This window comes from Bos javanicus, chromosome 16, assembly GCF_032452875.1.
Source record: "Bos javanicus breed banteng chromosome 16, ARS-OSU_banteng_1.0, whole genome shotgun sequence".
NCBI lineage: Eukaryota > Metazoa > Chordata > Mammalia > Artiodactyla > Bovidae > Bos > Bos javanicus.
In genome coordinates, this window is record NC_083883.1 from 28,237,948 (window position 1) to 28,310,036 (window position 72,089).

The 72,089-nt window shown below is 39.2% G+C and overlaps 1 protein-coding gene across 2 annotated transcripts; it reads right to left on the reverse strand.

Annotated features, from left to right (window-relative positions):
- Positions 1-520: 520 nt before the first annotated feature.
- On the reverse strand, positions 521-40,904 carry WDR26 (WD repeat domain 26). Of its 2 annotated transcripts, none has more exons than XM_061382326.1 (14): positions 39,785-40,904; positions 37,777-37,876; positions 37,620-37,676; positions 31,946-32,082; positions 29,118-29,215; positions 27,545-27,701; positions 23,724-23,862; positions 17,721-17,861; positions 14,482-14,601; positions 12,436-12,581; positions 12,074-12,152; positions 11,673-11,802; positions 7,985-8,170; positions 521-5,183 (listed from the first exon to the last, which is right to left on the reverse strand). In XM_061382326.1, exons 1-14 carry the CDS (start codon positions 40,207-40,209, stop codon positions 5,158-5,160), a joined length of 1,941 nt encoding a protein of 646 aa, XP_061238310.1. In that variant the 5' UTR covers positions 40,210-40,904; the 3' UTR covers positions 521-5,157. The 2 variants fall into 2 exon arrangements, with proteins under 2 accessions (XP_061238310.1, XP_061238309.1); XM_061382325.1 differs by having other exon boundaries at positions 37,572-37,676.
- Between the last annotated feature and the right edge of the window lie 31,185 nt (positions 40,905-72,089).

Consider the following 72,089-nt stretch of genomic DNA (forward strand, 5'->3'; position numbering starts at 1 on the left):
CCTGAATACTCACTGGAAGGACTGATGCAAGCGGAAGCTCCAATAGTTTGGTTATCTGCTGTGAACAGCCGAATTATTGGAAAAGTCCCTGATGCTGGGAAAGATTGAGAGCAGAAGGAGAAGAGGGCATCAGAGGATGAGTTAGCTGGTTGGTATCACTGATGCAATGGACATGAGCTTGGACAAACTTCAGGAGATGATGAGTGACAGGGAGGCCTGGCGCACTAGAGTCCATGGGGTGCAGAGAGTCGGACACGACTGGGTGACTGAACAACATTTTTGAACATGTGGCATATGATTCCTTTAAAATGCAAATGTTCCTGTAGATTTTCTAAATTAATCCATAGTTACATACAATAGCTCTTTAAAAAGATAACTGGCTAAGAGGGCTTTGTTAGACACTTAAAAAACTCCAGGTGAATCTATGGATGTCAGATTCAGCAAACTGATTGTTGTAGGTAAAAATTACTATTTAAACACTCAGATTAGTGGCTATTTGATTTAACACAGCTACAATTACTTAATTATTCATTCTGTTTATTGAATTAAAAGGGAGTACAAACAATTGGTTAAGTGCTATGCACTGACATGGAAAAGGTGTATTTTTAAAAAAAAAACCCAGGAAAGCAAATCAAAGTTAACATATTTCAGTTGAACAAAAATTTAAAGACATTTAATATACTACACATTTATAAAAGTTAACAAAGGGTGTTTTGTAAATAATTAGTAGAACAAGTGAAAATAAATATACCAGAGACCTGAAGATTTTTACGCTTTAATGAAATAATAAAGCAAAAAAATTTAAACTACTAAATATAATCTGAGAGGCAGTTAAAAACAAAAAACAACCCCCCCAAATTTAAGAACACAATCCTTTGAAACATTTAATCAGTCCATAGCAAATAATTATTACATACCAAAAGCTCTAAGTGTTAACTAGTTCCACCACAATGCCATGTAAATCTTGACAATTTAGGAAATCTTGAGATCAACACTTAAGTTCTCTTCTTGATCTCTACAGCTTGGTTTATAAATACACACATGCTTTTGTGGATCTATTCCCCTCGCCACACACACACATTTTCAAGGAGCCAATAAAATTTTTTCCACCTGTGCCTAAAAATGTTCCGATTCAGTTTTAGCACATTGACCCTGATGATGAAAAGGTTTTAAGTTAAAGATGGGGACACAATTTCAGTCTTATAAAAATATACCAATATTAACCAAACCTTAATTCAGAGAGGGCACTTCACATGTGCACGAGACTTTCAGTAAAATTGCTAAGAACCCAGAACAGCTGCTTCTAGGACTTATTAAGTACTCTCTCTCTTTCATACAGATACAACACACACACACACATTTTTATATTATTAGTTTCATTAAATCCAGGCTATCTGGATTAAGCAGATAAAGGATGTGATGGGTTTTGTTTTTGCAACTATAGGGCAGCTACTATAACAATAGCTTAACAACACTGAAAATTTTCAATTAAGTTCACCCTGTTTTTAGAAAGTGTCTAAGTGTAAATGCAAATTCACCTCTTCTCTTAAAATTAGCAGTTTATGTTAAATCAGGTATGGTTTTTGAAATGGAAGTAATGTTTTCGGGAACAACCCCAAAAACGTTGCTAAAATTTAAATGAGAAAGTAAAACAAAATCAAGATAAACATTTTAGATATGGGACAAAAAGGATATTAAGAAAAATGTCTTCTTTCCTCCCCATTCAAAAGTAGTCATTCTTCTGCTGTGAAAGAAACTGATATGGATATTTCCCTTTCAAGAGATGTTAAGATATATTTACCAGTGTGAGCAGAGGTGTTAGGGTCAGTTCTTGTGTGCAGGAACCTAAAAAAGAGAATTTCAAGATGGGGAGGGGTGGGGAAAAAGGGTTTTCTATTAATGTCATGGAACGCCACTCTACAGGGACAACACTCCTAATAATAAAAATCACCAAATTACTGCTAGGGTGATTTCAGATTCATAACATATTGACAAGTTATTTTAGTTAAAAGTTAGGTAATCCCTTTTTGTTCTCCCACCCACTAAAATGGGCCAATTAGTAGGGGCATTTGCAAACACAATTTCCTCTGTTTAAACTACTTACCTGGTTAAATAGAACATTTACCTGGCCAGTAACAGAAGTGTAGCTAGCATGAACACTAATAAAATACAGAAATAAAAACTGAGGGCGTCTTCCCTCCCAGCTAATTCCCTACTCTTAATTCACCACCCACACACCCATTTTAGGAACCCCAAATCCAACACTGTACTATTAATAACCAGTTATTTGGAGGAAAAAGACATTTAATTTCATACATGCTCTAGCCCTTGATTAACGGTTAACAACAAAAACATTTTCAAGCACATGGAAATGAGCCTACTAACCTGATTTTTGGAGCCAAAATTCTCCACTCTATTTTGATCTATGTGCAAAAAGTATTGGTACTTTTCAGTTTATACATTTGTTAGTATCTTGCAGCTGGCTTGAAAATACTCTCACCTCAAGCCTAGAGAGACTACAGCACAGTCAGAGGTTTCACTTGACAGCTATGAGTTGGACCATCCTGTCATCAGGTTCTTTGTACCACAAAGTCTTAGGTTTCTTCATTTATTTCACCTTTCTAGCAGTCACTGCACGGCACATGCATGAAATAGACGTTTACAGCAAGTTGGCACCACCAAGTACCAGTATATGTAGGAAGCTGCCAATTCAGACAGACTTGGAACACAAACTCACCTAGCTGCTACAGAAACCTTTGCATAGTTGATACTCCGTTTTATTGGAGTTATGTTCTTGTAAAATGTGCCTCACTTTGCCTCCACTTTTTTAAAGTGTTCTTAAACTGTACTTCAGAAGCACTCTGAAAACTCAGATCTAGGGGTGGTTGGGTGAAGGACAGTAGACTCTGAGTGCCAAATTGCCCCTGAACGGGCACAAATCCCAGTGAATGTTACAAAGGTACCATGGCACACTGTAATGCAATTTGTAAACAGCTGTGGAGTTTCTATGCCCACATTTTGTTAGTGATGTTACCATAGAGATTGGGGTAATTAATGGCTTCAGGGTATACACGAATCACTTAAAATATGAATGGATTTAACTGTACTGAGGTAAACAGAAGTTGCCACTTAATTATATACAGTTACCAATGAAGATTTTATTCAAGCTTAAAGTAAAAAGTAATTTTAGTTAGGAAAAATGAAGTACCAGATAAACTGTAACATATAGTTATTTTAACTTAGAAATATCAAAACAGGAATTCTTGATTCTCTAAGTGGTGGTCTCTGCAAAATGGAGCTTAAAGAAATCTTTTACATTACCAATTTGATAAAATAATCTGCTGACCACGATCTGTCATCTCCTCTTACTATGAGCTTCTGGGAGAATCCGAGCTATTTTAAGGCCAATTTGTGTTTTTCTTTCTTCTCCCCTTCCCTGACTTGACCATTTCTCCCTGCTACCCTCCTGTTAAAGGCCCCCCACCCCCATCCCACCCACCAAGGAAGAACTCCTGACATCCAAGCCTTTCTTCTCTTCTTTGTGGATCCTGAAGAAGTCTGCTCATGGTAAATAATATAGATTTGGCTGGGTCAAAAGCAAACAGCGTTAAGACTTTTTCTTCACCAGAATCTTATTTTGGAGATATTCCCACTCTTCTCAATGTAACAGCTATGGTCACCACATTCATCCTCTACTGAAACGGGGAGGGAATTTCAAAGGAGACTAAGTATGTTGTACTCAGCTGTTACGGGATTTTAAAAGCACAATGTGAACATCAGGCTTTTGGCGTATTTTAAATGTGAAATTCTCAAAAGTGCTTTTCCATGAAGGAAACCTTTCCTTAAACTAAACAGGGAGGGGAGAGGGACACTACCCACAGCACCAGTTTAGAATGAGGTTCAGTATGGCAATATCTGAAAAACTGAGGAGAAATAGTCTTTAAATTTATGTATCCCTATGTCAAAATATTAAGGGCAATTAGAGAAATGATTATGAGGTTTTAAACCCAGTTTAAGTATGTTTGTAACCTGCTGAATTCTTCTAACAAGCTCAGTTATACTATAAACTTCCAAAGTGGTTATATCTGCTGATTTCTACTCTCTTGCTAGATGACACCAAAATGATTCCCCAAATTGAGAACAACTTGGAACAAGCTTTGTTGAAAACTTATACGGACTACTGATCTCTCATATTGGTACAAATTAAAAATTCTCTTTTTGAATCTTAAATTTCTTCAAGATCAGGTACTGATGTTCCTTCGGGAATAAAACAAAAGGGGGAAAATCTTCAAAGCACTACTCTGAATTTTCTGTATAATGTCCTTCCAAGTACTGTTTCTGACCATGTCTCATGTGGTATTCCAGAAGAGCATCAGTTATACTGCATATCTAAGTCATAAAGGAAACTCTTTTTTAGCTGGTTTAGATTCCAAATGTATACAAATGAAGTCACTTTAATCCTATAAATACTTCTTAATTTATTTTTAAAAAATTGTGCTGTTAACCCTTTTACGGGGCAACAAGCTATGTGAAAAGTACAAAACTTTTTGTCAAATGTAATATTGAGAGTGCTTTTGACATAGTTCACTGGTTTATCATCTGGATCAGTATATACTGCGCAACGGGCAAGGCTAGAATCCATGAACCAAGCTGCAAAGATCTCAAGCTAAATAAGGCGGAAAGATTTGGAGAAACAAAAGAAGGAAATTCTTTCCTATCCAATGTATACTCTTCAGACTAATGCACTCTTTCTATCAAGCCTTCTAAACTGTTAAATAAAGTTTTCCAAACAAGCATTTAAACTTCATTACACAGAAGAGCAACAAGAATGGTATCCTGCCAGACAAAAGGCAGGAGGGAAAAAAATATATATACTGAGTTCAATGGGTAAGCCTGAATGTAGCACAGTTCTTCACAACCGATGGGGGGATAATTCAACATGGTGTCCAACAACGTTCTAACGACGTGCTTCATCTCAACTGGTTACTATGAAGCAAGGTGTAAATGTTTGGCCCCAATCGGGCTTCAGAAATGGTTCTTTTTTCATGACGAGCATGTCAGTCCAGCTATCAATCATGTTTGTTTGCACCAAATCCCAAGCCATTAAAATACGACTAATTTTAAGTTAAACAGAAGTCGTCTGCTCCAAATTCGCCATCAACTATCCATGCTACTGCATTCCTCTGAATGAAGACAAGATGAAATGTGTATTGGGGGAAAAGAAGAAGAGGGGAGGGGGAGAAAAAAGTTATCAGTTAGAAAGTTTTGAAATTAGCATCAAGACATCACAAAATATCTTAACATTAAAAAACAATCACATCAAGGCAAATTCTTGGTATTTTCATCATGATCATTAAAACTGTGTTATCACATCTTAGGCTACATATTACAGTCTAAACCCATGATTATTTTGAATACTGGAGAACCCAAGTGAATAATCATATTGGAATCTTATACTTTAAAAAGAAATCTTGAAATAGTTACTCAGAGTGGAAACATTTTTATGGTAGTTTTCAATAGAAGAGAAGAAAGAACATCTGGCAGTCCAAGGTAGAACTGCACTGTAACTATGTACTGGGTTGGCCAAAAAGTTTGTTCAGTTTCCCAATTTTACAGAAAAATCCAAATAAACTTTTTTGTCCAATCCAATATTGAATTCTTTTAGTGGTTCAGTTTGAAACTTTGCAATATTACCCTACTCTGTGTGTGTGTGTGTGGCGGGGGGAGGGGGGAAGGACAATGTGTTAACTGCTCTACTGATATAATTCACATACTCTACAATGCACCCATTTAAACTGGACAATTCAGTATTTATTAGCATATTCACATAGGATTGTACAACCATCAAGGCAATCAATTTTAAAACATTTTCATCACCATTAGAAGTTGATCAACAATCCTAAGCAATTACTAGTCTGCTTTCTCTATAGATTAGCCTATTTGGGACACTTTCATATAAATGGAACCTAGTAGGTACTCTTTTTTGTCTGGCTTCTTTCATAGCATATTGTTTTTAAAGTTCATCCATGTTGTAGCATGTATGAGTACTTGATTCTATTCCATTTTATACAGTCCTCAAAAAAAAAAAAATGTAGTATGGATTGCTACTTATAATAAAAGGTCAGTGATTCTTTTTTTTGGAACTTAAGTATTTTTAGTTAAATGACTTATAGTATCTTAGGATACATATGGTTTTGGAATGCCATTTCCTTAGCTTCATCTACATTTTTCCCAAATGTCTATTCCAAACAGATATTAATTAGAAAACATGTTTTCGAGCAGGGGAAAAAGAACTCAGAGGATACCTTAATAAAAAGCATGGAACCAAGTATCTGGTTACAAAGCAGTTGTCTTCCCATTGTAGGTATAAATGAAAATCTTTTAGTGCTATACCTATTTGCAACGCACAACTGAAAATTGCTTAATTTGACCCAGTTCTTACAACTGGACTAAGTTTGTCTCATCCACCATGAGTATCCACAATAATTAAATTACAAATAGCACTGCAACTCTTATTCCACTGTAGTGGAGGCACAAACATATCCTTAAAGCTACGTCTAAAATAAATCTACTTACAAGGTAAATCTGTTACTATATACCTAGTATTTTTCCTAGTTCTTTGTATCAAATGTTTATTTGAAGAAATAATTTCCAAAATGACTAATTAAATTTGAAAATCACATATAATCTCAGTTATAGATCTCTAAAGTATCTATGAGTAGGCCTTGAAACCTAAAAAGGGACAACACACACACACAACAGGAAATCAATACAAGATTTTTGTTTTTAGCTAATTTCAGAGGTATGTTAGTGAAATCATGTCATGTAGTGATCTACAAATACAAAAATGCCCTAGAAGCTTCTGAATAACTCAAGAGTAGTTTTCCAACTTCTTGAGCTGTGTACTCTACATGCTTTTTACCCTTGTCTTTGGCTGTACATCCTCACCTACCAGTGAGATCTGGTACAGTTCGTACCATACAGATAAAAGCACAGAAAACATGCTTTTAAGCCATTCGTGCTACCCTGACAACCCTCCTCCTCTGAGCATAACTGAGAGCAGCTGGTCATCTTTCTTACTAAAAACACTTAGGTGGGACACACTGTGAACAAAAAAATCTGTTTGTCTGTTTCTAGGTAAATTATTCCCTTTTAAGCAAACTAAATATTTCTGCTCTAAAAAAAGAACAGGTAAGTCATTTACATAAAATTTCTCATTATCTCTTCTTTCTAGCATATCTTGCTCAATTAAGCTATGTCCTTAACTGTTAGCTTTCTGGCTTTGGGCTTTTTTCTGGTATCTGAAAGTAATGGAAAACACCTTTCAGACTTAAGATTTGAAGACCTGGTAGCACTCTACAAGTTAACTAGTCTTGCCACGCTTCAGTTTTCACACTCCAGAAATGAGGACAAACACACTTCTCCATTTCTCTTACAGGGCTATAAAGATGTTCTGCAAGACAGTGTCTATAAAGGGCCTAGCAGGTTACTAGGCACATAGGTACATGATGAATTCTAGTTCCATTCTCTTTCTCTGTCCATCATGCACAGTTCATGCTAGTGTGCTACATGGTATTAACAGATACTCATCTGTAAGGATAAAACCATAAGCAAGATCATTCTCAGTTGTTCAAATTTCATATACTAGCTAGTTTTCACGAGCACAGAAGTATAAAATACTTCTTGTCAATGAAGGAAGATTTTTACGAAGATTTTGAAAGTGGCAATACTAACTTGCCTATAAATGAGGTGGCATATTCCTGCGTATTCTCACCACTGTCATCATTAAAACAAACAAAAAAATACTGTTGCATATTAGATTAATTAAACTCCTGTGCAGTGAGATATAGTGTACAATCTTTAAATGAGGGAGAAAATCTATTATATCCTACACTTTAAAGTACCGCCCAAAAGTGCTACAACTTAATGATAAATTAAGGCAAGGTTTCATTTGGAAAAAAACACAATACTGTATGACGGTTACCTTCAATATTCTGGTGGTCTATAAAAGGTGCTGGTCCCCATATCCTAACAGTGCCGTCATCTGAGGCGCTGGCCATCATGGATGGAATCTGTGGGTTCCAGCTCACGCAGTTGACTGTACGTGTGTGCCCTGTCAGCTCCGCAATTGGCAGTTCACTACGTTTGTGCCAGATGTAAACCTTGTGATCTGAATAACAGTAATTCAGAAAAAAGTTGGGAAAGTATAATAGATTAACAAAATTGACTGATTTTAAGTTTACTGCTCATTACAGAACATTTAACGTATCAGACTTGAAAGGACAACAAAAACAATGTGAATAATTTAACATATTGTTTTTTGAAAAATCCATTTAAATTTTAATAAAATACACATTTTCCCCCTGTTAAAAATGACAAACCAGCTTGCAAGTCATCATAGAATCTGCAATATTCTGTAATACATAATGTATAATCACAGTCAAGACCTTTGAATATAAAGAAATCTAGGATGAAGATAAATTCTATGGAAATGAGGGGTGACAGAGAAGCAATGTATCCAAATTCAAATATGGCAATTAAGATGACAGCTAAATATTGAGTGCTTACAATGTTTTAGGTGCTAAATAACTATATTATTTAGTTTTCACCACCATCAGGAGGTGGTGCTTATCCCTTTTATGGATGGTGACTGATGAACTGCAAGTGTAAGCAATCTCCTCATGGTTAACAGCTGGTAAACGGTGAACCTGGGATTGAAATCCGGGACGTCCTGCTCACGTGTTTACTTGAGAGGCTAGCCGGCTGTCCTACAGCTGTATCATGATATGACTGTGTGTAGTCTATTTACACTCTCATTAAGTGCCCATAAAAACCAAAAACCCCAACAACTTTGTTTCTTTGGATAAACTAATCTTCAAAAACAAAATGAAACAACTGTCTAGTACAGAGTAGTGGTTCAGAGTAAGGGCTGTAGAGTCAGACTACTTGGTCCACATCCTCCCTGTGTTCCTGACCAGCTGTGTAACTCTGGGCACATTTCCCACCCCCTGCAACTTTTCTTCTTTAAACGGGGAGTCATACTTACCTCATCATATTATGAGGATAAAGTAAGTCTGTATATGAAGAAATGTTTTGAACAGAGTCCAATACACAGTGAACACCATGTATTACCATAAAGAGTTAACTAAATGTAAGTGATGGTTCTTGAACAGAGGGCAGAACCCCAGGGTGAGTTAGAAAAGTGTCCCATCTGAAGAGCTGTCACTCAGTTACATACATGATCAATGTGGGAACTTTCAGCGGATGTGCTGCCAGAGAGTGGTGAACAGGTAATCAACTTGTGGTAAAAGAACATGCCCTGGTTTCAAAACTTACAAAGATAAAAAGTTGGAACCACTGTTGAACATTTTTTTGTGTATGGAAAGCGAAAGCTAAAAGGAACTCACTGAAGTACTGAATTTATCTTTCCTAGAAGGTATTCGTTGTTCAGTCATTTTTAAAAATAATTTTCCTTGAATAAAATAAAACTAACAAAAGTAAAAAAAAAATGCCCAGACTAGCTATGCTTCCCCTTGGACAGAGCAAGTCCACAAAGAAAGACTACAGGCTTTCCTGAAAAGTGAGAATCCAACCAAAATCTGCCTACTGAAATCTGGATGAAAAATGCTTTTGTGAACACATATCCAAGGAGGATATTTATTGAATATGCAGCAAAAATTAAGAAAGATCTGAGCAGTCAAGGTCACAATGACAGGCCTTATGATCAAGTTCTGCTTACTTTTATCAGTTTAAGGAATCCAGTGCCAATGCAGAGGAAAAAGTAAGTTTTTCTCTTTATTATCAGCACAATGAAAAGGCTGGAGTAATGGCGTAACTTTTAGGGGGAAATGCTTCCTATTGCTCTATCTTATATTGACATTCATGATTTGGGGGGTTTGGAAGGTTCTTGGAATGTATTTCTTACAAATAAACAACGAATGGATTACTGTGGACATCTTGGGAGACAGCATATTTGCTATAACCACTTGGTGTTGAAAACATTTTTAGAGCCATTCTAAACCACCTGAGTCATGAGAATCCTAATCTCTTTCCTTCACAGTTATGTTTCATTTTTAGCCCTAAATGGAATATAATGTGGCTTAATTACATTATTCATCAGGCTTAGTTCTAAAGTTAGTTTGGGCCGGAAAAAAAAAAGATTGACATCACTAGGGATAATAGTGGCAATACATGTTTTTTAAAAGTACTTCTAGGCTATGTATTATTTTTAGAAAGAGTATAGGGGATTGTCACAGTTGGTAAAGAATCCACCTGCCAATTCAGGAGACATAATAGATGTGGGTTCTATCCCTGAGCCAGGAAGATCCTCTGGAGGAGGAAATGGCAACCTATGCTATGGTCCATGGGGTCACAAAGAGTTGGACACACACACACACGATTGTGAGGCATAATTAAGAGGGGTAAAAAACCCCATCAGGAGAAGGATTAAATACAGCATGGGGAAGGATCTTCGAGTAGGAGAAGCTAAAAAGCATATAGAAGGCTTAAGATATTTAAATCATATCAAATAGAAACCAATGGAAAATCTAGAAGAAAATAACATTAACAGATAAAAAGATTTTTTGATGGGAAAGAAGTGAACTCCCAATTGTTACCTAGCAAGCCACTCTTCTCTTTTCTTAATCTTATCTGAATGACATTTTTAGGGGAAAGAAAGAATGAAGTCATATGCTTCATGTGAAAAATCTAAATCTCTAAATGTCTCTTTGTCCCAATCCTTAAATACACCTTATACACAAAGGAAAAACTCATGTGTCACCTTGTGATCCTCTTCTCTACGAGATCAGTTTTTTTTTTTCAAGAAAGGGAAAATAGAAACATCTCACACAGTAACCGAACATCACCAAGTGTTCACCAACATAATCCAGTTCCTTGGTCTATCTTGGAAAACTAGATTCAGTTTTTAAAAAATGACTTAAGTAATTTGCTGCTACAGTACTAGAACAGCGAAGTGGGTACTCGAGAAAATGTGTTGAAAGAAAATTTTCAATAATCTGCCATTATTTGTTTCTATTACCTTAAAATGTACAGCAACTTTTAATACTGCCTCACTTATTTGTGCTCGCATATTTTACACAATGTTTTAAATTAGACTACTTGAGGCACGTGCCTGCCTGATATACTGATGTTATTAGACCAGAGTAAGTTATTAAAAAAGGTAGTAGTTAATTCCATAATTTGAGCTTTTCTGAGATGATAAGAATCCCATGGTCTCAAAGAAAATCTAAATTATTTTCTTCGGTCATTAAAGAACCACTGAAGATCTAATTACAGTCAATTTTGTCCAAGATCAAGTAAAACATAATTAACCTTGATTTTTAAGATACTATTAACATCTGAAAACCGTTAAATCTCACGAAAAGAAAAATACCTACAAAAGAGTAATGATTTAACTGAATCTTGATTTGACACATGCACCAAACACACTTCCACACAGCCACAACAGGCACTGTGGATCTGTGGCAGTAGGGAGGGACTCAAATCAGTTCAGGAAAAGGGGAATCAACAGTGTACTGGATAAATGACTCACACGATTTCTGATTTAACATCTTGAATTTGTTTGGAGACATAACTACCTTTACAAATTCAGAGAATTATAGAACTTTCAGTCCATCTATATATATCTGTGAATCAACAGAGACACAATTTACCTTCACTGCCACTTGCGATGAAGTCTTCATTATGGCCTCCAAAACATGAATGAATTGTATAAAACCCTTGTGTAACACCTTGATACTTTCTTACTAAAACTCTGTCTTGCAAGTCCCATAAATGAACTCCCTGTAAGCAAAGGAGAATATAGGTATTTATTCTTAACATAAAAGAATTTTAAAGAGTAATCTGTGACTATGTATTTGCCTGATGAACATTTCCATTTTCTGTTTATGCAAAATGCCAATGTCCTGAAAAATTTCCAACTGACTCTATAAACTTATGGATCAAACACACAAATTAAAATTTAAGAATTCATAAAAATATTTGTTTATATATACTAAAACCCACAAATTTTAACTAAGCTAAATTTTCCTGAGAATTATGTTAATAAACTTACCTGAGTTGCTACATTTAACAAAGCTAATCGGCCATTCTTTGAAATAGTAAAAGACATAATGGGATGATCTTCTTGTACTCTGTAACCAAAAAACAATTTGTCAAAACCAACATACGAAGAATCAAGACATTCAAATTATTTAAATACAACACATTTAAGTCTGTAATCACTATTACATACTATATTTCAATCAAGAAAAAGAATCTGAGTTAATAATTACTAAGCACCACCAGACTATCCACCCAAATTACCAATCAAACCAAAAACATAATAAAAATAACAACTCTTCTTTTGAAGAAGTTCTACTACACTTTTAATACAAATCAGATAACTGTTGTTTAATGGATATAAAGTATATTTACATGTTTCTATCTGTAAGGTCCTCGAAGTTATATCCCCGAATTCGCTGGTGTGTATCTGATGCCAGAACAGTCTTCCCGTCACTCAAGCACCAAAGACATTGCACTCTCACTCCTTCCCAAGAGTCAAGGAGATTACCATCTAAATCCTGAGGAGAAAATTACTATTAACTTCATTACAGAACAGCACTCAGAAAGCAAACAAAGAACCAAAAGAATCTTTTTTTTTTTCCCCAAAAGAATCTCTTAATATATCTTTTTGTAATATCTATCTTTTCCTGAGACTGATCGCAACCTAGTTGTTCCTTAAGTGTTTTCAATTATCAAAATTTATATAAGTCAAATTTCATTACAATACCTAAGAGGAGGGGGAGAATCTTAGCAAATCTATCTTCCCTTCTATCAAGCATAAATAAATACAATAAATACAAAGAAAGAAAAGACTCCTTAAGTTTCAAGGGCTCACAACTTTTGGAAAATAATTTAAACATCCCTTTAAAATACACTATACTGGGATTTGTACTATAATATTCAGAAGTTGTGATATGGAAAAAGATAACTAACATGAATTATAGCTGTACAGAACTTAGGAATCTGTTATGATGTTTTAAAAAAAGTCATCAAGTTTGTAACATGCTCTACTGAGCAAAGCTCTTAGGATCATTATCTTCCTGAACATTCAAAGCTCTGAGTGCCAATCCTATTTTTACAGGTTAGGCAACTACCAAGTCATGTACCCTGAAGGCTTAAGCACTGTAAGGGACGGCAAAGTCAGCAGAAACACACAAGGCCACCTTGAATCCAGGGAATTAAGAACTAATGGCTTAAATGCCAAAATGGTGACTATAGTTAATAATATTGTATTGCATATGTGAAAGTTGCTAATAAAGTAAATCTTAAAAATCCTCATCATAAGAAAAAAATTTTGTAACTATGTATGGTGATGTTTGTTAACAAGACTTATTGTGGAACTCATTCTGTAATGCATACAAATACTGGATCATATTATGTCATACATCTGAAACTAATGTAACAATATATGTCAATTATATCAATCAATCAATGAAAGTACAGCATTAGCCCATGGAGAGAAAGTCCAGACATAAAATGCTTAAATTAGTATATTATAATGGTACTGACCACTTAAAATAAAAGAAAATCAGGGGTGTATCAATAAACTGCATTGGGACAACTGAGGAAAAATTAAATGACTTACAACCATGCTGAGATAATAGCACACTAGATTCCATGAGTCTTGCAGTCAGCTTAATGAAACTGCTAATTTGTAATGGCGACATAAAAGTTTTTATGATAAATGACCCACACTGAATGATTTGATGGGGTTATGATATTTAACTTTAGTCTTAAATAAATAAATCTAGAAGGATCTACTGGAACCATGGTAGGCAGTGATATGAGACATGAAATCTAGATAATAGAGAGTAATGACACGGCATTTGTATCATCATCTACTTTGTCATAAGATGTTTTACCTATTACTTACTTTTATTATCCCAACACTCCAAGATTAATAGGGCAGGTAATGATCAGAAGACACCTCAAATAAAGACTGGAAAGTTTCCTGGCAACATTCATCATCACTTTTATTCCTCAAATATTTGAAAGTCAGTCTCCTCATGAAATACAGCATTTTTCGGGGAGGGGGGCAGGTGAGGGGAGGGAGGCCGAGAGAGATACAAAAAATCCAAAGGGCCAAAGACCTCCCCACCAAAGAATTAAATACTAAAACTTTTTGTCCCTATACATAAGAAACTTATTTATTTATAAGAACAAAATGTTTAGTAGGACAATCTTTTTTTTAATGTTTCACTAAATTCAAAGCCTATACTTTGTATAAGCACTTGAAATGTGTTTTTAAAAAATAAAAAGATTCCACACAAAGTTCTATTGGACAGTGTTTATCTTAGACAGTCAAGTGGGTTTTCATATATTTTATAAAAGTTATCAAGTGAATTCTTTATTTTTACAAAACTGAATTTGCTTTTAAGTAAATTTGTAGGCATCTGAAATAGGGCACTAAATACTCACACACTGATAGAACTGCCCACGCTGACCTCCAGTCACAAAGCGTTTCCCATCTGGATTCCAAGCCACACTTGTTAAACTGTCTTCATGAGATTGGCTCATTTTTGTCCTTAGCTCTCCCGTCTACAAGGAAATAAAACTGTGGATGAGATCTTCAAGATATTCCTCTAAAGGGAACGTATAAAGAAAAAACAGAAAAAGGATAGTAACTGGGATATCTGGTTAGTTTAATATTCCTAATTAGTAAAGTAAACTGTTTAAATTGGCCTTATAGAACAAGACTATAGCATTCAGAAGAGAAATTAAATACTTGAAAAAAACTCAGGAGTCAAACAAAGCCTGGCATAGGTGATTCAAAGAATAGCTATGAGATAAACTTCAAACAGAACTCTTGTCTTAAATCAATTACATGCATAAATTAAAACAAGTAATTTTCCCCAAGTACAATGATGAAAAGCCCAGCACAACATACCTATTGCTTCTGAGTTCTCACTTCTCCTTAGTTCACAGTTCTTTATTTTATTCTAAAATTGTAGTTCATGCAATTAGCAACTCCTTAAGAACATGATTAATAGGCAGAAAAACTATGCCTTTACTCTAGGCCAAGAGTGTAGGCAGTCTAAATTACATTAATTTCATATCCAATATGCTCAAAATGTAGAAGGGAGAATGGGAAAATAAAAATTATTTTTCTGATATACAACTTTATTTCAATTAAAAGTAACAGAAAAGAGTGAAAGACATTGGTACTGTTTAGCATAGTCATTTTAAAGCATTTCCAACTAAGTAAGACTATTTAGTTGGTTACAACCCTCAGATATCCTCCTGTTATTTTTTCTAAGTTATTCAACTTAGAAGGTAGACACATACCATTTAATCTAGTCTTGATTCCATTTTGTTCATGGATTAGAAACAGGATCTGAGAGATAAGAGCTGCCCTTGGGATAATAAAAAGTACATGGGCATAATTTTCCTGTGAGAAATGGGTAATCAAATTAAAAAAAAAAAAAAGAAAAGAAAAAAAAAAGGGTGCATGATCATGAAATGGGGCCAAGTAATAAAAGCAAAGAGGGCACAAAAACCAGAATGTCTTCCTTACACTGAAAAAGAAAAAAAAATTCAGCAATCTTAAACCCTTCCCCCATATTGTTAACTATTCTCAAGTCACGGTCTTTTGAGATTGTGCAATATAAATGGGTAAAAAAAAAATTTAGAAACACAAATACATATGCAACAGCTGAATCTTCAGCATTTTCTATTTACAGTAAGTTCTGAAGGCAGAAATGGTCTTTTCCTCTGTTATGCTCAGGACTGTTTGAGTATGAGGACATTACAGGTATCCCCAGAATTTTTAAAGTTTGCTTTGTACCACTTGGCTTTTACAAAGATCTACATTAGCACTTGTTTTTGCCAAGCAAAAGACATCTGAAGAGGATTTCTGCTTTTACGAAAAATGTCTGTGGAAAGTGAAAACAGTGTTTCGCAGGGAGTTGTTACAGAGGCAGCATACACTCTGAAGAGTGAGAGGGCTCCTTCCCAGGAACTACACTCAGCATCTCAGCATCAAGCTGCCATGGCGTTGAGCTATGTGAGCACCTGTGCTTTATCTTGATTTATTTTGTGCATCCTTTAGTAAGATGTGTCCTAAGGTAACTGCTTCTTTATGCCATTTTAGCTTATGAAAAATTTCACAGGAATAACTACTTTCAGATAGCAGGGGAAACCTGTAATTAGTAATCTACATAAAATCTCAAAGGAGCAATTTTGAAAACTGACTTAAAAGGACCACCCTTTTAGAACAAGTCTGTAACATAAGACACAGTAAAACAGTTAAGCTATAACAGTCTAACTGTCCAGAAATTCAAAATTGAATTTAAAGAAGACTACACAGGCTGACTCTCTGTTGTGGGACTATGACCATATAAAAGACAATTTCCGCCTCCTCTCTTTGAGGGGGCGGAAATTGTCTTTTAGGTCAGATTCATCTTAAGCTTGTTTGAGAAGCCATGTGATCTACTCTGTGCTTGGCCACCTTGAGCCCAATCACAAATACAACACTGATTCAACACTAGTCTGATTTTGAGAACAACTGGGGATTTTTAAATTATGAAACAAATATTAGAGAATTATAGGTAAGATAATGGCATTTGAGTATGTAGGAGAATATTACTGTTAAGGAAATACATGTTTAAATAGTGGTAAAATATTATCTTAATTTACTTCCAGATGTTTTAGGTATGGATATATAAATATGTATGTTTGTATGCATGTGGGTATATACACACAAAATGTAACAAAATGTTAATAATACCTGCTGAATCTACGGTGGCACGGATACAGGTCATCACTATATTCATATTTCAACCTTTTTCAGTATTTCAAAATTTTCTTAATAAAAAACTGGGGTGAAATATAAATCTTACTGTAGAATTAGATTTATGGCACAGGTACATTTTAGTATTTATCTGTCTTCTATACTGTCTTATTGAGTCATTTCTATGGAGCTTTTATCTTTACTCTTGATAAAAATCAACTTACACATGGGTTCCCAAACTCAAAACCATATCCCATCAGCTTATACTTTTACACCCAAACTGTAGCCTGAACTATTCCCCTGCCAAGAAGTTAAAAAAAAAAAATCATTTAACCAGTCAGCTTATGGAAGAACTTAATAGAGCCAATAGATGACAGGGTGAACTCAGTGCTGAGTTCTTCTAAAATGGAACCCTAGATAAAGTGTTAAGTTCATTTAGAAACTACAATAAAACTCTTGATAGTAAGTACTGTAAACATCATTTAAATCTACTAAACGAGACTGTAACATTAAATATAGGTAAGGAAATGGTGCAATTGCCACTGGAATGGAAAATGTGGTGTCATGTCCATGTTTCCACACTTGAAAAGTAAGTTTTATATAGAACTGTGGAACCTCAAAACAACTGTGAAATCTTTACTGAGGTACAAAGTATCACAGTAAAATAGAACATATTACACACTATAAAGTACCACATCCCTAAAAATACCTACTGATCATTCTTTCAAAAATGCTATTATGCTCAACAAAATATTTAAATTTATAAATCTGGACACCTGGGTTCCATTTGATGAATTAATTATCTTTTATAAGAAATATATCATGGGAATTTAGGTTGAATGATTTGGTTCTACAGATCATGAATAAAGTTATAATGAAGATGTGCAGTATGATTATAAAGACTAAACCAAGGATAAAATTTGCTCACTTGTACATTCCAAAGCCAAAGCTCAGAGCAGTCATCTGGGCCACAAGCAACAAGATAGTTGTCGTCAGGACTCCATGCAATATAAGAAACGCCGTAAGCATGTCCTTCTAATGTTTTAAGCAGTTTTAGCAGGTGTGTATCCTAGGAGGGAAAATACACAACTTAGTTAACTCTCATTTCTAAAGTCACTGTTTTTTGGGCGTAAGAACTTAAATAGCTACAGAGATGCACTTTGATAATATAGTTTAATATGAGGACATTTTCACAGATTTTGCCAATTCCCTGCCCCTAAGAGAACCTCTAACTTGCTTCATGAAGACTCATTCATGCTGCAACATCCGTTAAGCATCAACTACACACAAGGGCACTGAATGCTAGACGGAAATAAAGATGACACAGACTTTGTACTTACGAGACTTTCAAGGAAAAAGTATAATAAAAGCTACCCCCTCCTCTTAAAAAGTTTTAATGAGATGTATCTTAGCATAAAATTCATCCCTTTTAAAGTATTTGATTCAGTGGCTTTTAGTATATTCAGAGATTGTGCAACCATTACTGAGAACATTTTCATCACCCCAAAAAGAATCTCCATACTAAGTGGCAGTTATCCCCTATTCTCCCTTTCTCCAGCACTGGCAACTGCTACTTTCTCCATGTATTTGTCTGTTATGGACATTTCCTATAAATGAAATTATACAACATGTCCAGTTTTTTGTAACTGGCTTCTTTCACTTAGCATAATGTTTTCCCAGTTCATCCCTGTTGTGGAATATATCAGTATTTTATTCCTTTTAATTGTTGAATAGTATTCCATTTTATGCCTATACCATATTAAGCAACATCTGGATTGTTTCCACTTTTTGGCTATTATGAATAATGCTGCTACAACTATGTAAGAGTTTTTGTGCAGACCCATGTCTTTATTTCTCTTGGGTGTATGTATGGGAGTAGAATTGCTGGTCATATGCCAATTCTGCGCTTAACAATGTGAGGAGCTGCCAAACTGTTTCTTAAGTGTTTAAACCATTTTACACTCCCACCAGGAGAGCTACCACTTATTTAGTGCTAATCAGTATTAGCACTATTCACAATCAATCTCATTTAAACCTCATAAATCTAAAAGGTTAAGAATTATTTTCCTCCCCCATATTATAGGAAAGGACATGAAGACTGAGAAAGGTTAGAAACAACTTGCCTTTACTGATAGTATTACCAGGGATTTGAACCTGAGGTGCGTGACTCTAAAGCTATATAGGATGAAATATATAAACTGCAAACATGAGTGGCAAATGAAAAGACTGGAAAATTGACATCTTTATTTTAGACTAAAGGGTTAAATTTTTATCCTGTAAGTGAAGAACGATTTTTAAGCTTGGGAATATATAACATACTTGGCTTTAGGAAGAGAACTGATTAACAGGGTGGAAGAAGAATCAGAACAGAGAGAGATGCAGAATAAGGACACTCCTAATGAGCCAGCACAACAGTCACGTAGTTAAGACAAGAAATGGGCCTTAAACTAACATGGTCAGGACTGAAATAGGTTGTGGAACATAAAACTGACATGACAGAATGAGCAAAAAATGTTCAAAGACTATCTCTAAATTTCTGTTTTAGGGAATAAGGATGAACGTAAATGGTGTGAAGGAAGCAGAATTTGGGAAGACTAGACTAATGGGGACCAGTTTTGGCTAATTCCAATGCTGATGACCTATAGCAGTTAGAAATGGGTCTGGAACTAGTCTGATAAAACTAGATTGGGAATTTGTTTTGAAAATTCAATAGTTTACAATGCCATTACTTCTGATTCTTCTTTGGGAAGATGATAATAGGCCTGGGCTATTAGATCATAGTATCATTAGGTCAAAGTAGCTTGCATAATTTAATAAGCATGTCAAGTCTTTTGGACTAGCCCAGTATCTTCTAGGAACAAATTTTCATTCATAGTGGTGTTTTAAATTCACACAAAGATGTGCTTCTAAACTAATGACAAGCTACTACAGAAATATTTAACTAAAAAACTAATAGTTTCATGCAATTAAAAAATAGCCGTGAAAGGAAAAGTTGAAAACAAATGAGAATACTAATATTGTATCTTCAGAAGTACAATGCCTTTATAAAGAGTAACCTATTCCAAATGGTATTATCACATTCATGCAATCCACTTAATTCTGCTTGGATTCTGAGGAGGGGAATGGGTAAAGTTCTTTATTGGGAAAAAAGGTAAAAAAAACCTGTTAAAGGAAACTAACCACTGGATAACATCTTCAAATATTAAGGTTCTCTCTCTATATTCTTTCTATCCACTAAAAATACACATTCAAAAACAGAACTGATTTTCTTAACAAGTTTTTCAAATAGTATTTGACATAGAAAAATATCATGATATCAAACTCTAAAACCCACTGTATCTCAGATTTAAATGTAAGCACTGATTCTGCATTTCCCAAGCTAATCTGGACACAAAAGCCCTTTACATGGAACCACTGTTAATATTTTACATAACCAGTATTCTCGTAAAAACACTTTGGGAAACACTGGCATAAAAGCCTGAACTCTTTAGCAAAGTATAGAAGATCCTCCTTGATCTGGGTGCTACTTACTTCATGAACCTCATCTCCTACTCTACAGTCTTCACCCAAACTGCCCAGTCACGTTCTCTCTCACCTGAGGGCCAGCTGTAACGTTTTGCCTAATTTACTTCTCCTTCATCTCACTCTCATACTTTTCCTTGCTTTCCAATTCCAGTAGGATCTCTTTTTTGAGTTCCTGTAGCATTCACTAAAGAATAATTACATGTATATCAGGAGCCCAGTCTGACTTCTATCAAAAGGTCAAGCACACAGCAGGTGCTCAATAAATACTTACTAAACAAAAGGGACTCATACACTGCTGCTACAAGAAAATATATAATAAAGAAGTTTTGATATGGTTGCTTTCTTTTTGGACATGTTATAAATAACTACTGAATGAAAATACTTCTTATAATAGTTCAGTTCAGTCACTCAGTCATGTCCGACTCTTTCTGACTCCATGACCCGCAGCACGCCAGGCCTCCCTGTCCATCACCAACTCCCGGAGTTTACCAAAACTCATGTCCATCGAGTCGGTGATGCCATCTAACCATCTCATCCTTTGTCATCCCCTTCTCCTCCTGCCTTCAATCTTTCCCAACATTAGGGTCTTTTCAAATGAGTCAGCTCTTCGCATCAGGTGGCCAAAATATTGGAGTTTCAGCTTCAACATCAGTCCTTCCAATGATAAGGTTATGATGGATCCCAACCTCTTTTTCTAGTCACATTTCCCATGCTTTGCCTTACTCATCCTATTTGCTTACTAAATAGCAGTTCTTATACTTGAAAATGCACTTCTTTATTTTCACTAACCACACACTGATATTCATATTTCCTTCAATCCTGAATACAGGCAATTAACAAGGCAGCATTGGGTGGTATTAGGTGACTATTAATAATGGAAATTTCAACTATTTTCACATATTATAGCTTTGGATATCTCAAAATTTTATGCTTGTCACTACTTCAAAATTCTTGAAGTTATCGGATCTGCTACTAGAATCTGTTACTAAGCTTATAAAAAAGTGGCATATTACTATACTGTATCTGTTTTTGTACTATTTTGGTAATTATATTTCAGTATAATTGGGTTTACCTTTATGATATATACTTGGGCTTCCTAAGTGCTTTGGATTATGCGTTTAAAAACATTATTCTGAGGAGGGGTTCCATAGGTTCAGACTGCCAGAGGAATACATGGTACAATAAAAGGAAAAAAATGCCTGCTTTAAGGCAGAGTAGATCTTGTTCATCTTTCTTCATTCATAGCATATTGCAGGTACACAAGAATTGATGTATGCTCTCAAACGGACTCTACTCTTTTTAAAATATTTCCTTCCATGGCCCCCTTTCTCAATAAGATTATTTATACTTTCTGATTTTAGGTGAATGACTCCTAAACCAAATACATCTTAACCTATTTGGAGTCATGTACTTCCTTAATTGCTTGGCTGAAAGAAATGGAAATACTCCTCTCTACAAATCTGTAGGTTACCTGGTTATAAAGAAAGACAATTTTGATTTTTGAGGGAACTTAATGCCAAAGAATGCTCAAACTACCACATAATTGCACTCATCTCACATGCTAGTAAAGTAATGCTTAAAATTCTCCAAGCCAGGATTCAGCAATACATGAACTGTGAACTTTAAGATGTTCAAGCTGGTTTTAGAAAAGGCAGAGGAACCAGACATCAAATTGCCAACATCCGTTGGATCATCGAAAAAGCAAGAGAGTTCCAGAAAAACATCTACTTATGCTTTATTGACTATGCCAAAGCCTTTGACTGTGTGGATCACAATAAACTGTGGAAAATTCTGAAAGAGATGGGAATACCAGACCACCCGACCTGCCCTTGAGAAACCTGTATGCAGGTCAGGAAGCAACAGTTAGAACTGGACATGGAACAACAGACTGGTTCCAAATAGGAAAAGAAGTATGTCAAGGCTGTATATTGTCACCCTGTTTATTTAACTTCTATGCAGAGTACATCATGAGAAACGCTGGGCTGGAGGAAGCACAAGCTGGAATCAAGATTGCCGGGAGAAATATCAATAACCTCAGACAGATATGCAGATGACACCACCCTTTTGGCAGAAAGTGAAGAAGAACTAAAGAGCCTCTTGATGAAAGTGAAAGAGGAGTGTGTAAAAGTTGGCTTAAAGCTCAACATTCAGAAAACTAAGATCATGGCATCCAGTCCCATCACTTCATGGCAAATAGTTGGGGAAACAGTGGCTGACTTTATTTTTCTGGGCTCCAAAATCACTGCAGATGGTGATTGTAAGGAAAGTTATGACCAACCTAGACAGCATATTAAAAAGCAGAGACATCACATTGCCAACAAAGGTCCGTCTAGTCAAGGCTATGGTTTTTCCAGTGGTCACGTGTGGATGTGAGAGTTGGACTATAAAGAAAGCTGAGCACTGAAGAATTGATGCTTCTGAACTGTGGTTTTGGAGAAGACCCTTGAGAGTCCCTTGGACTGCAAGGAGATCCAACTAGTCCATCCTAAATGAGATCAGTCCTGGGTGTTCACTGGAAGGACTGATGTTGAAGCTGAAAGTCCAATACTTTGGCCACCTGATACAAAGAGCTGACTCATTTGAAAAGACCTTGATGCTGGGAAAGATTGAGGGCAGGAGGAGAAAGGGATGACAGAGGATGATCTGGTTGGATAGCATCACCAACTCGATGGACATGGGTTTGGGTGAAATCCAAACTCCGGGAGTTGATGATGGACAGGGAGGCCTGGCGTGCTGCAGTTCATGGGGTCGCAAAGACTTGGACACGACTTGAGCGACTGAACTGCACTGAAAATTTTAAATCCAGAATACAATACTTTTCATATGTATCACTGGGGGGAAAGAAATGTGTGTGTGGGGGAATGTTTAACAGAAGTTCCACAAATTACAGAAGATAATGAAGGGTTTGGGAAGGCAAAATGGTAAATGAGTCTTTTCTAACGTGTGTCAGAATGGTTACTGCATTAATCTGTAAATCAAATACTAACAAAGATAGCTGATTGGCAGAGATATTGAAGAGCAGTAGGTCTAGAGTAAAAATATCCCTGGATTTAAGTCTAACTCTGCCATTTACAAGCTGTGAGAGCCTAGGTGTTCAACTTTTACCTTGGTTTCCTCATCTGAAAACAGGAGATATTAGTATCTCAAGAGAGTTAATCAAAGGATGAAATTACAAAATATACACAGACTAAGCACAATCCTAGCATGTAACACTCAACAATTCTGATCATATTAATCTCTATGTATTATTTAAACAACACAGAAAGAGGTAAGACATGACAAAGATGACAAAAAATGCTCTTGGAAAAGAATGCTATTTATATACGAATACTTTAAAATTATGTACTTAATTAGATGAAAAATTACCTTTTTTTGTAATCTAAACATTCATATTTAGAGTACATACCGGATCAACTTGCCATATGATAACTGTCGTATCTTTTGATCCTGTTGCTAATTTAGTGCCATCGTTAGAGAATTTACAGAACCATACTTCATTACAATGCTCCGTAAGTATCTGCTGAGTATAACATGGGAACTGCCTCCTAAAACAAATAAATCCACAAATAATTACTCTTAAAATCGATTAAGAGTAATAATAATGAAAAATGTTAAAAAAAAAAAGATGAAACATTTTTTGCTCGGATTAAGTCAATTCATAAAATAACAATTAACCAGGTCTTCATGTTTGTCTGTGTTAAGTGGCTGGGATCAGGTTGTTCTAGAAGAAATAATGTACATGTTCACTGATATAAAAGCAACTTGGTGTGACAAACAGAATAGGCACTGTAGAGAATTTGGGGTTACAAGCTTTAGTATCTTTGCCAAACCATTTAACTCCTGAGTCTCAGCTCTCTCATCTATAAAACGAGATGAATCTACCAAGGTTCTTAGGGTTCCTGTAAGGATGAGAAATACATCTAAAATTCCTGGAATGCAACAGCCATTCAAAAGTGGACTGCTAGTATTACTTTGGGGACAGCACAAGAGAAGTGCAATATATGGTAGAGGCCGTAGTGGTCAAAAGTAAAGTCTTAAGAATGGGGGCAGTAGAATCTGAGAGACTCAGGTTCATATCCTGGCTACTTACCAGCTGTGATTCTGAGAAGCCTAATCTCTCTAAATCTCAATATATCCAACCATAACCTAAAGACAAGAGTACTTTATAGAATTCCTTATATAAGGATGAAATAAAAAGGATGAGACAATGAATGTAAAGCATTTAGACTGGCTCTGATGTTTAGCTAGTACTTTATAAAGTTGCAGTTATTATATATTAAAGACAAAGAATTCTATGATTACCTTTAAGTTAAAGAGGAAAAAGCTAAGACAGACTATTCTCATTAAGTATTCACTTTTAAAAACCATTCTATCCTTTTCCAGTTTATCAGGACCATTCAATAGAGCGTCCTGTGATAATTCCAACCTTATATACCTGCACTGTGCAATCTGATACCCTAGCTCTGTGTGTTTACTGAGCACTTGAAAGGTGGCTAGCATACTTGCAGAACTTAGATTTTTTCATTTAACTTGAATTAGTTTTCATTTAAATTTAAATGGTTACATGTAATCAGTGGCTACTGTTGGGACAATACAGATCTGTATTGTAAAAGTTACTTAAACATTAATGGGTAAACTCTTAAGTCTATTTTTAAAAATGTTGTTTTATGTTGCTAACTCCTGTCTGACTCTCTTATGACCCCATGGATTGTAGCCTGCCAGGCTCTTCTGTCCATGGGATTTCCCAAGCAAGAATACTGGCATAGGTTGCCATTTTTTTCTGCAGGAGATCTTCCTGACCCAGGGATTGAACTTCCATATCCTGCACTGGCAGGTGGATTCTTCATCACTAAGCCACCAGGAAAGCCCCCCTTGTATGGGAACACCAGAGTGGCACTCAAATAGTCACTATTTTATTATTACTTAAGTAATCTTCTAAAAAGACTAGTAATTAAGCCCTTAGTTTATTAAAAGGCTAACTTTAGGGTAGTAAAATGATAGTCTATCTTTGATTTCAAATAAATGTAAAATTTGTTAAAAATATAAGGGCCTTCCTTCAAACTGAAAAAAGTAGCATTTTAATCAAGCTAAACACCTTAACATTTTATAAATCTTAACATTCTATAAATATTTTATGAACCTTTACTAAAAACTAATACTTATAAAAATAAAAAGCTATCTGTGGAAACATCCTTCCACTGATTGTTGGTGGGGGGAAAAAAACCACAAAAAAAGAAAAAAACTTCTACAGATTAAAAAAAAAAAAATCCCATCCTTTACTGATCAAATTTAATGAAAAATATATATATGCACTAATTGCAAAAAATATAAATAATATATATAATCTAATAAAATCTCTTCAGTGCAGATGAGGAGGAAAGAAGTTCTGGTGTTGTGCTGACTGCATAAATCCTATTACTACAGAAATGTGAAGAGTGAAGAAGTGGTAAGGAAGATACTGTGAAATGTATAGTAGGTAACTACTTTAAGAAGCTGGCTTTAAAGTGGAGGTACTGTGGAGGGGGACGGGGACTGGGGTAGCGGGGCGGGGGGGAGTCATAACTAGGAAGACCTCCAATCATCAAAGGTTATTTCTGAGGAGCAAGAACTCTTTCATTCCTATGTAAATAGGGTGCTTTCTATGCAGGTTTGGAGGAGCCTGATCCCTGATCTGAGGGTTGGGAAAAGTCAGAGTAAATAAATATTGTCCATCATTTACTCTCACAGATACTGACATAGAAATGAAAGAACTTAAGAAAAATGGAGGTCATGTTCTCATACATCTGTTTCCAAACAGGAAGGCAAGCTCTAAACTTACTGATACCTCTTGAATCATGAAGTCTACCATATATTATACCTTTCAATGTATACCACCAGCAATAAATTCACAAACCAAAAAAAAACCTGGGTTCACAACTGCCTTAATTTTCACACTGATCTCAAATTTTCAAAGGAGCTATAAAATACAAAACCATATAATCTTTTAATCTATTTTCTCCTCCTACCTCTGTTCAACTTAAATGAAAAGACTTAAAAATTCTCATAAGCAAATAAAAAAGCAATGTTAAGGAGTAATAAGGGATAAATGAAAAGGATCTCTAATCACTTTCTTTAAGTGCACCAAGTAATTATCCAATACTTTACAATAGTTCAATTATTACTATTTTTTAAATTTCAATGGGGGAGGGTGAAGTGAGAATTCAACTATACGTGAAAGTGGTTTATGCGCAAATAAAGATTATCTTAAATCATAGCGTATATGGGCACAGATATATATGTTTTATGGTTATCAGAAATTCCTCATTTTCTTGAAGCGCTCACACATATACACTCTTATTCTTCCTATTCATGTTATTTTCAATAGTTCTCCAAGGATCTTTGACAAAAGAAATAGAGCATATGCATTGCAGCTGTCATGTTTGGTTCACCAGACCCAAATAATTTTCTTCTGGAGTTTGAAAGATTTCACATTTTGTTTTTCAGTATCTTAAAAATGAAAGCTCTGTTGAAATTTTGGAGATAATTATTAAAATGGTAGGGATTTTTATACTCAAAATACTTCTAACATCAAAAGTGAAGCCTGAATTCTTGTAAGTTAAACTATGCAGATGCATTGGTTATGACAACAAAACCCAAACCAGAAAATTAATACCTGTTATTGTAAGTATTTCTAGTCAAAAGGTTAGCTTCAACTAAAAAGCAGAGCTTCCATTATGAAAAGTACTTCCATGATCTTCATGAGCAGAAAATAATTTGGGCCACAGTTAAAGTAGTCATAATGTCTGGGAGGGGGTGGATGGGGCTGGGGCATGTGGGGGGGTGGGGGTGGGGATTGGGGAGGGGAATAACTAAGTGGTCTATGGCATCCAAAGACAACACAGGCTTGGATCACTGGCATTCTCACACAGGATCACTTATAATTTCTTAAAAAAAAAAAAAAAAAAGCGGCCAGATACAGAAATGACCAACCAAACCCACAGACAAGTAAAGGAACAAACAGGCTAACCAGCTTCAGTTCTCAAGGAGTAATTTCCTATACAAACATACACAAATTTCTCTCGTCAACTTCAGTGGTTCTAGCTGTATTTGTAAATGCTAAAGCAAACATGAATTGCTTTATGGTGACAGGATAAAAGTCTAAAACAAAATCCTAACATTTTAATACATTTCATAAGTGAGCTTGTAAAATGTTAGCCCACTTTAAAATAGAAAATATTTTCCTCTTACCTACTACAAACATGATCTATAAGCAGAGACACAGAGTCTAGATTACTATCAAGTTTGGTGTTGTGATAGAGGCACCGATCCCTTTGGAGTTCCACCGCTTGCCGCAGAAGAGTCTGTAAACGCCGTGGGGGAAGCATCACTGATGGTGGTAAATAGGCTTTAATAGAAGATATTTTTAAAAAGAGAAACAAAAATTAAAATTAAAAACCAAAACAGAACAGTTCACTTTTATTTAGGACATTCAACTCATCTTCTCTTGCACTTGCCCCTACCTGAGTGATGTCCTGACCTTTAAATAGAGCAGTTCTGGGTGAAATGATGTAACATGTAAGCTTTATGAGTATTTGTCAGCAACTACAGCTATGCTGTCACTAGAATGAATATATTTGGGTAGGAGAGCTTTAATTTGCAAGTGAATTTCCTAAAACAACAACAAAAACCTAACAAAAACAAGAATTCGATAGAAAATGAAAAGGTAGTGATGATGAAAATAAAATCTAAAGATATTTGTGTCCCATAGGTAGATGAAGCATCACTAAAAGTGTAAGAAAAATCTCTACTGACAAGGAGCAAACCAAAATGTAGGAAGAAATCAAGTTCCAGTTTTCATCAAATTGTGTCTAATGCCAAGGCACTGTGAAAATGCAGGGAATAACTGGTGTTTTTATTATCGATACCAATTTATTTCAATCCTTTAATGCCTTAGCCCTCCACAACATGGTTTTCTGATTCTGAAGTATCTCCACTCTCACTTCAGTATGAAAACATAGGATATGGTTTAACTAAAGAGGGAAAGACAGTCTTTTATTATAAAGGTGTGGCAAAAAGGAAATGTCTACTGTAACTTGGAAGTTATATAAAAATATCAAGACGGAGGGTAAAACAATTTACCAAAGGAAATTGGTGCTTTATGCTTGAAATCAACATAAAAATAGGTACACCTCAGAGGTACTGAGGGTTCGGTTCTAGATCACTGAAATAAAGCACACATCACGATAAAGTGAGCTACAGAAACTTTTTTGGTTTCCCAGGGCATATAAAAGTTGTGGTTATACTACACTGTAGTGTATTAAGTGTGCAACAGCATTATGTCTAAAAAACTGTACAAGCTTTAATTAAAAAACTTTATTACTAAAACTGCTAACCATAATTTGACAACTCAATGTTGCCACAAACCTTCAATCTATAAAAAAATGTAGTACCTGTGAAGCACAACGAGGTCTGCTTCTATCTAAAACACTTGTGGCTTAAAGCTGTGGTTTCCATGTTTTTTCTCTAACCACAGTACTTCTCCCCCAAACAAAATCTTAAGGGGAGCATCACTACATAAAAGAAATGGAAGGAGACATGCTCTGGGACCAGCATCCTACTCACTGACTCCTGAGGTTTAGATTCTTTGACTCCAGGGTGGATTTTGAAGCCTCTGGTTTAAAGGGCGTCCTAATGGATCTCCCCGCTCATGCCTCCTATATAACCACTTGATAAGAGTATGTCTAGATATAAGTCTTCCTAACGGATTCATAGTATCCTTTCTAAGAGAACATACAGAAACATCAAAAATGAAGATGCTTACTCTGAAGTTTGTCCAGCAGTTTGGATCGGGAAGCTGTTCCTTTGCCTTCCCATTCTGCTTTTGCACGTAGGTCTTCTGCATGGCTACACATCAGATACCTAAAAAATATGACAAAGAGAGCACCAAATATCAAACCCTTTTCTTTGGATTAAACATAATTGATAAATACTGATTATACTCCAGAGATCTAGTTCTTATAAGAAATATATATCAAGAAGAAATTTCTACAGTGGACCCAATTCATTAATACAATCTGGCACCTGAATTAAGAGTTACAGCATAACAGACATTATCATTTGCTATCAATAATAGAATGTATCCTTAGATTTGGCACTTTCCTCATAGCTCAGCTGGTAAAGAATTTGACTGCAATGAAGGAGACCTGGGTTCAATTCCTGGGTTGGGAAGATCCCCTGGAGCAGGAAATGGCAACCCACTCCAGTATTCTTGCCTGGAGAATTCCATGGACAGAGGGGCCTGGTGGGCTATACTCCATGGGCTCACAAGAGTCGGACACGACTTAGTGACTAAACAACCACCACCATCCTTAGGTTTACTATTACATATCATTATACATATGTAGCTCTTATGGTGTGCCAGGATCTATTCTTCACTAAGCACTCAACATATATTGGTTCATTTTATGTTCATAACGATCCTCTATGAAGTAAACACTATTATTCTATTTTTATAAATGAGGAAACTAAGGCACAGAAAGCTTAAGGAACTGGCTTAGGAGAGGCAAAGTAGGAAAATAAATCCACGCATTGTAGCTGTAGAACTTGCTCTTAATCACTATGCTAACTTAATTGCTCCTCAATAGTTAAGACAAAACAAAACAAAAAACCCCCAACAAAAAACTTTCAAAGATATTCATACTAAGTTAAATAAACAAAAACAACATATCTTCAAGAGTTTATCATAAATGCCACTCAAGAAATGGTATAACTGGATAATCATCCTTGTGTGATCTTATCAAAGTTATGGGATCCCAAAGAAGAACATTTGGGTACTATTTTATTACTCACTATATATGCCAAAGGAGGTATAAGTGCTAAATTCATGGATTCTGGAGAATACATGAGGGCCCCCTGCTGGAAGTGTGACTCTAACCTGGTTCTGCCTCTTCTCAGAAGAACTGGCTTTACAAGTAAAAGAAGTGAAGGCATTAATCAAACATGGAGATTAGACCTGGCAAGTAACTCTCCTCCTATTGTGCCTCATACTCTGGTCTCAGACCAGTCTGTTCTTATTTGTAAAAAGGATATTAAGAAGAGAAGTAGTGAGAATTAAATAAGATGGAATACATGAAGTACTTGGTCTACTATCTGGTACACAGAAATATATCAGTTTACATGACACGTATCATCACCTTCTTTTCTTAAACTGCATACTGCATTTGGCAAATTGCATTTAGCAGTTAAAGAATTTAATAGCCTCTTACCCAATAGCAGGACTACTTGTTCTCCTGCTATTTGCTATATAATATGCCTTGACTGGAGCTTCCCAGGTGGCGCTAGTGGTAAAGAACCTGCCTGCCAATGCAGGGGACTTGACGTGGGTTTGATTCCTGGGTGGGGAAGATCCCCTGGAGCCGAGTATGGCAACCCACTCCAGTATTATTGCCTAGAGAATCCCCATGGACAGAAGAGCCTGGCGAGCTATAGTCCATAGGGTCGCAAAGAGTCAAACATGACTGAAGCGATTTAGCATGCACACATGCCTTAGCTGATGAGATTTTTTAATAGTGTAAGTAATTAGACTCAAAAAACCCTATGAAAGAAGTTGGACACTACAAAAATTTGGTTTCTAAAATAACTTTTTCGGAGGAAAATTTATTAACAATTTTATGAAAAACTGTTTTCTTTAAAAAAATTTCCAAGTTATCCATGATTACTTCTGCTTCCTTTTGAAAATATACATTATACTTTAACGTTTCAAATGCGTGTCTGTTTATGGGGGTCACATAGTATATAACTCAAAGGACACTGAAATAAGAGAAAAAAACATGTCAAATTTGATACCTGCCTTCTATGAGCTATTTCCTTACACGAACAATACAGTTAAAAGATTAAAATCCAAGGATGAAGTTTAAGTTTTTTGTTGGAAGAAGTGGGTAGAAGATATTACCATTTACTGAGATGAGGAAAACTAGAGGAAGAACAGGTTTGTGGGGGTAGGTGGAGGGATCACGGGAATCAAGAATTTTTATTCTGAACATGTAACTTTGCGATACCTATTACACATGGACACTATCAAGCAGGCTATTCGATATATACATTGGGAGTTCAGATGAGGGTAATTTTATGAGCTACTGGCATATAGATGGTATGTGAAGCCATGGCGTAGGAGATCACCTACGAAGTGTGTGTAGACAGAACAGAGGGAGGTCCAGAACCAAGGTTTTGGGCACTGATGTGAGGATAAAATGAGACTATGTATATAAAATGCTTAGCAAGGACCTGGTACATGACAAGTATATGTTTAAAAAAAAATGTATGCAACAACACTAGAAAACGTCACTGCTTATTGTATCTATAGAACATTATGCCATAGGACTTTTACAGAAGATCGTGAAATGGTATTTCACTGTAGATACATATTTCTTCTTTTCATTCACTTAAATACCTCTATTCTAATATGGAAAACTTCCTAGGATGACAAAAATAGTTTGAACACACATAAGTGAAACTACCCAACAAGTATTACCCAAGAATTTAGCAATACTCAGATCTTGGGAAAATGTTAAAAGAAATGCAACTCTGGAATGGTAACCTAAAAAAAATAGCTTCTTCCTCAACCTGAAGTCTAGAACTGAGCTTCCTTACCCACTAAGAACATGAATGCGCTCTGTATTGTATTTCAGTGGCGTCAATTCACAGCGTAGAACTTGAAGTGCCTCCAGGACCTTGCCATCCTCCAGGTATTCCAGGTACTTCTGCTGCAGCAGCAAAAACTTCATCCTCTGACATGACAGAAAGCAGCAGTCAGGGGAAAAAAGTTGATGGAGGTTTCAGAAAATGTTTGTGCCTAAACAGAACAGTAGAAACCATTCTACTATGCCCTTTGAAAATAATTTTTATAAAGCTTTAAAATGACTCAAAATATCTTTATTTAATAGGGTCACAACAGATGAAATGTGACTCTATTGCTCAATTTCACATCTTAATAAAACTCTTTGAACAAATAATCTCAAATTAGAAAAGATCATTAGTGACCAAGGCATCAATGTTGGAGAAAACTTATTCTGTCCTCAAAACATTCACCTAGAATTTTACTTCTGTGAAAATTTAGAACTATTTCAAATATTCTAAATTTGCTTTTAAATAAGCCTGACTTCTCTAATGGGTATTGGGGGGTTTCATGCAACAAGTTTAAAAAAGATGGCAGAAAAACCAGTTAAATGAAGGAATTATTCAAAACCCACAATGTGAAAGAAGGACTAAGTAGACCAAAAGCAGAACTGGAGCCACTGGGTCGAAGCTACAAAGTGTCAGATTTTGGCTTATCAAAGGTAAGAGGAGTCAATCAGCAACTGGACTAGAGGTTGGCGTGCAAAGTACTGGGTTTCTTATGAGTAAAGTGGACAAGCACGAGCTTGATGGACTCACTCTTTCCAGGTGGCAATAAAGGGATGCCTACAACTGAAGGTTAATCTTGAAGGTCTTTGTGTGTTGGTAACATCTCATCCTGATGCATTTCACTATGAAGCACTACTATCAACACTTTCTTCCCCACAAAAGACAAACCATTTCCAGCTTATGGTGAAGCCCTTTCACATTTAGTTTTTTTCTGATACATGTTTAATACTTTTAATGTTCCTTTACTCTGTTACTTTACTTTTAACTTGAAAGTGATAATCACTCATTTAGCAGCTTTCTGCCAGACAAAAGAGTTTTTACTAACATTAAGTTTAGAATTTCTTATAAACCTTAAACCTAATTAAAGACCACTGCTTGGAGGGTTAGGGTTTCATCTATCATATTTGCTGCTTGTGGTGCTTAAGCAAGCCAAATGATGCAGATAGAAAAGTTGACAGGAAATGTTAGTCATACTCAGAGATGCCAAGGAATATAGCAGTAAAGATCTCAAATCCATTTAAAAGAAAACCCCAAATGACTTTTCTTCTTCAATAAGACGCTTACTTTAAAAAATAAGGTACTGCTGTCAAATGGTGTGGAGAAATTATCTTTTACTTAAAAATTAACAGTATAATGAAATGCTCTATAGGATTTTCTTTTAGGGAGTATTTAGAAAGGAAAGCTTAACCTAAAAGTTTATAAAAATGGTTTCTAGAGAAACTAAACAAAACATACCCTCCCATGTAACTTAGGCATACATTTAAATACATCTTTTACAATATACATTGCTTATATTGATAATAATCTACTCTTAAACTGAGAGTTAAAGAACAGAAAAAATTTTAAACTATGAGATAAGCTCCTGTAACTCTAGAAAAATTACATTTACCAAATTTTACACATAAACCTAGATAGACTAATGAATGTTTCAGAAATAGGTTACCAAGATGTCTTGAAATATATAACCTAATGTTAATCTCTAGATGGCAAATAAAATATGTAAAGTCCACCCGGTGACAAAAACCAAAAGTCTAAATAAAAAAATCTAAAAATCAAAGGATTTTAAAGTTATTATGGGTATTCTCACCATTTTATCTTCTGGAAAGAACATCAACTCTTTATGAAAATGAAGCATTCATATATTTCCATTTATCAACAAACTGTTAAAGAGTTTAATTTTACAGTGTTTTTCAATCAAATTCGAATATTTTTTACTTGCAGAATTTTTTCATTTAAATGACATTGGTGGCATGTGTATTTAATTTGACTAAATTTTCTTAGTAATTGAGAATTTGGGGGAAAATTTTGTTTTAATTCAAAGGGCACATCTTAATTTGTGGGGTATAAATCATTTAGGTCCTATGTATGCCTCCTTGCCCATTCCAATCTGTGTAGGGACAGTGCCCCAAGAGCTATTTCCTATTTCCCCCTTATTTTCCCATCAATATCCTACTACATGTTCCTCTCTCTCTAAAGGGCAGAGGCAGGGCAGGAGAGAAGAGAGAGGCAGAGTAAAACTTTGAGAGAAGCCAATATAAACACACATTTCTGCATGTACAGGGAATGCTATAAAAGCAGTGCAAGAACATTTCTCTATGAGTCATTTTATCCAGATTAAGACACAGAATATCCTCAAACAGATACCGATTTCTGCTAGTGTGCATGGCAACTAATGTTACTGGCCAAGAACTGCTAGAGTTTTGGTTGAGAAACTGTTTATTCTGCTAAGAATCAATTTCAGTATTTGACACATATGATAAAGAGAGAAAGTAAGCCATTATTTTACTTTCCAAAATTTACAGCACAAAAGTATAAATACAATTTCAAGAAAATGAATGTCTTTCACAAAAGATGTTAACTATTTACTGAAAAAATTTAAAGAATTAGGCAAAATTAAACCTTGCTGAGGTAGGGATATGGTTTTACTATGTTGTTTTAAAAGATCACATGCTTCTTAAATGAAGGAAAAAAGGAAACAGGTTGAGAAAATCAACTCTCCTTGTATCTTTCCCCACCTCCTAACTAGACCTCTGTAAGAGATTATTCTTAATAATTTTTCAGCATCTTCGGTCCTAGCAGTAATTCTTTCTCTTTTATTATCTAATAAAAACTTGAAATCGGTAAGTGACTAGGTAGGATAGTTTGAAATACAGTGTATATGGTAAATCTTAAGGATTTAGGTTGTCCACCCCCACCCCCCCATCCATTGTTTGGATTTATCGTTTTCTCCAATAAACTGAACTCAATGTGAAGTTCTGAAACTCAGAACTTATGATATACAGAAAGTCTGGTTATTAAGGGCAGACTCCTAGCTAACTTAGTAGTGATTCTGACTAACTCTGAATCAAGGTTATAACCAAGTTTTATCAATTAAATCATGACTCAGAGACAGGGGAAATGAATTATATTTAAACCATGGCTTTCAAAATGTCTCCTATATGACTACACTAGTAAATTTTTGTACATCAAGTTAATATTTGAACACTTTTGTTAAGCATGTTTCTATTATATTAAGAATCAAACATTTCTAGACATACAAAGTTTTCTATGTTACTGATCTCAAATATTTACTGAAATTATCTAGACACGGCTAAGCATATCTGAACCCAAACTAAAATATGTTGATTCACAGGCTCAGCTTCCAGTAACTCCAGAAAAAAATTCTGCTGTTCATAGAATCACTTGACTAGGAACAATTTAAAAATATGGGGGCTGAGAGGGAGAGTGGACTGGGTCAACAGAAACATTCAGGTTTAAAAAGAAAATACAATTTTAGTCTAGACTAAGTCATCAAATGTGTCTGGGTATACAATTAAAATAATTATGTTTTTTAAAAAAACCCAAATAGTTGTCTTCTAAGGTATTATTACAAATTTATGCTTACATTAGATTATCTTTTAGCGATGGAGTGGAGGAAAGGAGTATATCTAAACATAATTAGGTGAAAAAATGCTGACCTAAATCTTTAAAAGCAATTGATTCATTAATGTTTAAAGTGAGATACAGTTGGAACCCCTTTCTTTTATAAATACCTAAACAGTTTGATGGTGTGAGGCTCAGCCAGAGATTTTATCTTCATCTCTTATTAGATCCTAGAATGTTCTATAGACTGAACAGGCTGTAAAAAGAAAGGATTCCTCCTTATTATCTACAACTACCTCTCATCAGTTTACATGTTGCTTCTAATGCAGATTTCTAATGAGATATTTATAATCAAAATCCAATACAGAAGTCTCAAACTACTACAAATAAATAAGAAAAAAAGAAGTGAGCCTATTAATAATTTTTACTACGAAGTTACAGATACAATTTGGATGAAGCTTAAAAAAGGAAAACAATCCTCCAAGAAATCACACATTTATTTTAAAATAGTCCATGGGCAAGTTCTCTACTGTCACCATACAAGTAGTGCTAATGTCCAAAGGGAAAGGAACCCCAACTCTTATTTTGGCCTTTTAATTGTCTTTATATTAGGGTCACCTCCATTCTGTTACGGCTAACAATTTATTAAAAAACTCCCCAATCAAAATTTATTTAGGTATCACTTAAAAAAAAGCAACCCCCAAACATACTGATTGGGGAAAATTTACTTGCTAGAAAATCTACAATCTTTCTGAATATAGATGTTGAACTTCTGTGTTTCCATTTTAAAAATTTACCACAGAGTTGATTATTCCATGAGTTAATTTATTATCAGGCATCTGATTCAATAGTAACTTAAATATTTTAGTATTTTAAGTGTTTATGGGGAAAAACCCCACAAAACACTAGATCATCAATTTAAATGAATCCATATTTGTTCATATGGCTCCTCTTTTATTTCACCTGAAGTCCATGCTCTAGGATTGTATTTTTATAAAAGATCAAGAATTTGAAAACCCTCGTAATTAAGATTTTCTTAAAAAAAAAAAAAAAATCCCAGAAAACAGAACAGGAGGGTCTATTAGGTTTATAGACAAAGGTAGAAAGATTAATGTTTGACCCAATTAAAAAAAATCAAAATGTGACAGTCAACAAACAGCTGGTTTCCCTACTTCACTTCCTATTCGCCTTCTTTCCCTCCCCCACCAGACAGGAAACTGCTTTTGACAACAAATGAATCAGCTAGAAGTTAAAAAGCCAGCAGCTGATTCTTCATGGTTTCCAATCACAAGGACTTAGGAAAAAAAACTGATCCCCTCCTTTCCCTCACCAACATCTACTGAAGAATTAAAGCCTATTAGTATAAAAGATTCATTAAGATTTATGAAAGAGGCTAACAGGTTAAATTTCGACACTGATCTTGTCGGGAAATAAGGGCAATAAGCAGAGCCCAATGGTCAAATTTGCGTATGAGTCCTCCACCAGAGTGATTTATATCATACAAACTTTGACACTGTCAATTCACACAACTGGAATGCAGGAATGGAAAATGGTGAGCACACCAACGGAGCTGGTTTGAATTAATTATAATTCCCAAAGATTTTTTTTTTTAAAGATATTTAATGTGGTCAGCTACTTAAGGTTATACAGATATACATACATCCCAAAATGTTTTCTTTACCAGCACATTCAGTATTTTAAAGAATAAAAGGATAATTTATCCTTGATCCTATAAATATAAAACTCCTATTAATAGTATTGAGAGTGTAAAGATCTTTCAATATAACTTAGTAGAAAATTTATAAACTAGGTTCAAAGGACATATTTATTAAATACGATTTTAAAAATATAAAGCTCAAACTTTAAAAACACCATCAACATTCATCTTAGTTTACAAATGTAATGATATGAAAATTACGGCCTTATCTTTTATAAGAGGCAGAAGCCTAGACTTATCAATAACCTACTAACATAAGCATAAATGTGAAACTAAGAACAAAAGTGTATTTACCACAATTATTCCCAACAACGTTTGAGAGATTTCAAGTGCGCCTCTTACCACAATAGCATGAGGAGAATGCACTAAAGGCTTTAGTTCATTCAGGTCATTTTCTGCCTGCAAAAATTGGTATAAGAGAAAAACAGAAATGTCACAAAATGCACATCAAATATATAATTTTAGCAGCAGTTACACAGCTCTATATGCCCTACTTTACCTTATCCCAGTCTCCTTCCATGACATGATTTCGGAATTTGGTAGCAGAAGGATGTTCTAAACGACATCCTGACTCTTGCATGAGGAGATCAACAGTCTGGCTGCAGGAGAGATACAGTGTAAAAAAGACCTGACCAACTTTAGGGTTTACTCTTCCAAATAAACTACTCTCTATGAAAACAGTTTCAAAAGTTCTTAAGCTAACCTCATGATGAAGGAAAAAGAAATAAACAGCTTTGATGTGCTTGGCTAAACAAACTTGATTTTTAAACTGCCATCTATGTTTTCATCTAAAGTCAAAAACCTTCTTGAAACCAGAATCAAAATAAAATTCTTTCTTCTTTTCCATTTTATGCCTTTAATGAAGTATAAAATTTCTAAAAATGTGTTGTAACCAACCGGTTAAGAAACATGAAAAACCATGATTTACATACTAGCCACATTACTACAGTTTGAAAGATTAAAAAAAAAAAAGTTAGTTCCATACAAGGTGATGGAAATGACCTGTATTAGGTAAGAGCCTTACATCCAGGTATTATGTCTGCAAAGAAATTCTAACAAGTCAATCTCTAAAATTAAAATAAATCCAGCATCAAAAAATCATTCCCTTTCTCTCTATACTAAAAATAGCAAATTTACTATGGTGTAGGTTCCAAACAGTCACGAGTTATTTCCTCCTGCTGCTGTCAGCTTGCTTCTTGTCTCAGTAATAGGTTCTGTTAGCATTTACAAAAATCTGTTTTCACACTAATCCTTTTCCTTAGGGAACAAAGTGAAATCTTCCTTCGATACATTTCTTTCAGAGCTTAAAGGATTCACCACATGTGGTTTCTTCCATCAGATATTTTGATATCTCTAAGAATCTTTATCCATCTTACATACTTATATTTCAAAGCTTTCTTATTCAGCTCCATTTTTCAGCAAAAACAGTGCAATAATCTGCCTGAGAATCAGAATACTTATGTCATTCTTAAAAATGCTCTTTCACCTTCTACCCAGAACAAATCTATAAATCCGAAAATACTAAGTGTAGGCTAGGTCTAAGAACTTATTTTATTTAATCTATGCTTTGAAGCTGGAAACTGACTGTTGCATGTTGTTTCCTAGTCTTATTCTGTCTGGTTCCTCCATCAGGCTCCTCGGTATTCCCACCAATCCTACCATCCAACCCCACCCCCACCCCCACCCCGCTTTTTTTCTTTGTGTGTATACAAAACGGGGGTGGGGGGGGTTGGGGCCAAGGTCGTCTACCTTCACCCTACTTTAGGTACACAAGGCCATCTAAATTGTATCTGAAAATAAATGATTCACCAGATCCGATGTCCCTTTTTCAGAGGCAACCGCTTTCTTGGTATTACATTGGGATTTCAGATAAGTTACTGGTAGGCCTCTTGCACACACACAAGGGCCTTTACATGACATCAACATGGTATCTTACTTCATTATTCCCATCAGATTTATTTAGCAGCCTCCTTCCGAATGATCCCAGCCCCTCAGTTCCCATAAACACTTGTAACTGATTGTCTTTCCTGATTGGTAGTTTGCCTGGGTCGTCTGTCATGGTTGGGGGTGGGGAGGTGTCCCACAAAGATGCCTCTGAGATACACTTGAAAAACAAATCCTCCAAGGTTCATTATTTCCACCAGCTCTAATCCACCCCTCCCCCAACACATACAGAGACACACTCCCGCATCTGTCTTTATTGACAGACAATTAAGCTCTGAAGGTGTGTGGAGAGGGGTGAATCTTTGGGCTCCTACGCCCCCTCTCCCCCTACCCTCCCAACCGCCTGTCTCCTCTCACAATTTGTCCGACAGATTGATTTTCCCTTATTTCCCTTCAGGTCAGCTCCTCCTCCCTGGTCAGCCTGTCTGGGCCGCGTCCTCCCGTGTCCTGGGCCCAGCAGTAATTCTCTGAGCTCTTTTCAGCGCGCCCCGCTCCCCTCGCCTCCCCGCCAGCTTCGGTCCCCTCGGTCCGTCCACACCAGCTTGCCTGTAAGGGATACTTACTTGAGCCCTAAGCCATTCAAGTGCTGTCCTATTAGCCTAATGACATCCTCATCTGACTGGGAGAGCCGCTTCTTCTTCTTGAGGCTGCTGCCCAGTTCGGGGGTGGCCAAGGAAGAAGAGGCGGCGGTGGTGGCAGAGGCAGCGGCGACGGTGGCGGAGGCAGCGGCGGCGGCCCCGCCGGGGACCCCGTTATTGACATTCAGGCTGTTGCTATTGTTGCTGGCGGCGGAAGGGGCGGAAGGCAGGAGCCCATTGGCGTGGGCCAGGTCCCCCGCGGACGACGAGGACGAGGGGGACGACTCCCCGTTCTGGGCCGACAGGCAGGCGAGTTCCTGGGTCTGTCCCTGGCCCCCGCCGCCCCCTCCTCCTCCGCCGCCGCCGCCGCCGCCGCCGCCTCCTCCTCCTCCTGCCCCGTTGGCCTGCATGATGCTGCCGCTGACCAGGCTGTGGCCGCTACTTCGGTGGGGGACGGCAGCGGCGGCGGCGGCGGAAGGGGCAGCAGCCGGGGGGAGTCCCACCACTACCACCACGGAGGAGGAGGAGGAGGAGGACGACGACGACGACGAGGACGAGGACGACGAGGACGGAGGGGAGAGGCCTGCTCTGCCTGCCGAAGCCCCGGGCTCTCCTGCTCCCTCCGCCGCCGAGGCTCGGGGTTTCTTCCGCGGGGGCGGGGAGGCTCCGCCGGTGTCCGAGTCGGAGGAGGAGGAAGCGGAGGCCAGAGTTTCCTCGCCGAGAGAGGCCGTGGTGGGAAGCCGGTGGGGCGAGGCGGGGGAGGGGAGGCAGGGGCCGGGGACAGGGTCGGGGTGAGGGGGGGCTGGGGAGGCGGGGAGGGGGGTCAGGGTAAGGGGTGAGAGGAGGGGGAGGAGGAGGGAGAGGAGGAGGGGGAGAAGGAGGATCCGGGCCCTTTCCCCCCCCCCCTCCCGGAGGCAGCTCGGGGTGCGCGGCCCGGGGGTCGGGCCGGGGGGGGCGCCGCGGGGCGGCTGCGGGGGGCTCGGGGCCCGCCGCTGGGCTAAGCCCCGGCGGTGGTGGCGGCGGCGGCGGCGGGCGGCAGCGGAGGCAGCTGCCGCCTCTGTCCTCGGGTCCGCTCCGCTCTGCTCCCTGGTGTGTTGATTCTTCCCCCAGCTGCTGCCTAATGGAGTCCAGGCGCTCGCGTCACAGGAAATGCCTATACTGCCCTCCTCACTCACTTCCGGTGGCAGGTATGGAACCTATAGGGGGGCCTGTCACCCGGCACGTGCGCCGGGGGCCGGCCGGGCGGGCGGGGAGGAAGGCCGGCGGGCCGGCGGGGGGCCGACCCCGACCCCGACCCCGACCCGACCCGACCAGATCCGCCCCGGAGCCTGGGCCTGGCCGGCTGGGCCTCGCCCCCAGCGCCCCTGGCAGGGCTGCCTCGGCGAGGAGTAAGTTTGTAACCGCCCTCTGAGGCTGGGCGTGCACAGGAGGGCGGCGATCTCGATCGTGTGCGCGAGAAGTGTGCGTGTGGACCCCGGGGTGACCTAAAAACGCCAGGGGTGCGGAGGGACTGCAGATTTCTCCATCCCTGGCCGAGGACGGGGTCGAGCAGGTGGCGAGGTTTTTGTCACGAGAAAGAACAGGCACAGGGCTGTGGTAGGCCCTGTCGACTCGCTCAATGGTAACCAGGACTGGCCAGCTCTTGGTTTGAGTGTGGAAAATTCGAATTTCCACAGCCAGGTGCCACACACAGTTGTCGTGCCTGGGCCATCCCTGGAGGTTTGAGATGATGAGCCTGGGAGACTCTGTGTGCCACCCGGGGAAGATGGAATAAGACGGTGAAGAGCAATATCTGATGGGGACAAGGAGTCAGAAAAAGGCTGTGGGTATAGAGAGGCGGGGAGGGACTTTGCTGAGGGGCTTTCACTTAGCTTTTGCCCAGTATCTCCTTCTCCCTTCCAGTTGCCTCTTGAGTCACTGCCCACTTTAGGCAGCAGTAGTGGAGACCAAACAGCTTCATCCAAAACATGCATCTCAGGGAGAATTCAGACTCAATTTGAGATCCAGGCTTAAATGTTTAGGTGAACTGCGAGGCTTCAGCGATGCTGTAACTTAACCCATTTATGTGGCTGTAGAAACCAAGAGCTAGGCTGAGTCTTGATCATTGGTGAAAAGTCTCTCTCTATTACCCCGATTATTTACGTATATGTGGTCGATAGCATATACACCTGACATGTACAGAGATTTTCTCAGACATTTAACAATCTTATTCTGAAGTAGTTTCCATGTGGAAAAACACACTCAACAATAGAGTATATTACAGCTCAGAAATCTCAAAAGTTTATAGCGCAAAATAACTTTGAGACTTTTGGTTAGGTTTCTAAAGTTAGAAGAATTCGTTGCTCAGTTGGTAAAGAATCTACCTGCAATGCAGGAGACCCGGATTTGATTCCTGGGCTGGGAAGATCCCCTGGAGCAGGAAATGGCAACCCACTCCAGTATTCTTGCCTGGAGAATCCCATGGACAGAGAGGCCTGGTGGGCTACAGTCCATGGTGTCATAAGAGTCGTGTCCGACTCTGTGCGACTAAACCACCACAAAAAATAATTCTTAGAGAAAGTATTAAAGAATCCTGAGCTCTGTTGATCCTCAAACTTAAGGCAGGAAGAAGACCAATGCAAGATCTGACAAAGATTTAGCTTTTAGTCTCATCTCTTAAATATGCTTCCAGGTGGCGGTGTAATTTCAAGATGACTCACATTCAGTATTCTTACTCACCTGAGACAGACCTGAGTTCTACCTGAGGTTCACAGGGCACTGCCACTGTATCCAGCAGAGCCTGAATTACTAGACAGTTAACACTTCAGAGAGTCCTGGTTGTATGCTAACTTTAGACAGCCTTATTATTAAAAGTGTTGTTATTGTTTATACAAAATTAAATTTTGCAAAGTCATTTATAATAATTTATGAGGCCCATAGCAGTACCGAGGACAAGCTTCTGAATAAAGTCTGTAGCTTTCCTGAAGGAAACAATTACTTAGTGGTAGCCACAGACAAGGCTTACACTTCATGAACAAAAGTAAAGGATGAAAGGCAAAAGAAACTGGTCCCAGTTGGTGTCTAAACTCATATATATACCCCAGTTTTTGTATGTTTCATGTGACTAAGGTGAATTACTAGAATTTTGAATTTATGAAGTCCATGTGGGCACACATTTTTTCTCTAAACTAAAATACAGCTGGAGACCCTGTTGTCTGAACTTTGAATGTTTTTAGAGCCAGGTTTCAAGCCCATGTACAGATGAATAATTCTGAAATACCACTCTGTACACACTCAGAAATCTTCAGTAACAACGTATTACCTGCAGGATGCAATCCAGAGTTTATCTTGCTCTCCACAGATTGTTCTCCAGTTTCTCTTTGACTTTGTTATTTACTGCTCCCTTTATGAACCCTTCACTCCCGCAAATGTGCTGGCCTCATCTTCTGAGTCTGATCACATGCTCCCTCCCACCTTTTTCTCTACCCTTCTGATTCAAGACTTGGCTCCTTTCTCACCTCCCTGGGGGAGTTTTTCCTGACTTCCAGCCTGCTTACCCTCCTGCTTGCAATATTTAACTAAAATCCCTTCTTCAAGTCTTCAGAGAGGACTGATTCAGTCCCCCTGATTCTTCCCCTTTTCACCCTCCTCCTGGAAAAGACTGAGATAGATTTATGAGTAAAGGTCCAAGATGTCTTTTAGGAAAAAAAAAATTGTATATTCAGGTATTTGATTCATTTATTTTCATTTCCTGTGCTATTTTAACAGATCTTTATATGACCAACCCTGTGCCAGGTTCCAAATAAGAGGCAACTTTTATCCTAGAGATACTGAAGCAAAGACTTACAGGGATGTAAAAGATAGTTGAGCTAATTTATGTGTGAGGACTTTCCAACTACAAAATGTCTATGAGTTATGTACATAATGTGTCTCTTAACTAGTGTATAAATTCTTTGAGGTAGGATCTGTGTATTGTTCGTTTAAGCCAATGTTTTTCAGATTTTGGACCCTGACCTGTGAGTCATAAAATCAGTGTATTGGTTGTGATTACAATTTTTAAAAATGAAATGGAAAAATGGAAAAGAGTAGAAAACATCCAAGTCAGTCACTAGTAGGAAAGGTCATTATTATTTTGTTAAAGTTCTGCTTTAATGACAGACATATCTCTCAGCTTTACAAAGCAAAATGCATTTCTTCTGTAGGCCATTCTCATAAAAGTTTGCAAAACACTCATCTCGGACGGTCTAGACTGACAAAAGGCAACTCAGGAAATCAGTGTTAGACAAGTTCTGTCCAGAGCAGTGTCTTAGCCATAAAAATTAAAAGCTACTAGATTAAAAAATTAAAAGCTACTTAGATAGTATGGGTGTTCATAATAAAACATAAAACCAAATTTTCATAAAAGACTTTCTAAAAAAAAAAACTAGAAGAGACTGTTTACTCTTCTGTGAAGTTTTAAATTTAGTGTTAGCAACATTACTATTATTCAGTTTATTAAATTTCTACTGGAAAAGGTAGTTCTCAGGTGTCCTTGGAGAGGGATATATTTGTATTTACATTTCTAGCATCATTTCTGGGGCTTCTCTGATGACTCAGATGGTAAAGAATCTGCCTGTATCATTCCTAGCTTTTCTTTGTTCAGGGTTCTAATATTGGCAAGCTGGACTTGTTGGACTTGGGAGAATTCAGGAAAGAGCACTGTTCTTGGAGTGAGAGCACATTTGATCAGCCAGTTGACCTTCGGCAAGTAGTTTGACTTCTCTGCCCTGCCCTCATTTCACAAATGAAGTGTGGATAATGGCACCGGCCTACCTGCCTCAGAGACTTGATCTGGGGGGTCAAAGAAGATATCAAGTATAACAGATAGTTGGAAAAAGACTATCTTGAAAGGTTTTAAAACATAACTTAAGTCTTCCATCATTTTAAAAAAGATTTGAGGCAATGAAGTTCAAAGGTAGAATTTAATAACTGCTCGTGTTTCTGAGCTGTGGACTCTGTAGTCATTTGTTAACCCCAACACTGCCGCTCCACTGGGTTCCTGTGCACCCCTAGCCTGACAGCTCTCAATACTGTGCTTCCAATTGGTCTTCCATGAACGGGGAGTTTCCAGTACCTGCGTTGTAGAGTGAAGGGCACGGTAACCCGGCAGTTACTGCTCTGTGCGTGTCTCTCCAGCACTTGCTTGTCCTCCCCTCCTACCAACATTCCACTCTTGCCACCAGCATCCAGTATCCTCCTCTAAGGGGGGGAAGGGGTGGCACACTGGGTGGATCCAAGTGCAAAGACAGGAGCCTTATACTTAGAAGGGAACATGTGGAAGTATTCTTTTTCCTCTCAGCTGAATACTGTCCTTTTTGCCAAGAAAACTAGATTGTTCTTTTCCCACCACACAGCTGGGTTAGACTGCTTGGAGTAGCTGGTTCTTGCTGCTCTGTCACAAAATGCATGTAACACGAAGATGTGTGTGCAGAGATATGCACTGAAGCATCGTTGGTAGGAGCAAAAAGAGTGGGGTCATCACCTTGTGCTGATATGGAAATAGGACCAAGATATATTGAGTAAAAAATGCCTGTAACAAAACAGTGTGCCTAATATGACTCACCTAATAAATAAATGAATAGATATGTATGCATTATTTTTTTCTAGTAGGATAGAAGAGCATAAAGCAGTGATTTATCTTTGAGTGGAAGGACTGGGGTGGTTGAGGAGGGAGGGTCCGATTTTTCCATTTGATACTTTTCTGCAGTGTTTGCATTTTCTAACTAAATATAAGTATTTTTTAAAAGTGTCAATAGAGGTTATTTGGATTTTGCTTTTTTGTGTATTAATAAGTGCCATGTTTTTAAAGTACTCAAGTTTCTATTTTTATTTTAATTTTAAAATTTTTTTCACATTTTTAAAAGCACACTCAAAACCAATCAAAATATTCATGATCATTAATCATAATAAAAGATGCCAGATGAAGCAGTGTTGTGTATAATTGATGACATTAAATATATTTGCTTTGTAAACGTCTCTTTCTTTCCCATTACCTCCACTTCCCATGTTCTCAGACTGCTGACTCTGCACGCGCACACACACACACACACACACACACACACACCCATCTCTCATTTGGTTAAATTCATCTGGGGAATAAAGGGCAAAAAGACATTCCTATTTATTAACTTTGAAAAGTAGATAAATAATTAATAGCCCCTGGAGTCCATGGACACTGGACGGCAGGCCCTTTGGGCAATCTTTCTTCTTCTCAGGTTCCTGTATGTGGTTCATCTCTCTGGCACTGTGATAACTGTAAATAATAATCAGTGGAAAAACACAATTATTGGTAACCAACAAATTCTAATTAGGATGAGAAAATATGTTTTCTGATTAGATTATACACAGCCCAGATAGAAGTAATGGTCTAATGCCTAAACATTTTAAAGGTTTTAGTAGGTGATTATTCGTGAAGTTTAAAAAAACTGTTGAAAGAGCCCCTGCATTTCTTCCTTTAATTTTATCTCAAAAATGTGCTGTTTACTTAATAATACTAAATGTGTAGGCTAATGTGGCACAGGATGGTAGCCTAAATTTAAAAAGCTGAAGGAATTAATGAATGCCAGTCATTAACAACAAAAGTGCAAAACAGTAGTTCTTAGCTAGCTTTCTTTTTTTTTTAATGGCTTGTGGAGCAGTCTTTGGCTAAGTCAGGACCGGGAGGGTTTTAGGACTTGCTGGTCCTTTAATACCAATGGGGTTTGTGTCTTTTCATAAGAGTGACCTTTCTGTGTACATCTGTGAAATACAAGAATGTCCACTTTGTAACTATACCTCTGAGCCTTTCTCAGAGTAGCTTTTTCTCTATCCCTAAATTATTGACAAATATTATGAAAATAGAAATAGGTGTGTTTGTAAGGTTCAGTCAAGAGTTTCAACAACACTGGTCTTTTCCTTTTGTTTCCCAGTGTCCATCCTTCCCATTCTTATCCTTTCTTTCCTATGATGGGACATGTCCAATGCCGGGTGTACAGTAATAATAAAAAAATAGGAAGAGCTAACACCTACCACGCCTTGTTTTAAGTCTTTACATTCACTGTACTATTTTAACCTTCCCATCAACCTTATGAGCTATGTAATATTATTGATGGTATACAGTATTATCAATATTACCCCCATTTTATGGGTGATAAACTGACGCACAGAAAACTTGAGGTCACGTAGCTGGTGTGTGGGAGAGCCGGATGCACAGGCTTCACAACTGTGTGCTCTGCACTCCACTGCTTTTCAGAGATGGCTGGTATGACTCGGAAAAGTACTCATTGTTTAAAGGGGCCAAAAAGAAGAAATAGAGCAAGTCCTATAAGTTAATTCTTTTAAAGAATTTTTTTTTTAACGTGGACCGCTTTTAAAGAATTTAATTTGTTACAGTATTGCTTACATTTTTATTTTTGGTTTTTTGGTGTGTGGGGTCTTAGCTCCCTGCCCAGGGATCAAACCTGTGTCCCCAGCATTGGAAAGCAAAGTCCTAAACACTGACTGCCAAGGAGGTCCCTGAATTAATTTTTTGACTTTGCCCTTTTTGTGCACATAAAATTTTGGTCCCTCACCTTTGAAACCCCTGTTGTCTCATCGGCCCATTTGAAAGTGAAAGTCAAGTCGCTCAGTCTTGTCCGACTCTCTGCGTCAGCCCATTTCAGTTCAGTTCAGTCGCTCAGTCGGTTCTGACTCTTTGCGACCCCATGAATTGCAGCACTCCAGGCCTCCCTGTCCATCACCAACTCCCGGAGTTCACTCAGACTCACATCCATCGAGTCGGTAATGCCATCCAGCCATCTCATCCTCTGTGTCCCCTTCTCCTCCTGCCCCCAATCCCTCCCAGCATCAGAGTCTTTTCCAATGAGTCAACCCTTCGCATGAGGTGGCCAAAGTACTGGAGTTTCAGCTTTAGCATCATTCCTTCCAGAGAACACCCAGGGATGATCTTTAGAATGGACTGGTTGGATCTCCTTGCAGTCCAAGGGACTCTCAAGAGTCTTCTCCAACACCACAGTTCAAAAGCATCAATTCTTCGGCTCTCAGCTTTCGTTATAGTCCAACTCTCACATCCATATGTGACCACTGGAAAAACCATAGCCTTGACTAGACAGACCTTTGTAGGCAAAGTAATGTCTCTGCTTTCGAATGTGCTATCTAGGTTGGTCATAACTTTCCTTCCAAGGAGTAAGCATCTTTTAATTTCATGGCTGCAGTCACCATCTGCAGTGATTTTGGAGCCCCAAAAATAAAGTCTGACACTGTTTTCACTGTGTCCCCATCTATTTCCCATGAAGTGATGGGACCAGATGCCATGATCTTCATTTTCTGAATGTTGAGCTTTAAGCCAACTTTCTCACTCTCCTCTTTCACTTTCATCAAGAGGCTTTCCCTTTCATCGGCCCATTTAGTGGTAGATAAATGACTTTGTGAGCGCTAGTAAAAGGTTTTCTTTCTTCTGGAAGCTACCTGGGGGAGTGCCCGAAAGCTCCTCGTCAAACATACAGTTCATTTCTTCAAAAAAGTCCTGGTTGAAATGCAGCGTCTTGCCTAGAAGGGATAGATAGCACACTAGGCTAGGTATAACCTGGAGATTTGTTTATCCATTTAGTGAACTTCATCTTAAAATAGTGAAGGAGGGCCAGAAGGAATGAATGAACTTAATTTCCTTTCGAACTGGGAGAGCTCCAAACCTAGAGGGCTTCTTGAGAGACACATTAAGTCAGGAGGCCTCAGCCGGGTTGTTTTGCAACTGCTTGTGTCTCTCTCTAGTGCGAGTTTCTCAACCGTGTAAGCCTGTACTTGTCTAGGATCCTGGGAAAAGAAAGAACCAGCCTTGATTTATACAAGAATTCGTACTTGATTGCTTTACTCCATTAGTGGCTCCAGCCAGGTCAACTGGCAAAGGAAGATAGATGTCTAACTAAGATGAGGCCAGACAGCAGATGCTTAGTATCCAGGGGCAGGACAGAAAGGGCCAGCTCAGGGAGACTACAGGAGCTTCTGTTGAGAGTCTACTGTGAGGGAGGGCAGCCAGGCTGCTTAGAGCCCTTACAATGGCATGTGCCCCGAAAAATGTGGGTAAATGATTGCTCTGTCTTATGCAGGTGCCCTAGTCAAGTTTCTCTTTTAGCGGCTTCTCGGAGGGTAAGCACACTATGTCTCCTGTGCCCATCATTGAGTAGTTGGGGTGTAGGTTCTCTTTCAGATACTCTACTTGATAACAAGAAAGTGGCCTAGATGACTTCTTTTTTTATTGTTATTTTTTAATTTTGTTTTTTTTTTTAATTAATTTTTGTTGGCATATAGTTGCTTTACAATGTTGTATTTCTATCGTATAGCAAAGTGAATCAGCTATATGTATACGTATAACCCCTCTTTTTTGGTTTTCCTTCCCATTTAGGTCACCACAGAGCACTGGGTAGAATTCCCTGGGCTATACAGTAGGTTCTCATTAGTTACCTATTTTAGACATATATAAATACGTCAATAGTGAAAGTCGCTGCTCAGTCGTGTCCAAGTCTTTGCGATCCCATGGACTGTAGCCTGCCAGGCTCCTCTGTCCGTGGAATTCTCCAGGCCAGAATACTGGAGTGGCTAGCTGTTCCCTTCTCCAGGGGATTTTCCTAACCCAGGGATCAAACCCAGGTCTCCCACATTGCAGGCGGATTCTTTACCCTCTGAGTCACCAGGAAAGCCCAAATATGTCAGTATATGTGTATATATATGTCAATCTCAATCTCCCAATTCATCCCACCTCCCCTTTCCCACCTTAGTGTCCATACATTTGTTCTCTGTGTCTGTGTCTCTCTCTCTCTTTTGCAAATAAGATCATGCCCTAGGTGACTTCTTGAGGTCCCTATAGCCTAAGGGTTCAGTGTATCTGGTTTCTGTTGCCACTACATAGTATTACTTGATTGGGTTGTGGGGTTAGAAGAAAGGAATCTTAAATAGCCCCAAAGCATAAAACTTTGGCTATGCCATAGGTTGTTTTTTTTTTTTTTTAAGACTTATGCAAGATTTTAAGCATACACAAAGGTAGAATAGTCCAGAGACTCCCATGTGCCCTCTGTCCAGTTACAGTAGCCATCAATTCATCCATTCTCCCTCTTCTGCTTATTTTGAAGTAAATCCAAGATATTTTATAATATATGTATTTATATTTCAGTATGTAGGTCTAAAATAACAACCCTTTTTGAAAACATTGCCACAAAGCTATCATCATACCGAAAAAGCTGAATAATCCCTTAATTACCATCAAATATGCAGTTAGTGTTCAAATTCCCCCAACTGTCTCACATACATATTCTTTTTAAATAGTTGGCTTGTGTGAAGCAAGATCCACATAAGATCCACACATTGCTTTTGGTTGATATATTTCTAAAGTCTCACTGTTTAAGGAAGCATTTTTATTTAAGTGTAATATCTAGAGAGGAGTGCACACCTCCTGGTGTACAACTCAGTGAATATTTTTCCATGAAACCACCACCCATGTGTCATGAAATAGAGCTTTACCAGGATCCCATAGTACCTTATTGTAGTTTTAATTTGCATTTCTCTGATGACTGATGCTGTTAAGTCATTTTAAAATATATTTTTTGGAGCCATTTCTATATTCTCTTCTATGAAGTGCCTAGAAAAGTTCTTGTGCTCTTGTCTCTCCCTTTTAAAAGTGTGTTTCCTCCTTATTGATTTGTGGAATTCTTTATATATTCTGAATACGAGGCCTTTGTTGAATGTATGTGCTGCAAATGTCTTCTCCCACTGTGTGGCTTGCCCTCACTCTCTTAATGGTGTCTTAATGAGCAGAATTTCTTAATGAAGTTCAATTCATCAATTCTTCCCTTTATGGTTCGTGCTTTTCTTGTCCTACTTTAGAATTCAATCCTTGGCCTCAAGGGCATGATGATGTTCGCCTAAGTTACCCTCTGGAAGTTTCAGCGTTTTGTTTTTTAAAATTGTCTACACTCCTAGTATTTAGTTTTGTGACAGGTATGAGACAGGGGTCAACATTAACTTGTTTTTCCACGTGAACATCCAGATATCTGACACCATTTTTGTTGTTTACTTGTTTGTTTATTTGGCCTCACCATGTAGCATGTGGGTTCTTAGTTCCCTGACCGGGGATTGAACCCAGGCCCTTGGCAGTGAGAGCACAGAGTCCTAATCACTAGACAGCCAGGAAATTCCTGACCTAACACCGTTTTGAAAAGACCATCCTTCCCCCTCTGTCCTGTAGTGGTATCAGTATCCTACATTAGAGGACTGTACCTGGGCGGGTCTGTTCCTCAGCCCTGTCTGTTCTATTGGTCTGTTTGTTTGGTGTGTTTCAGTTGACAAAAGTTTGTGCTAATACCATGCTGACTCAATTGCTATCATTTTATAATAAGTTTTTCCATGTGGTTATGTAAATCTATCAGCTGTTTTTCTTCTTCAAGATTTTCTTGGCTGTTCTTGGCCCTTTACATGCCATAGGAAAATAGAATCATCTTGTCAATTTACACAAAATAACTGCCGAGATTTTGACTGGAATTAAATAAAATCTGTGCATTGATTTGTGAGAACAAATATCTTTATAATATGGCAAGATTTCATCTTTTATGGCTGAGTAGTATTCCATTATGTGTGTGTGTGTGTGTGTATGCACATATCTATACCTATACACACATACACACACACACACATTGTTGTTCAGTCACCAAGTCATGTCCGACTCTGTGAACCCATGGACTACAGCACGCCAGCCTTCCCCGTCCCTCACCATCTCCCGGAGTTTGCCCAAGTTCATGTCCATTGTATCGGTGATGCCATCCAACCATTTCATCCTTTGTCACTCTCTTCTTCTGCCTTCAATCTTTCCCAGCATCAGGGTCTTTTCCAATGAGTCGGCTATTCACATTATAGACAAAATTGTGTGTGTGTATGTCAGACTTTATTTTTCTGGGCTCCAAAGTCACTGCAGATGGTGACTGCAGCCATGAAATTAAAAGATGCTTACTCCTTGGAAGGAAAGTTATGACCAACCTAGATAGCATATTCAAAAGCAGAGACATTACTTTGCCAACAAAGGTCTGTCTAGTCAAGGCTATGGTTTTTCCTGTGGTCATGTATGGATGTGAGAGTTGGACTGTGAAGAAGGCTGAGTGCCGAAGAATTGATGCTTTTGAACTGTGGTGTTGGAGAAGACTCTTGAGAGTCCCTTGGACTGCACGGAGATCCAACCAGTCCATTCTGAAGGAGATCATCCCTGGGTGTTCTTTGGAAGGAATGATGCTAAAGCTGAAACTCCAGTACTTTGGCCACCTCATGCGAAGGGTTGACTCATTGGAAAAGACTCTGATGCTGGGAGGGATTGGGGGCAGGAGGAGAAGGGGACACAGAGGATGAGATGGCTGGATGGCATCACTGACTCGATGGACATGAGTCTGAGTGAACTCCTGGAGTTGGTGATGGACAGGGGGGCCTGGCGTGCTGTGATTCATGGGGTCGCAAAGAGTCAGACACGACTGAGCGACTGATCTGATCTGATCTGATCATATATACACACACATGTATACATGTGTGTGTATATTTATAGATATACATCTGTATATACATATATACACATGTATACACACACACGTATATACACACACACACAATGGAATACTGCCTGCCTTCCTGTGTGCTCAGTTTTGTCCAACTCTTTGGACCCCATGGACTGTAGCCTGCAAGGCTCCTCTGTCAGTGGGATTCCCCAGGCAAGAATACTGGAGTGGGTTGACACGCCTGTCTCCAGGGATCTTCCCAACCCAGGGATGGAACCCGCGTCTCTTACGTCTCTGCATCTGCAGGCAGGTTCTTTACCACTAGCACCACCTGGGAAGCTACTCAGCCATAAAAAAATGAAATTTTACCACTTGCAAGGGTATTATGCTTGTTGAAATAAGTCACACGTGTGTTCTAAGTCACTTCAGTCGTGTTTGACTCTTTGCAATCCCATGGACTGTAGGTATCTCTTATGTCTCCTGCATTGGCAGTGGGTTCTTTACCACTAATGCCATCTGGGAAGCCCATAAGTCACATAGAGAAAGACAAATACTTATGTTACCACTTACATGTGGAATCTAAAAAATAAATTAGGGAATATCACAGAAAAGAAACAGACTCATATATATGCAGAACAAACTAGTGGCTACCAGTGAGGAAAGGGAAAGAGGGGAGGGGTAAAAGAGAGGTAAGGGATTAAGAGGTACAAACTACTATGTATAAAATAAATAAGCTACAAGGGAATATAGCCAATATTTGATGGTAAAGAATCTGCCTGCAATGCAGGAGATCCAGGTTCGATCTCTGGGTCAGGAAGATCCACTGGAGAACGGAATGGCAACCCACTCCAGTATTCTTGCCTGGAGAATTCCATGGACAGAAGAGCCTGGTGGGGTGCAGTCCACAGGGTTGCAAAGAGTCGGATACGACTGACTAACTGACTAACGACTGACTAACACACACACATACACGTATATTTTATTTATACATTTTTTTTGGGGGGGGGAGTCAAGTCATTTATTTGTCTTTTACATGAAAACAAAATTGAGGGAGGGCGAACAAGAGGGGAACTAGCTGGCTGCTCAGATTTTTCTGTAGTCGGAATGGGGCATCTGTTGATGGACACTTAGGTTGCTTTCATACTTGGGCTATTATAAACAATGCTGATATGAACATTGGGGTACATGTATCTTTTCAAATTAATGTTTTTGTTCTCTTCAGATATGTACCCAGAAGTGAAATTGCTGGGTCACACGGTATTCTATTTTTAGTTTTTTGAGGAACCTCCATCCTATCCTCCATGGTGGCTGCACCAATTTACATTCCCACCAAGAGTGCGCAAGTGTTCCCTTTTCTCCAGAGTCTTGCCAGCACCTGTTACTTGTCTTTTTGATAACAGCCATTCTTACAGATGTGAGCTGATATCTCACTGTGGTTTTGATTTGCATCTCTCCGATGATTAGTGATGTGAGCATCTTTTCATGTGTCTGTTGGCCATGTATATATCTTCTTTGGAAAAAGATCAATTCAGTGTCTGCTCATTTTTTTAGTTGAAGTATAATTGATTTACAATATTATATTAGTTTCTGGTACATAGAAAAGTGATTCAGTTATACATGCATATTATATATATATTCTTCTCATATTCTTTTCCGTTATGGTTTATTACAGGATATCAAATATGGCTCCTGTGCTATACAATAGGACCTTGTTGCCTGTCTATTTTTTCTTTTTGGCCACGCAGTGGAGCTTGTGGGATTTTGGTTCTTGAACTCCACCACTGGGCTGGCAGGGAATTCCCTTGTCTGTTTTATATATAGTAGCTTGTATCTGCTAATCCCAAACTCCTAATTCAGCCCTCCCCACCCGCTTTCCCCTTTGGTAACCATAAGTTCATTTTTTATATGAGTCTATTTCTGTTTTAGAAATAAGTTCATTTATATAATTTTTTTTGGTTCCACATATAAGTGATATCATATAATATTTGTCTTTTTCTGTCTGACTTACTTCACTTAATATGATAATCTCTGGGTCCATCCATGTTGGTGCAAATAACATCATTTCATTCTTTTTTTACAGCTGAGTAGTAGTCTATTGTATATATTATATATACACCACATCTTCATTATCCATTCATCTGTCATTAGACATTTAGGTTGGTTCCATATCTTGGCTACTGTAAATAGTTTGCCCATTTAAAGTTTTTCTAAAAATTTATGTACTTACCTGTTTTTGGTTGCACTGGGTGTTCATTGCTGTGCGCTGGCTTTCTCTAGGTGCGGCAAGCGGGAGCGACTCTTGCTTGTGGTACCCAGGCTTCTCATTCCAGTGGCTCCTCTTGTTGGGGAGCACAGGCTCGAGTGCCTGGGCCCCAGCAGTTGTGTCACGCGGGCTTAGTTGCTCTGAGGCACGTGGGATCCTCTCAGACCAGGGATTGGACCTGTGTCCCCTGTGCTGGCAGGAGGATTCTTAACCGCTGGACCACCAGGGAAGTCCCTGTCTGCTCATTTTTAATTGGATGGTTTATTTTTGCTGTTGAGTTCTGTGAATTCTTTATATATTTTGGATGTTAACCACATGTTGGACATATCATTTGTAAATATTTTCTTCTATTTAGTAGGTTGCCTTTTCTTTCTTGAGTGTTTTTTTTTTTTTTAGTTTGATTAGCTCCAATTTGTTTATTTTTGTTTTTGTTGTCCTTGTTTGAGGAGACAGATCCAAATAAACACTGCTAGGGGCTAGGGCTGACATCAAAGAGCATATTGTTGTTGTTCAGTCGCTAAGTTGCGTTCGACTCTGTGACCCCACAGACTGTAGGGGTCCAGGCTCCTCTGTCCATGGGATTTCCAAGGCCAGAATACGGGAGTGGGTTGTCATTTCCACCTCTAGGGGATCTTCCCAATCTAAGGATCGAACCTGCATCTCCTGTATTGCAGGCGAATTCTTTACTGCTGAGCCACTGGTATCAGGTCTTACATTGAAGTGTTAAACCATTTTGAGTTAATTCTTGTGTATGGTATAACGGTATGGTTTCATTCTTTTGCATGTGGCCATCCAGATTTCCCAATTATATTTATTTCCAGCTCTGTTGTACGTTCTTTGCTACTTTATTGTAAATTACTAATTGTTCTTATATGTGTGGGTTTATTTCTGGGCTTTCAATTCTGTTCTGTGTATTGAATTTTTTTATGCTAATATAAGTGGTATCGTGTTTAACATTTAATTTTCCTCTGCCTGTGCTAATGTTAAGACTATTGACAGGTAGTTTGTCATTACAGATAAATTAAAAGTCTGTATCAGAACTAGCCTTTAGTCTTGAATTCAGTTTGTTTTTGCAATTTATATTTACTTTCTACTTACAAATAATTTAACGATATAGTGGGTCTTTTACCCTTGTAAAGTATCAGATTTAAATGCTTCCTTTGGAGGGATTGAGAAGTGGGTGGCTCCAGGAGGCTATTTAGGTGAGGAATGAGCGATTCTCTGGGGAAAGAACTCGTCCTAAGGGAGTAGGAGCCAGGCTGGACCCACTTGGCCCTGTGATGGAGCCCTGCCCTGATGGAGGGAGACTGTGTGCTGTCTGCTACTCATGTGTCTTCCAGCCGTGGTCCCCGTGGACTCATGTCTCAGTCCTTGGTGTGGGGAGGGAGGGCAGCCCCTGAAAAATGCAAAGAACTCTTTTACTGGTAATTTTAGAAAACACTGAGCATGCACCGTACCGCTTTGTGGCCCCTTTGATATGCTGCAAAAGCAGGACGTTGTCCCTCACCTTAGAACTCCTTTTGCTTTGGTGCTGTCTTTCAGAACCTACCAGAGGCTCCCCCAGTGCCATTAAGAGCAGTGGTAGTAGAAGTAGTATTAAGAGCTTCCATTTATTTATTTATTTAGATGTGGACTATATAAAAAGTCTTTTGTTGAATTCGTTACAATATCGCTTCTGTTGTTTATGTTCTGGTTCTTTGACTGTGGAGCATGTGGAATCTTAGCTCCTCCACCGGGAATCAAACCCGTACCCCTGCACTGGAAGGCAGTGTCTTAACCGCCGGACCGCCAGGGAAGCCCCCAGTAGCTTACATTTATTGAGTGCTTGTTACTTGTTACTGTGCTAGGTACTGTTTTAAGTACTTTATTAACTTATTTAATAATCACAGCTACCCCATGAAGTAAATTAGATAAAAGTATCCTTATTTTACAAGGGTGGAAACTGAGGCACAGAGAGGCTAGATAACTTGCCTGAGATCACACAGCTTATAAATGGTAAAGCCAGGTTTCAAGCACCAGTGCCCCCTGTCTCTTAACAATATATAGGCTCTCGGGTGGCAGCAGCAGATGGGGCTAAAGTAGGAGAAAAGGAATAAGCCGGGGATCCCTGAAGGGCCTCTGGCCAGAGAGCCCACTCTGCTTGCTTTTTGTCACCCGTTGGGTAGCTAGCCCATGAGGACTGGAAGCAGTATCTTGGGGTTGGGATGAGGGCTGCTTTAGAGGGATCTGAGGGCTAAATTAGCAATTAATATCAAGAGAATGTGAAACACAAGTGAGGTAATCATAATTTTCTCTTTAGATCAGATTTATAGACTTAAGAAACGTGATATCGATTTGTTTTACAATTTTATCACCTTAAAATTTCCTTGGAGTAAATGGAATCATGACTTCTGGTCTGTTCTTTCTCTGAGGTGACAGGCACATCTATATTTAGACCAATAGTCATGGTCCTGTGGTGATGGATCAGTGTGTGCCTCCAAAAATGGCCGAGCATCGAAATAATGCTGTGTGTCTTTGTGAACTGATAAATCATCGACGTTGTAGATTTGATGCACGCACTTCAGAGGGACGTCTATAGAAATTTACTTGATAAGCAGAGAAAGGAACCTTTGTGCTAGGATCACAGAGAGCCACCTGGGCAAGGGTCCATGAGCTCACGTTAGTGAGCAGACTCAGATTCAGCCACATCACAAACAGAGTGAATCTAGGCTCTGAGTCTAGGCTCCTCCTGAAGCAGGAGCACCATTCATTTTGATGACACTAACCACAGCCTGGGATTTTCTTTAACCCCATCCTTTCTTTTACCTCCCGCATTTCATGTATCACTAAGCTCTATTGATTATACCCTTTAAATAGCTTTCATATCTGTCTGCTCTTTTCCTTTTCTGCTGCCACTAATTGGGATCCTTGACATTTGTTCACCTGGATTGGACAATAACCTCCTGAATGCTTTTTTTCCTCTAACTAGTTCCTTCACTGCCATCAGCATTATCTTTATAAAACATAAAACCATCATATCACTTCCCTGCTTAAAAACATCTCAGTGCCTCCCACAGATCACAGAATGAAAATCTTTACATCCAGAGGCTGGTCTGTGAGGCTCCTTAAAAACTAGCCCTGGTCTCTCTTTTTGAGGCCCCATGTCTCTCATTTTGTCACTTGGGGGACCAACCATCCCAGTCATCCTGGGGCTTCTGGAACCCATAGTTTGCTTTCACATATCATGCCTTTCTTGGGGTGTTTCTCAACAGGCTGCCTTCCCTGCCACCCTTCTTCTCATCTTTGCCCTTTTGGCCAAGTCTTAACTTTCCTTAGAGATTGTCCTCCTACTCACCTTGGGTGGAAGGCATGGTACGCGTCTTCTTTTTAGAAAAATGTTTATTTATTTATTATTAATTTGGTTGTACCAGATTTTAGTTACAGCACGCAGGATCTTTGATCTTTAGTTGCAGCATGTGGGATCTAGTTGCCCGACCAACAACCGAACCTAGGACCCCTGCTTTGGGAGTCTTAGCCCCTGGACCACCAGGGAGGCCCCATGGTATTCTTCTATAAGCAGTTCCCTCACCATGTTGTTCCGCTTAAATGTCTGTCATCCCTGGTAGATCGTGGAGTCCTTGAAAGAGGATTTCATTCTTCGTCTCTTCCCAGGTTACCATAGATGCTTCACTGATATTTGCTGGATGCTTTCTTCCATTCATCCAACTGTCCATTGTTCTTTCGACTAATGTTTATTGAGCAATTGCCATATGCAAAGCACTCTAGCTGCTGGAAACACATGGTGAAAAAGACACAAAATCCTTATTTCCATGGAGTTTATATACCAGTGAGAGAAGACAGGCAATAAAGAAAGAAACAGGAACTGAATCAGATGGTAGGAAGTGTAGGCAGAGAAGTAAAGTAGGGTCACATGACACAGAATGCATGGGTGGATTCTGTGGATGGCCAGAGAGGTCCTCTCCGAGTGACAGCCTGGAGGCTGAGGCCTGAATGAACTACCTTGTGGAGATGAGGCTAAAGAGCATTCCAAGAAGAGGGAACCGATAATACAAAGGCCTTAGGGTAAGAACAAGCTGACTTAGAACAAACACTGGTTACCTAAAGCCAGGGCAACATCAGGGCACAGTGAGGAAAGTGTCTGCAGCAGGCAGAACTGAAGCCATAGGTCATAGCTGGTTTAGGAGTCAAAGGTTCTTTAAATCATACTAGATACTTATTGGCAGCTACAAATAGCAAAATAAAAAGGCCCTGCTGTTCACACCTGATGCACAGAAGCACTTAGGAATGTAGGTGCCTGTCCACTTCATTGGAAGCCAAGCTATCCATGTCAAGATGGCCTGTGTGAAGAAACTGCCCAGTTGTAATCCACTTGGCTTTCTTTTCTTTGAGCCTTCGGTTTGCCTAAGCCACACAGTTAATATAGCCACAAGAATGTGGACTTCTATCTGCTCTGAAATGTGCTTATTTTTTAATCTTTCCAGTGGGAAAGGGCTTTTCCTTTACCCATCCCTCATTATTTTCCAGCTTAATGTTTGTTACTCCCTTCCTGTAACTGAAACAAAAAAAGCTGTATCTGAAGATCTGTGTGCTTTTGTACAGGGTGAGCATGTGCTCATGTACACATGTGGGCCGTGGCCGAAGGTTATATAACAAGAGCTGTTCTGAGTACAGTTGGCTCATGCCGAAAGCCCTGATGTGGCAACTCCAGATTTCATCGCAGGTAGGCTGAGCATGAACTTGAAAATCAGGAGTCGTGGCTCAGGGCAGCCTGCTGGCCAGCTTTATTTTCCAGCTCAAAATGTCCCTTGAAAACCCTGGGTTTGGGTTCAAAAGGGCCAAGAGAGTTCTGTTTTATGGACAGGTGCTCCCTGCCACAGAAATGGTGATATACAATTTTCATCTTCCCAGTGGGTGGGTGGCTATGATAGAGGAGATCAGGCCTGATAGAAGTGTTCACATTCTTTGTGGTTTTATTAACCAAGTGGCTTGGCCACATCAAGGCCATGTCTAGACAGCGTAATAGACCCTGCCATGGCACAATGATCTGTTTTTGTGTGTGTGTGTATGTATGTCCCCCCCCCCCCCTTTAATTATGTTTCTGGTTGTTCTTTGTGGAATTGACCATCTAGAAAACTTACTTAAATATACAGTGTAATAATTTAGGATTAAAAGGATTCTTGTGGGACTTTCCTGGTGGTCCAGTGGCTAAGACTCCAGGCTCCCAATTCAGGGGCCCCAAGTTCAATCCCTGGTCGGGGAACTAGATCCCACATGCTGCAACTAAGACCTGGTACAGTCAAATGAAGAAATAAATAAATATTAAAAAAAAAAAAAAAAGGATTCTTGGACCTCTAAACCTTTCAGACAAGGTCACTGAGGTGTTAGGTGTCTTGCCCAGGGATAGACGGTGGGTTGGTGTCAGAACTAGGTCTGACAGTCTTGGGTTCCTGGCTTCCATGGTGGCTTTTCTGTTCCCAGTCATACTGCCTTTAATCACTGAAGGGAGATAGCAAAGTGGTGAACTGAAGAGTGTTTTTAAACTGGCAGTTCATATTTAAAAATGGGGAGATTACACATCAGAATCTGGATTTCTGGTTTCTCTAGAAAGACTTGAGTTCATCTTCCTGCAGGACTGGCTGTTGGTGGCAACAGTGGCTTATTCCTTTATACAGGTCATGTGCTCTGCAGTTTACTACAGTCTGCACGCGTCCTTATTATCTCTCAAACACTGAAATTGACTGTCAGCTGCCATTTATGGTCAACTGTGAACTGCTGTATTTCTGATAGTAGAGTTAAGAGGAAAGAGAGCTATTTCTCATGCCCACCTATCTATTAAAAGTGGGCCATATTTCAAGAAGAATGGATTAAAAAAAATTTTTTTTTGCCACACCCCATAGCATGTGGGACCCTCATTCCCAAACCAGGAATCACACCCTGCATTGGCAAGCAAAGTCTTAACCACTGGACCGCCAGGGAAGTTCCAGAATGGATATTTTAAAAAGCAAAGTGTTTCAAGGCCAAAGAATACAGCTCAAGATATTATGAAACAAATCTGTTTGGCACCTATAAGGCATTGGAAGTTGCAATTCTTGTGCTAAACTCTGATACCATATCAGAAAAACTTTGGATACATTTTTTCAGTGAGGTTACAGTATACCCTTGACAAGTTTTGAAAAGAGATTTTTGTAGCATGGAGCCAAGAAGAAAAGCAGAACAGAGAAAGGAAAAGGGACCCTTCTCTCCCTTTGCCCAGTAGCAGAGCTATTAAATGTGAGATTAGTCTGCTTAGACAGTGAGTGAGTCAAGTTGTCCAAAAGGCTGTGCATTAAGAACTCTTCATATTAACTTTAAGCAGGAATATCTTGAACTGTTCAGCTGTGAGCTGATTATCAAGGCAACAGAGATACTGAGAAAGTCAGAACCGAGGGTTCCTTTCCCATTTGCTGGAATAACCGTGAAATTGCTTAAAGGAAATGTGCTATATTATTCTGAGAAATAAATGACAAATAAGCAACACCCAAAGTGTACCACACTTATGATTTCTTAAATAAAAGGCTCATTTCTTCTCGTGATTTCTTTCTTTTTTTCTGGTCTCTGCTTCTAGCTATCCTTCAACTTTACCAACAAACATTTTGTTTGTGAAGCCAAGAGGCTCCATAAAAGGTTAAAAATAATTCAACTATATTGTGTTGAACTTAATTGAAGTGTCATGAACCATCTTGAGAGCAGGAGAACCAGTTCTCTCTTGTTGCTATTGGCTTAGTCTGTTTACTTTTCTGGTGCCCTGTCCTCTGAAGCTTGGGCTGGGAGGCCTGGTGAGGAATGTTTCCTCTGAGGTTTCGACAGGTTTGGCTGTTCGTCACTGCCTCAGAAGCTGCTTGGCTGCAGGTAAGGAAGGCTGCTGCCCTATGGGAGGGATAATTATGGTCAGTGAGTTTGAGCCTTTAGCTTGGCCTTACTCTGCACCCAAATTCACATCTGATTCAGGAAGTCTATTTTTGTGTGTCCACATCAACGATTTCCTTGCTCGGTTTATCGAAGGGAAACAGCCTTGCCTACTGGTGAGGAGATTCTGAATCAGGCCTCTTGCCTGGCTGAGTTGCAGGGCTTGGAAGAGGGATTAAGTCAAGGGAGGAGTCACTGTCATCAGAATATCCACACACGACCGCCCACCTCCTCTCTGACTACCTACACAAAGCATGATTACCCTGGAGCGGGCAGGTGGTGAGCAGGCATTGGAGAGGCAAGGGCCTGAGTCCTTTTTTTTCCTAGTTGAGGGGGCACCATTGGTTGTGCCTTTTAACAGAGAACCTTGAAGTCCGGGGATCTCAAGATATGCCTTGACTGTGCAAAGTCTCTTCTGGGCTTGTGACAGCCTTGTCGCTCAAGTATCCATCACAAGTAGAACATGTGATGGATAGCCAGACTTTTCACAGCTAGGGGAGGCTCTTTGACTTACGGGAATGTAGTGGGTCCAGGAGCCACAGTGAGTGGGGCCTCCTGAGGTTGATAAACCCTGAGCAGATTAGGGTGGAGCTCCGTGGTCCCTTCCCTTGGCTTAGTCTGGAGAGTCTTGCCTTTGAAACAGTCAGGCTATGGTTAGCATTATGAGAGATTCTTTTTGTTCCATCCCTCTTATAGCATATGTAATAGGATAATGGGGGAAAAAAAAAAAAAACCTTCAATTGCCATCCCAATGTTGCCACATCAAAGCAACAGTTAATATACTTGTCATGGCAAATTAACATGGATCCCAATATAAACACTGCTTTATCCCTTTTTGTTTTTAAAAGAAGCATTTGGCTTGTATATTCTGTTTGAAACATCAAACATAATGCATGGTCATATTTGAATATGGATACTACCTATGTTTTAATAATAACTGGCATTTTTATTATGTCTGTGGCACCACAGGTGTATCATTTTAAATTATGTATATAGCATTTAAGGTGTATAGTGACTTATATAATTACTGTTGCTTCATGTGGCCTACATAGGATGTACCAATTTAGCATATGATGTCATTCAAATCACATGAAAAGTCCCCTTAGAATTCGCTGGTGGTCCAGTGGCTAACTCTGCGCTCTCACTGCAGGGGACTGGATTCAGTCCCTGGTTCGGGAACTAGGATCCTGCATGTGCTGGTACCCCTCCGCCCACCCCAAAAATAGTCCCCTTAATCTGCCTGTCTGAATTCATAGAAATCATAAGTCTGGAGAAGTATTTACATACCAATAACATTGTCCATGAAATGCTGACACCTTCTTACCTTCTCCCCTCTCCTTACACCACCTCCTACCCCTCCCACAAGCTTGGCATCGCTGTTCACAGTAAAGTTCCACCCATGACAAGCCCCAGTGTGTAGTGGGTCTGAACCCTTGCCTGGATCCACGGCCAGAAATGGGATGTGGTCCAAGGAACAACCTAGACCAGTGCCAACAGGGACACGTGGCAAGGGCTCTCCTTGCTTTCTGACACTCTTCAGCTGTGGTCTCCCAGGGAAGAGGAGCCTTGGCCATCATCCCCTCCTCCTACAAGTCTGTGTTGTAACTGCCTCAGCATCCCCTTTTGGCTGAGTTGGATGTTGGTGAATCCGAGAAGGGTAAAGCTTGCCATGAGCATCACCTGGAGTCCTCCACAGGATGTTGGCTCCACTAGAGCCGGCTGGGTGGTGCCAGCGAGGTGGCTGGGCCCCTAGAGGAAGCGTGTAACTAACCCTGGGCAACAGCCTGAAGACTTTGGTGGTAGATGCCCCGCCCTGTGCGCTCAAGCATGGGCGGGTACACATGTCTAGCAGCTCTAGACAACAGCCAACAGGCTCTGCCATCAGTTCTGGTAAAGGAAATATATGTGAGGAGGCCAAACTGGAAGTGAGTAAGAGACCATGATGTTCAAGGTTAGATAGGAAGAGCTCCTGACACAGAAGTGGGTTTTCCCTTTTAAAATGAAGATGGCCACAGCTGATGTGGCCTCGCGTGTGTCCTCCTCTGGTGATCACCATCCTCTGGTCTCCTACTGAGGAGAGGGGAGATGGCTCTGGATTCCAAAAGTAGCCTTGCAAAGGTAGGAGGCCCAACTCCGCCCAGCCATTTTCACATTTCCCATGTGAAATTCACCACCAGTCAGAGCTCTGAAGATCCAAGCGTGCCCAACTGAGTGGCAGTCTGTCGGGAGAGAACGTAAGATTTCTTTCCTGCAGCTCCCTTTACTCTCTCCCTACGGAACCCTAAATAGACAAAATATTGGGCTAAAGGGCCAAATAATCTTGTTTGGGGAATCTCACCATCTCATTTTCCAGCCAGGCACTTTCCCCATCCTGTAACTTTCCAGTTGTAATTCGGGGAATATTATTGATAACTCTGACACCTGGTGGTCACTTCAAAAACTGCACTCTGGGAGGATGGACAGTCCTCTGATCACTTTTAAGTTTTTGTTTTTCCGGTTCCAATTTCAATGTAAATAAGATATACTTTATACCTTAGTTATTCTTACTAATTGAATTATTTATAAGTAAAATTCTTGAGAATGCATTTAACAGAATGCTGCTGCTGCTGCTGCTAAGTCGCTTCAGTCGTGTCCGACTCTGTGCGACCCCATAGCCGGCAGCCCAGCAGGCTCCCTCGTCCCTGGGATTCTCCAGGCAAGAACACTGGAGTCGGTTGCCATACACTTGTATAAAACATTTCTGTAAAGACATACTCCAAACTGCATGTTACAGTCCTTGGAGTGAAGCTAGGTTTGGAGGGGAGGGGGAACTTATTTACTTTACACCCACTAGTTATGTCTGAAATCGATTTTAAACAGGAAGGAAGTGTTACTTTGAGTGTGGCTGGAGGACACTTGGGCAGGAGGCCCAGAAGTCCAGGCTATTCCCCTCAAGGCGCCTACCCTCTCCTGGTTTTGTGTCCAGGGACCTGTAGTGCTTTCATGTGTGTGGAGGGCGTGGAGTATGGCTGGTCTCCCTCTGATCTTGTTCACTGATGGTGGTGGAGGAGCCCAGCAGCTGAGTAGAGGCTGGTCCTGGGGAGCCGAATGGCCGGAGTGCTGAAGCTGGGAAAAATTCCCCTCTCCCTTGACGGTCATGGGCTTCCCAGGTGGCGCAAGTGGTAAAGAACCTGCCCGCCAAGGCAGGTGACATAAGAGATGCGTGTTTGATCCCTGGGTCGGGAAGGTTCCTTGGAGGAGGACTCGGCAACCCACTCCAGTATTCTTGCTTGGAAAATCGCATGGACGGAGGAACCTGGTGGGGTACAGTCCATAGGGTCACAAAGAGTCCAACATGACTGAAGTGACTGAGGAGGCACGCGCGTTGGTGGTCACAGTAGTGAAGGAAGCAGCCATCCTGTCAGGTGTGGGCTGCCCACTTCCCGAGGTCGTGCTCAGCAGTGGGGCTCCGGTTGGAGAGTCAGCCACTCATTTGAGTTTCTGACGCCTCACAGGTGTGAGGCGCCCGGAGCCAAGTTTCACAAGGTGTGTGAGGTAAGGCCCCTTGAGGTGCGGGGCAAAAGCTCCCCAGATTTTAACCCCAGAGAAGTGGGCTGGGGGCAGATGTGGCCTGGGGCTGGCTGGCAGGCGTGCCCGGTCTGACAAAAGCCGTCACCCTTTGACTAGCTTCTCTGTGCCTCTTACTGTGCAACACCAGCATTGTCTTCTACTCTTGAACACACCTCCCACCGCTTTCCCACTACTCCCCCTCATGATAACGTGCGTTTATGAGTGTGTGTGTGTTGCACGTAGCCACTTTCCAAGTCTGTGCTCTGGACAGCAAACACTCCTCTCGCATGACTGTGCCCATTCACCCAGCTCACCAGCCAGCAGCCCAGAAACACTGGGTGACTGAGTGACCACAGAGGAAGATGCAAGGTGTTCAGGGCACAGCCCCAGGGAAGTCTCCCAGGGCCAGGTCTGATCTCCAGGGAGGAGAGAGTTCCTGCCTGCACTTGTCATGTGGTCCCTGAGGGTGGAATCAGGACCAGGACACAGGAGTGGAGTTCTTTCAAAGCAGCTCTTCAGGGAAAGAAAATCTCAGCACTGCACTCGATTATTGGTCTTTATACCCAGAGAACATGTTTCAGCTCCAGTGATTAACTCTTTTTTTTTTTTTTTGCCCCACCGTGTGGCATGCAGGATCTTAGTTTCCTCATCAGGGATCGAATCCATGTCCCCTGCATTGGGAGCTTGAATCTTAAGCAGTGGATGGTCTAGTGATGAACTCTTTTGGGAGTCCCTTAAGGTGCAAGACAGCACAAGTGCCTTCTCAGGATTGGCCGCAGTGTCCACCATCTTTTGACTTCCAAAGTCAGGCATTCCTGGATCACTCTTGGTGATCCACCTCTCCTTCCTCCAGGTAGTCCCCGCTTCTACCTTCCTGGAAAACCAAGGTACCTCTCATTTCCTCCTTCCTTCCTCCTCCTGCTCAGATCAAAGCTCTCCAGCCAACACCATGTGACCTTGAGGGTGGAAAACACATGCTTGGGGAGACAGAAGAAGGCTGAGACCCGGTGACTTCATGGAGCTGCCAAAACAGTTTGACTGCTTTACTCTCAATAAAGTGAGAAAAGAAACCCACCTGTGTGAACGACTGGACTTTCATATGTGAAGCCAAACTTCATGGGAACAGATAATAGCGACCCTCTGTGATAACCAGGTGTTTCCTTGTTTCTCATCTATACTATGGCATGGGGACAAATAGTTCTTAATAAAGAATAGAAATAACACAGATTGAATCTCTGGGGTTAGGGGTTGTTCCTCTGGTAGGACTCTGTGCACATAGTAATATAGATCTGGTTGGGCTGTTATTCTTAAATTACTGATTTTAAGTGTTCCTCACAGTGGAGTGGAGTTTCAGAAGCATGTATTTGGTTGCCTTAGCTTCAGTTTAAATATGTGGATAGTGGTGATGGAGGCTCCTAAGGACACAGAGGGGAAAACCAGGCATTGCCTTTGTAAAACGGATGAATGGGGAATTCCCTGGTGGTTCAGTGTCTAGGACCTGACACTTTCACTGCTGTGGCCTGGGTTCAGTCCGTGGTCAGAGACCTAACGTCCTGCAAGCTGCCCAGCGTGGCAACAAAACAAACAAACAAAACCAAAACACATTTGGAGCTCGTGAAAAGCCCTGGTACTGAGCTCAGAGAAAGCTGGGTTGAGGCCCTTGGTTCAGTTCCCCTGCCCACCAGCATGGTGAGCTTGTTAGTATCAAATGAACCATGTATTTTTTGATCTCTGAGTCATCTTAAAAGTCAGTTTATCAAGGTATAATTGACATACAATAAACTACATCTATTTATTTTTTTATTGATTTTTTGGGAGTATAGTTGATGTACAATGTTGTGTTCATTTCTGCTGTATGGCGAAACGAATCAGCTATATATATAGATATATCCCCTCTTTTTTTAGGTCACCATTGAGCATTGAGTGGAGTTCTCTGTGCTATACAATAGGTTCTCATTAGTTATCTATTTTATCAGAAAAACTATGACAAACCTAGAGAGCATATCAAAAAGCAGAGACATCACTTTGCCAACAAATGTCTGTATGCTTGCCTGCTAAGTCGCCTCAGTCATGTCCAACTCTTTGCAACCCAATGGACTGTAGCCCACCAGGCTCCTCTGTCCATGGGATTCTCCAGGCAAGAATACTGGAGTCGGTTGCCATTTCCTCCTCCAGGGGATCTTCCCAACCTAGGGATCAAACCCACATCTCTTAAGTCTTCTGCATTGGCAGGTGGGTTCTTTTTCACTAGGGCCACTTGGACACATAAAAGTCCGTATAGTCAAAGCTGTGGTTTTTCCAGTAGTCATGTACAGATGTAAAAGTTGGATCATAAAGAAGGTTGAGCAGTGAAGAATTGATGCTTCTGAACCGTGGTGCTGGAGAAGACTCTAGAGAGTCTCTTGGACAGCAAGAAGATCAAACTAGTCAATACTAAGGGAAGTCAACCTTGAATATTCATGAAGAGCTGATGCTGAAGCTGAAGATCCAATACTTTGGCCACCTGATGTGAAGAACCGATTCATTGGAAAAGACCCTGATGCTGGGAAAGATTGAAGGCAAAAAGAGAAGGGGGCAGCAGAGGATGAGATGTTAGATAGCATCACCGGCTCATTGGTCATGAATCTGAGCAAACTCCGGGAGATAGTAAAGGACAGGGGAGCCTGGCCTGCTGTAGTCGATGGGGTTGCAAAGAATTGGATAGGACTTAGCAACTGAACAACAACAACAACATATACCCAGAGTGGAATTGATAGAGCATAGTAGTTCTATTTTTAATTTTTTCTATTTTTAAAAATTTAAAATTTATTTTTAAGTTTTATGGAGTTTCCATACTGTGTCCCATAATGGGTGCACCAATTTACATTCCCACTGACAGTGCACGAGGAGTCATGTATATTTTATGCTGTTACTTTCTCCCATTCTGTAGGTTACCTTTTACTTTTGTTGATTGTTCCTTTTCCTGTGTAGGAACTTTTTAGTTTGATGTAGTTCCCTTTTTATTTTTGCTTTTGCTTTTGGCACCAAATCCAAAAGGTCATTGCCAAGAGTGATGTCAAACAGCTTACGTCCCATGTTTTCTTCCAGAAATTTTATGGTTTCAGGTCTTACATTTACGTCTTCAATTCATTTTGAGTTGATTTTTGTGTATGACGTAAGACAGTGGTCCAGTCATTCTTTTTTGTGTAGCTACCCAGTTTTCTCATTACCACTGACTGAAGAGACTATTCTCCCTCCATTTTGCATTTTTGCTCTTTTGTCATAAATTAATTGATGAAATATGCATGGTTTTATTTCTAGGCTGTTTATTCTGGTCCATTGATTTATGGGTGTCTAGAAGTTAGCTAAGAGTCTTTAAAAATATCTTTCATGTGTTAACTAAAATTCTGAACATGTATAATACAACCATCATCATTATTTTTACATCTTTGGACACAAAACCTCTGGGTCAGTTCTGGTTCAGCTTATTTTGACTTATCATTCTCTTTAAGAGTAAGTTTTTTCTGTTTCTTTCTGTGTCTGGTAATCTTTGACTGAATGCCAGACATTGTTAGTTTCACCATTTTGAGTGCTGAGTATTTTTGTATTCTTATTAATATTGAAAGATATTTTAAATAATTATCAGAACTGTTATTTTGGCTTAGTTTTTTTTTTTTAAACATCATACAGCTTTTTTCCTTTAGGGAGAAAAAAAGAAGAAGTTCCACCAAATCGAATAAACAATCTGTCTTAACTTGAAGTTTGGGAATCACTGGTTTATAAGCTAGGATTGGATGAAAGGAGGTAACAGCCACAGTTGACTGTCTCATGCCAATGCAGCAAACAACGGGATCAACCAGGGCAAAATGAATGACTATGTGGAAGCCCTGATAAGGGCTTAAACAGACTGGTTCCCTGAGACATCACTATAGATATGTTTTTGATATATATACAAATATATTAATATATTTTAATATTTTGGACTTTGTTCTTAGATGCCTATGTTCATTGGGAACAGTTCTGTGTTCAAAACTTGCCCTTTTCTCATGAATTCCTTGTGTATTCCTCCTCAGCTCCTCTGTATTGGGTCACTCTGGTGTATTTCCCAAGATACTGGCTTTTCTTGGTGATTTAGAGTCCTACATTTCTTGTAAAAACACTCTCAGGTTTTAACAGGAGGATCTTTTCCTTTCTTTCCTGAGTTTTGTCCTCTTGAAATCCTAGAACTATTGTTGAACTGGGGGAAAGAAGTTCTTTCTTAAGTCATTTTTAAATCAGAGTTTCTTGGTTTTCACACATCACTCTTCTTCCATCTCAAGAAGATGGCTATTCTTTCTTTTCCTCTTTTCTTCCTTTCCCTTCATTTCCCACCTTTCTTTCTTTTAAAACTTTAATTATGGAAAATTTTAAGCCTGCAAAAATACAGTGAGACTGATACAATGGGTATTTCCACATACCAATCGACAATCATTAACTTGTGAAATTGTATTTTTCTTTAAAAAAAAAAAGTTTTTTTTTTCTTTTTAAAATTGGGGTATAGTTGATGTAGAAACTTAATTTTTCTAATGCTTCTGATTTACAAACATTAGAGACTTATTTTCAAGTTACATTAGATATCATGTAGTAGGGAGACACATAACCCGTTTTGTCTTGTGGGGTGTGTGTGTGTGTGTGTGTAGGACTCTTGGTTTTTATCCCAGTTAGGATGCATGCAACATGAAAACTAAGAGCCTCCAGTGAGTTCCAGGTGATAACCGCAAGCATCTCAGTTACCCTTTTCCTTTATGTTCTATGCACAGTCCTTAAGCTCAGCCTGTAGCCTTTGCTCTGTGATTTGTTTCTAACCTCCGGTTGATTTAGGCCATGTCTTATATTCAGTCTAGGTTTACACTCCTGGAATACATTTCCTAAGTTTCTTCCCTTTTTCCCCCATATGTATATATGTATACCTCAAGTGTTCTTTGTATTTCAACTATGCTTAAGGAATAAAAGCAAACAAGCGTAATGTAGTGAAAGGTATCTGAGAGAATCCTGATGCCACTACTTACCAGTTGGTGTGACTTTTCCAAAGTTGCTAAACCTCTTGGAGAGTCAGCATCATCATCTGTAAATTGAATAACACCCATCTTCAGGATTACTGTCAGGATTGCAAATAACGCAAGCAGAGTGCTTATCCCAGTCTCTGATGCATAGTAGTAACTCGACAAATGACAGCTATTATGATCATGACAGATGTAGCAGTGCTGTGAAATGGATAGCAAAGAGTATTATCCCCAATCGACTGACTAAAGAGGCACCAGAGAGACTAAAATACTGACTAAAGTCACAGACAGATTCATAACCAAAGTCATAAATGCCACTTCCTGGACTCAGAGGCTCCTACAAACATACCAAAATCTAATTTCTGCTTATATCTTTATGAGTGAGTTCTATTTTTTAACAGAAACAAGACATTTCCAGCAGCTCATTTCAAGGGGATTTACTAAATTCACGGTTCCAGGCATCTAGGTTTGGGCTTTGTGCCCCAAACCATGTCCTTACATACATGGTCATACTTGAAATGAGCATATCAGACCAGTCCATCTCTGTTGTGGTGTTTTGCTGAGTTTATTTGTGGACAGACTGGCTCTCAGAATCACAGACTGTTAGTGGATAGTTTTTAAACAAACTGAGTGAAGTGCTTCAAGCTTTCACACAGAGAAAGGAATGTTGAGTCCTGCTTTGTCTCTCTCAGTGTTCTGTCTCTCTCTCTCTCTCTCTCTGTTTCACTATCTCTCTGTCTCTGTTTCTCTCTCTCTCTCACACACATACACACACATAATTCTTTTGATCTTACACACTCCAGGTTCTGGAGAGGTATGCATATTTCTGTGTATTCTTCCCAAAGTGTAGAAATTTTCTTTCTCAGCTGTTTCCTCCCATATTTTGCTGAGGTATAAAAATATGTCCTTACTGACCAAGTGTCTAGAGGACATAAGTTCTGTCTGAAAGCTAGAGGCAAATGTAAAAAAAAAATAGTGAAAATTGTTCAGAAGTGTCTCCCCTGTTTGTCCTAATTGAACCAAGTTGGGGAGAATAGGACTGTTTGAACAGGCTCTGGAATGTAATACCTATAACCATGGCCTCTGATGCGAGAACCCCTCTCACTCTGGATTTACACTGTTATGTTCTCCTTTTGATCTCCAGGAGATCAGTCCTGGGTGTTCATTGGAAGGACTGATGCTGAAGCTGAAACTCCAGTACTTTGGCCACCTCATGCGAAAAGTTGACTCATTGGAAAAGACTCTGACGCTGGGAGGGATTGGGGGCAGGAGGAGAAGGGGACAACAGAGGATGAGATGGCTGGATGGCATCACTGACTCGATGGACATGAGTCTGAGTGAACTCCAGGATTTGGTGATGGACAGGGAGGCCTGGCCTGCTGCGATTCATGGGGTTGCAAAGAGTTGGACAGGACTGAGCGACTGAACTGAACTGATTCTCCTTTTAGCAGGGATTACAGTAAGCAAGTTAGATAAAATCATAATGAATTGCCTAGGGAAAAATGAAAAACAAGAGCCATTGGAAACGCTTTCCTTCTTCAAAACAATTGAGGCTTCTCTCTTTTATCTTTTTCAAAATTGTCTTCATTAAGCACAGTGGCTGTAACTAAAGCATCTTGGTGTCTGTAGCACCTTTCCTCGTGCTTTACACACGGCAGGCACTCAATAAATAATCATTCTTGATGCTGAATGTATAAATATGTATTAACTGAGAACCCACTATGCAGCCTTTGTTAGTGCTATGTGGATTAATAAAGAGGTACAACTCAGAATTCCTTGCTTTCATTGAGCTTATGGTCTAGCTGGGGATATAACAATTATGGGAAATGTTTGGTTATTATTTCCTCAAGTATTTTGTCTTCTTTATTTTATTCTTCTCCTTATGGGACTCTAGTTGTATATGACAAATCTTTTGATAATGTCCCACAGATTCCTGAAGTTCTTTTAATTATTTCAATTATTTTTTTCTTCTATGCATCAGATTATTAATA

Coding starts and splice junctions, on each gene's coding strand:
- WDR26 (XM_061382325.1), bottom strand. CDS start 40,209: ATGCAGGCCAACGGGGCAGGAGGAGGAGGAGGCGGCGGCGGCGGCGGC. Junction 37,877..39,784: donor TTGAATGGCTTAGGGCTCAA/GTAAGTATCCCT, acceptor TCTCTCCTGCAG/CCAGACTGTTGATCTCCTCA. Junction 5,184..7,984: donor AGACCACCAGAATATTGAAG/GTAACCGTCATA, acceptor GTCTTCATTCAG/AGGAATGCAGTAGCATGGAT.